The 72,089-nt window shown below is 40.3% G+C and overlaps 1 protein-coding gene across 5 annotated transcripts; it reads left to right on the top strand.

The window, feature by feature from the left end:
* The first annotated feature begins 20,621 nt into the window (after window positions 1-20,621).
* On the top strand, window positions 20,622-58,918 carry CD84 (CD84 molecule). Of its 5 annotated transcripts, none has more exons than XM_025390103.1 (8): window positions 20,622-20,741; window positions 34,345-34,686; window positions 45,848-46,099; window positions 46,494-46,613; window positions 47,247-47,279; window positions 48,941-49,038; window positions 49,994-50,056; window positions 51,656-58,918. In XM_025390103.1, the coding sequence occupies exons 1-8, from the start codon at window positions 20,696-20,698 to the stop codon at window positions 51,719-51,721; spliced, it is 1,020 nt and encodes a 339-aa protein (XP_025245888.1). In that variant the 5' UTR covers window positions 20,622-20,695; the 3' UTR covers window positions 51,722-58,918. The 5 variants fall into 5 exon arrangements, with proteins under 5 accessions (XP_025245888.1, XP_025245879.1, XP_025245896.1 ...); XM_025390094.1 differs by having other exon boundaries at window positions 46,494-46,631; XM_025390111.1 differs by lacking the exon at window positions 47,247-47,279.
* The last annotated feature ends 13,171 nt before the right edge of the window (window positions 58,919-72,089 follow it).

The raw sequence follows: 72,089 nt of genomic DNA, 5'->3' as shown, positions 1-72,089 counted from the left end.
TCCCCTCCCTGTGTCCATGTGTTCTCATTGTTCAACTCCCACTTATCAGTGAGAACATGAGGTGTTTGGTTTTCTGTTCCGGTGTTAGTTTGCTGAGAATGATGGTTTCAGGCTTAATCCATGTCCCTGCAAAGGACATAAAATCATCCTTTTTTATGGCTGCATAGTATTCCATGGTATATATGTGCCACATTTTCTTTGTACAGTCTGTCATTGATGGACATTTGGGTTGGCGCCAAGTCTTTGCTATTGTGAATAGTGCTGCAATAAACATGCATGTGCATGTGTCTTCATAGTAGAATGATTTATAATCCTTTGCGTATGTGCCTGGTAATGGGATTGCTGGGTCAAACAGCATTTCTAGTTCTAGATGCTTGAGGAATTGCCACACCATCTTCCACAATGGTTGAACTAATTTACACACCCACCAAGTGTGTAAAAGCATTCCTATTTCTCCACATCCTCTCCAGCATCTGTTGTTTCCTAGCTTTTTAATGATCATCATTCTAACTGGTGTGAGATGGTATCTCATTGTGGTTTTGACTTGCATTTCTCTAATGACTGGTGATTACGAGTTGTTTTTCATATGTTTCTTGGCCACATATATATCTTCTTTTGAAGACCTATTAGACATCTACAGAACTTTGCACCCCAAATCAACAAAATATACATTCTTCTGAGCACCACATTCCACTTATTCTGAAATTGACCACACAATTGGAAGTAAAACACTCCTCAGCAAATGCAAAAGAATGGAAATGTCTCTTCATATTCTTCACCCACTTTTTGATGGGGTTGTTTGTTTTTTTCAGTAGATTGGCTATTACCAAAGAGATGAAAGATAAGTGTTGGCAAGGATGTAGAAAAGGGAATACTTACACACTGTTGGTGGTATTGTAATTTCAGCCATTTTAGAAGACAGTATGAAGGTTCCTCAAAAAAACCAAATAGAAAATTAACACACGATTAAGCAATGTCACTATTGGACACATACTCAAAGGAAATGAAATCAGTATATCAAAGAGATGTCTGCACTCCCATATCCATTGCAACATTCATCACAATAGCCAAGATATGGAAACAACTTAAGTGTCCATCAGTGCATGAATAGATTTTTTTAAGTGTGCTACATATACACAATAGAATACTATTCCACCCCCAAAAAACAAAAAAACAAAACAAAAAGAACAGAAAATTCTGTCATGAACCTAGAGGACATTATGTTAAGTGATATAAACCAGGTGCAGAGGGACAAATACCATATGATCTCGCTTATATGTGGAATCTATAAAAGTGAACTCATAGAAATAGAGAGTAGAATAGTGGTTATCAGTCTGGGGATTGTGGGGGTTGATGAGGAAAAGGGAGATGTTGGTCAATGGGAACAAAGTTTTAGTTAGCAGTAATAAATTCTGGTGCTCTATTGCACAGCACAGTGACTATAATAATAATATATTGTTCCTGCCTAACACAGTGAAACCCCGTCTCTACTAAAAACACAAAAAACTAGCTGGGTATGGTGGCAGGAGTCCCAGCTACTCAGGAGGCTGAGGCAGGAGAATGGAGTGAACCTGGGAGGTGGAGCTTGCAGTGAGTCAAGATCATGTCACTGTACTCCAGTCTAGGTGACATTGCGAGACTCCATGTCAAAAAAATAAATAATAAATAACAAAATAATAATAATATATTGTTTATTTCAAAATAGCTAAAACAGGATTTCAAAATGTCCTCACCACAAAGAAATGATAAATATTTGAGGTGATAAGTATGCTAATTAGCCTAAATTCGTGACTCCATGTGGTATATATGTATTAAAACACCACATTGTACTTTATAATGGATATAATTATTACTTGTCAATTTAAAATAAAATGAAACTTTAAAAAATAGATAAAAGAGACGCCAGAAAGCTAGCTCTTCTCCTCTACCATGTGAGGACACAGAGAGAAGGTATCTTCTATGAGAAAATAGGCTCATACCAGACACTGAATCTGCCAACCCCTATCTTGGACTTCCCAACCTCTAGAACTGTAAGAAGTAAATGTTTGTTGTTTACAAGCCACTTGGTTTATTGTATTTTGTTATGGCAGCCCAAACAGACTAAAACACAGGACATCTTCCATTTAGCAGAATTTACTCTGAGTTTACCAAGTACCCAAGCACTTACAGGTAAGTTAGTTTCTCGATTTAAAATATTGAGTCTATAAAGAAGAGCCATTTAAGGCACCAATACATTTGTCCAGCAAAGTTTTCTCTCCCCAATCTCTGGCTATAGGCTGCACCACTGCCTCTGCAACTGTGACCTTGGCTGCAGCCACTATGCTTCCTCACACACCAGGTGCCAGTCACTTAGTCTGCAGGAGGGCGAAGGGCTCTGCAAGGCAAGTGGAAAATCTGCTAGCTCACCACAGAATGGTGGCTGTCATTAAAAAACCACAAAACGCAAATTTGAAGACGTTTACAGGTAATTTTACAACACAATTAAAGTAATAAGATCAAAGTTAGTTAAAAAGTACATTTTTAGAAAAATAATCCAATGACCTTGTATGAGAGATAGATACAGCCAAAAAACTGCAACTCTGTGCCTATGTACCAGGAATAATTATTCTGTTTATGTTGTTGTTGATGGTCAGATGACCAATAATATAAATATAGTTTAATATATAAGTAGCAATAAATAAAATTTTGATTTTACCTCAATAAGCATAAATATATTTTATTTTTAGAAATTATTTATGAAAATGTTTTTAATAAAATTGTGTTAACAGTTTACCAATTTAATAAACATATATTTTTCAGCCGGGCGCGGTGGCTCACGCCTATAATCCCAGTACTTTGGGAGGCCGAGGCGGGCGGATCACGAGGTCAGGAGATCCAGACCATCCTGGCTAACACGGTGAAACCCCGTCTCTACTAAAAATACCAAAAAAATTAGCCTGGCGTGGTGGCAGGCACCTGTAGTCCCAGCTACTCGGGAGGCTGAGGCAGGAGAATGGCATGAACCCAGGAAGTGGAGCTTGCAGTGAGCCGAGATTGTGCTACTGCACTCCAGCCTGGGTGACAGAGCAAGACTCCATCTCAAAAAAAGAAAAAAAACCTATATGTTTACTGTAGAAAGGGGAGAATAAAGAACTCACCAATAGAGTTCTATAGAGATCACTGATAAACTTGACAGAAGGAGCCTTAGTGGACTCAGGGGCTGTATTAGAGAAGGCTAAAAATAAAATAAAGTAAAGAAGTGGGGAGAAGAGATGACAATACTTTTTTTAAAAATATGTTTTGCTTTTAATAAGAGGAAAGAAAATGAGATAGTATACAGTGGAAGAAGCAAGGTCAGGAGGTATCATTTTTGCAACTAGGTTATAAAGTATATATCTATGTGTGTTTGTGTTGCTGCCCAGTAATGAGGCAGAAATTGATGATGCAGGATGGAGGTAAAGGGATAGAGTCCAAATAACCAGAAGATTGACTTTTCATTCAAAGCCACCATAGCGTCGTTCTGGTAGACACATTAGTTTTTCTCTTTCTTATTCTGCTTAATTCACATATTATTTGATCTTTATTTGTCTTTTTGTAAGCATAAATAGTAACATAAATAGAATAACAAAAATAGAATAATTAATTCTGGTACATAGTTGTATTAGTTTTTCAGCTATATTTTTCTATACAAGATTACTGGAATTATTCAGAATGTCTTTTTAAACTAACATGAGTCTTATTAATTCACTTATCTTCTCTTCAAATCAGTTTTGAAAAAATAGGAATGAAAAAGAGGAAGCGAGAGGAAAAAAAGGAAGGGAAAAAAAGGTTTTATTTAAAAGCAGAACCTTTCCCTAGGCTTTGAAGATACACATTAGATGCTAATAATTGTCTCTGAGCAAATAACCTAAGAAATGTGTGTGCACGTGTGTGTGTGTGTGTGTGTGTGTGTAGGGGACTTGCTGTTCTTTTCATTGTTTTCCCTAAGTAGTTGGAGAAAATGGAAACCATCATTCTTAGCAAACTATCACAAGAACAGAAAACCAAACACCGCATGTTCTCACTCATAGGTGGGAACTGAACAATGAGATCACTTGGACTCAGGAAGGGGAACATCACACACCGGGGCCTATCATGGGGAGGGGGGAGGGGGGAGGGATTGCATTGGGAGTTATACCTGATGTAAATGACGAGTTGATGGGTGCAGCAGACCAACATGCCACAAGTATACATATGTAACAAACCTGCACGTTATGCACATGTACCCTACAACTTAAAGTATAATAATAATAAATAAATTTAAAAAAAATGCTATTAAGCCTTTGCTGACATTTCATGGTCTTTCTGACCAACAGGTAAACCCAAGCTTCTTTGTTTTACATTACCCCAAAATAGATTTCCTTATGCTGATACAGAGAAAGTGATTAGGTCCTTCAATTCAGCTTGATGTTGAAAATACCAAAATTCTCATAAGATTTAGCCCTTCCCTTACTGATATTTATCATGTTAGGTTACTCACATGCTGCTACTGATAGTGTTTTTGAGCCAGCTAGAAAAGCACAATCTATTATATAAACAACCTTTAAATTCATGACCCCATACACTAGGTAGCTGAGAAGACTGCATAAGAATGAAAAAATTTTGGCTAGGTGCAGTGCTTCATGCCTGTAATCCCAACACTTTGGGAGGCCGAGGTGGGCAGATCACCTGAGATCAGGAGTTCAAGACTAGCCTGGCCAACATGGCGAAACCCCATCTCGACTAACAATACAAAAATTAGCAGGACGTGGTGGTGCACACCTGTAATCCCAGCTACTCAGGAAGCTGAGGCAGGAGAATCGCCTGAACCAGGAGACAGAGGTTCCAGTGAGCTGAGATCATGCCAGAGCACTCCAGCCTGGACAACAGAGAGAGACTGTGTTTGTTTTTGGACATTCAAGATTCAACCACACAATGAGAAATTCCCACAATAACATTTATGTCAAAGGTTCATCCAGTCTTGGTTTGAACTATTGATTCTGGGATGACTACAATTGTTAGAGGCAAAATCTGTATGTTGAACTGCTCTACTTTCCTGGAGTAACATTTATTGTTTACTAGTTCTGTCCATGGAGACCCCTTGACACCAAACACCAGCATTTCAAATACCTGGCCGTAATTATCACACTGATCCACATGATGCCTTAATCACAGCCCCCTCACTAGGTTTTCTCTTTTCCGGGCCAATGAATCCCAATTCTTTCACTGTTTGTCATGTGGAGGGGTTGAACATAGCTCTGGAAACAAACCTAGCACTCAATAAATGATAATTTTGTCTGTCTTATTGTTTTGTGCCCAATCTTTTACAAGCTGTTGCCCTCTGGTGGATAGTTTTCCAGATCATTAATGTCCAAATAGTGTATTTTAATTAATCTATTAGTGATAATGCTATTAAGAATGAACATTTATTAAAAGCTTATAATGAGCCAAGCATTTTGCTAAGTGTTTTCAGACATTCTCATTTAATACTCAGAACAAACTTAAGACGCTAATATGGCAATTCTTATTTTATGGATGAGGAAAACAAGACTTAGAACAGTTAAGAAACCTGATCAGTGTGGCACAGCTGAGGGGTGGGGGCATTGATCCTTCACCTTTTCTCCCAAGCCTTCATTTACTTGCATCATGGTACCATCTTATAACTTTAGTTTGGTTCTCATCTAAATTGCGATTTCCTCCTTTCACTTTCCTCATGACCGTTTTTTTGTTTTGTTTTGTTTTGTTTTTATGTTCCAATAAAACTTTACACTCATGGGCTGGGCGCAGTGGCTCACGCCTGTGATCCCATCGCTTTGGGAGGCTGAGGCAGGTGGATCACCTGAGGTCAGGAGTTCCAGACCAGCCTAGCCAACATGGTGAACCCCTGTTTCTACTAAAAATACAAAAATTAACCAGGCGTGGTGGTGCATGCCTGTAATTCCAGCTACTCGAGTGGTTGAAACAGGAGAATCGCTTGAACTCAGGAGGCAGAGGTTGCAGTGAGTTGAGATCATGCCACTGCACTCAGCCTGGGCTACTAAGACTAGGTCTCAAAAACAAACAAACAAACAAACCAGCAAAACTTTACATTCATAAACAGGCAGCAGGAAGGCTGTACTTTGATGATTCCTGTATTAATTAGTTTAAATTTGTTTTCCCATTCAATTATCCTAAATAACCTTTAGATAAGAAATCAGGCCTTGCGCGGTGGCTCACGCCTGTAATCCCAGCACTTCGGGAGACTGAGGCAGGTGGATCACCTGAGATCAGGAGTTCAAGACCATCCTGGCCAACATGGTGAAACCCCATCTCTACTAAAAATACAAAAATCAGCTGGGTGTGGTGGCGGGCACCTGTAATCCCAGCTACTCGAGTGACTGAGGCAGGAGAATCGCTTGAACCTGGGAGGCAGAGGTTGCAGCGAGCTGAGATCGTGCCATTGTACTCCAGCCTGGGCAACAAGAGCAAAAACTCTGTCACAAAAAAAAAAAAAAAAAAAAAAAAAAGAATTCAGAGGTTGAACTGACCACCTGATACTAAGACAAGTATTCAACTTGACCACCTGACATTAATACAAATATTCTGCTCAGTAAGTAGCAAAACTGAATTTGAAACTCAAGTTTTTGACTCCAACATTTGAGAGTGTGTAGTCTTCTTTTTATAAAGATTTAATTAATTTTTTAAATTGACAAATAATAACTGTACATATTCATGGGGTACATAGTGATGTCTTGATGTATATAATCTATAGTGATCAAATCAGAGTAGTTAGCTTATTCATCCTGATGATTTTATTGTAAAGCTCAAAGCTATGGTCACAGAGGCAAATGTTTTTGGAGTCTTTTTATGCTATTTGGTTTTTTTGTATTGCTTACTCAAAGCCTAAACTTTGCTTGACACTATAAAAATTGCATGTACTTTTTCATTTCCCTTTTAATTGTTTGCAGAATTAAAAATGTTTTCATATTTCTCTCTTATTCAAACCCTTCCTTGTTTTGCTTTAATGACATCACCTCTCCTGTTTTCTTCCTATTGCTTTAACAATTCTTTCTTTTTTCTCTTTTCTTTCAGTTATAGTTGTTTTCCAGAGTTTTATGCTCATGTTTTGTTTTTTAATCTACCTTTTCTCTAGTATAGAGAATTTTTCAACATGGAATTAAAGATAATTACTAATCAGGTGCAACTGAAGACTATGAAAAGACTTGGAAATGGAAACATATTACCAAAATTTAAAACTCAAGCAAATAGCTGAAAGCTATAAACATAGCTGAGAACCCATGTTTGGAAGACATTCCACAGGGTGTCTATAAGGAACTCTATCAGAATGTAAATCAAGAAGACAAAGAGAAAAATTAGGAGATATTAATTCAGCAATATGGAGGATAGCTTTAAATATTTAGGAGGACTTTTAGGAAGAGCAAGTAGAAAGGCCAAAAAGGAAGCCATAATCAAAGAAACAGAAGAAAAATTTCCTTTGCTAAAGAAAGATTTGAACCATCAGACTGAAAATACAACAGATTCCAGGCAGAAATATGCCATGCAATCACACCAAGACACATCCTGGTAAAATCTTGAATTTCCATAATAAAGGGAAAATCTTAAGTGTTTCCAGATGAAAAGTTAAAGAACAAGAATTAAACTAGTATATTTTCTTGTTGCAAACCTAAATGCTGGAACGAATTTAGAACTTCCATTTAGTTCCCTTCTGGGTTTTTATTTCCATCCAGAAATACCAATCTCTTCAATCTTGGACTTCAAACATTTACGAAAAATGAAATTTAAAAAGAAAAACTAAAAATGTAAACTTTATTTCTCAATAGAAGCTCCATCAAGTTCAAAACACTTTTGTAAGTGATAATACCAACCATTTAAAACATTCCTGAAGAACTGAGTGTCCTGGATACTTAACCATGTTAGTATAGTATTTTTTACATTATTAACGGAACAAAAATGGGTGTCCTTTAAAGATTTTTTTAAGATTAAGGAAACAAAAAGAAGTCAGAAGAAGCCAAATCAGGACAGTAATGTGGATCCTAATGATTTCCTATTGAAAAATGAGCAGGAGCTTTGTTGTAGAGAAAGACTCTAGTGAAACTCTTCTGTGCATTTTTCTGCTAAAGTTTTGTCTAACTTTCTCAAAATACTTTCATAATAAGCAAATATTAATGTTCTTTGACCCTTTAGAAAGTCAATAACAAAATGCCTTGAACATCCCAAAAAACTGTTCCAATGACTTTTGCTCTTGACTGGTTCACTTTCGCTTTGACTAGACAGCTTCCATCTCTCAGTGGCCATTGCTTTGGTTGTACATTTTCTTCAGGATCGTACTGATAAAGCCATGTTACATCTCTTGTTATAATTCTTTGAAGAAATGCTTCTACAAAGCATTTTCAAAGTTGGATCATCCAGCTGCTTTAAAATTTCCATTGAAAGCTTTGCTCTTGCCTTTAGCTGATCTGAGAGCAACAACTTTGGCACTCATTGAGTGGTAAGTTTGCCCAATTTTAATTTTTCAGTCAGAATTGTGTAATTGGTTCAACATATGGAAATCAATAAACATAATCCATCACATAAACAGAACCAATGACAAAAACCACATGATTATCGTAATAGATGCAGAAAAGGCCTTAAAAAAAATTCAACAGCCTTTCATGCTGAAAACTCGCAATAAACTAGGTATTAATTGAATACATCTCAAAATAACAAGAGCTCTTTATGACAAACCCACAGCCAATATCATACTGAATGGGGAAAAAATGGAAGCATTCCCTTTGAAAACTGGCACAAGGCAGGGACACCCTCTCTCACCACTCCTATTCAATATAGTATTGGAAGTTCTCAGGAGAGGTTATGGAAAAATAGGAACACTTTTACACTGTTGGTGAAAATGTAAATTAGTTCAACCATTGTGAAAGACAGTGTGGCAATTCCTAAAGGATCTAGAACTAGAAATACCATTTGGCCTAGCAATCCCATTACTGGGCACATATCTAAGGGATTAGAAATCAATCTATGATAAAGACACATGCACATGTATGTTTATTGTGGCACTATTCACAATAGCAAAGACTTGGAACCAACCCAAATGTCCATCAATGACATACTGGATTAAGACAATGTGGCACATATACACCATGGAATACTATATGCAGACATAAAAAGGAATGAGTTCATGTCCTTTGTAGGGACATGGATGAAGCTGGAAACCATCATTCTCAGCAAACTATCACAAGATCAGAAAACTAAACACCTCATGTTCTCACTCATAGTGGGAGTTGAACAATGAGAACACATGGACACAGGGAGGAGAACATCACACACTGGGACCTGTGGGGGTTGGGGGGCTAGGGGAAGGATAGCATTAGGAGAAATACCTAATATAGGTGACAGGTGGATGGATGTAACAAACCACCATGGCACATGTATACCTATGTAACAAAACTGCACATTCTGCACATGTAACCCAGAACTTAAAGTAGAATAATAAAAAAATTAAGTTACATAAACGTAAAATAAAATACACAGTATTTTAAAAATCTTGTAATACCATTTCCACATAAGAAATTGGTCTCTCCAGTAAATTACATATCACCATAAACAAAAACATACAGGAACTGAGAGAAATGAGAATTGATTTCTCTCAGTTCTTGCTTTTTTTAAATTTTTGAAACAGAGTCTAGCCCTGTCGCCTAGGCTGGAATGCAATGGTGTGATCTTGACTCACTGTAACCTCCACCTCCCGGGTTCAGGCAATTCTTCTGCCTCCCAAGTAGCTGGGACTACAGGCGCATTCCACCATGCCCAGCTAATTTTTTGTATTTCTAGTAGAGATGGGCTTTCACCGTGTTAGCCAGGATGGTCTCGATCTCCTGATTTCGTGATCTGCCCACCTCGGCCTCCCAAAGTACTGAGATTACAGGCATGAGCCACCGTGCCTGGCCAGTTCTTGCATTAATTTTTTGTCATGTTTAGTGCAATATCATAAGCCTTGAATAAAAACCATGGGACCCATACAAAGTACCACTAGTGATGCTGGAATTGCTCCCAAGAAGCAGAGAAAAGTCATGACATGACAAGAAAAACTTGAATTGCTTGGTATGTACCATAAATTGGAGTCTGCAACTGCAGTTGCTGTTGCCTGCCATTTCTAGATAAAAGAATCCAGTGTAAGGACCATTGTGGAAAAAGGGAATTTGTGAAGCCATCGCTGCAACTACACCAACAGGTTCAAAAACCATGTATTTTTTGTGAAGTGTCCTTTGATCTCATTTGAAAATGAGGCTATAAAAAAGGCATACCTATAGACTCGAATTTGTTTCAAGAAAAAGCAAAGTTGTTATATGACAAAGCACAAGGAAGGTGAAGGATCTAAAGCTGGAGAATTTAATGCCAGCAAAGGATGGTTTGATGATTTAGAAAGAGGCTTGCCTTAAAAATGTCAAGATAACAAGAGAAGCAGCTTCTTGCTGATCAAGAGGCAGCAGATGAGTTCCCAAACACCATTAAGAAAATCCTTGAGGAGAAAAGATACCTGCCTGAGCAGGTTTTTGATGCAGATGAATGTGCTCTATTCTGTGGGGGTGGGTGGGTGGATGGGGAAACACCACAAAGGACATGTATTAGTAAGGAAGAGAAGGTAGCACCAGGATTTAAGGCAGAAAGGGCTAGATAACTCTACTGTTTTGTGCAAATGCAGTTGAGTTTATGATCACAACTGCCCTTATCTTGAAATCTGCTAACCCTTGAGCCTTGAAGGGAAAATATAAACACCAGCAGCCAGTGTTTTGATTGTACCACAAGAAGGCCTGGACAACAAGAACACTTTTCCTGTGTGATTGAAGTCAGGAAATACCTTGTGATTGAAGTCAGGAAATACCTTGCCAGTAAGGGACTGCCTTTTAAAGTTATTTTGATATTGGACAGTGCGCCTGGCCACCCAGAGCCCCATGAGTTCAACAGCAAAGGCACTGAAATCATATACTTGTCCCCAAACATGTTTCTAATTCAGCCTCTAGAACAGGGAGTCATAAGGACATTTAAGGCTCATTATACACATAATCTATGGAAAGGATTGTCAATGCCTTGGAAGAGAACCCCAGGAGAGGGCCATCATGAAAGTCTAGAAATATTACACCATTAAAAACGCCATCATTGTTGTAGAAAAAGTGGTGAAAGCCATTAAGCCTGAGACAATAAACTCTGCTTGAGAAAACTGTGTCCAAATGTTGTGCGTGACTTCACAGGATTTATGACAGAGCCAATCAAGGAAATTATAAAAGATATTGTGGGAGGGGCGGAGCAAGATGGCCGAATAGGAACAGCTCCAGTCTCCAACTCTCAGCGCGAGTGACAGAGAAGACCGGTGATTTCTGCATTTTCAACTGAGGTACTGGGTTCATCTCACTAGGGAGTGCCAGACAATCGGTGCTGGTCAGCTGCTGCAGCCCGACCAGCAAGAGCTGAATCAGGGTGAGGCATCGCCTCACCTGGGAAGCGCAAGGGGAAAGGGAATCCCTTTTCCTAGCCAGGGGAACTGAGACACAAAACACCTGGAAAATCGGGTAACTCCCACCCCAATACTGCTCTTTAAGCAAACAGGCACACCAGGTGATTATATCCCACACTTGGCCGGGAGGGTCCCACGCCCACGGAGCCTCTCTCATTGCTAGCACAGCAGTCTGCGATCTCGCAGCAAGGCAGTAGCGAGGCTGGGGGAGGGGCGCCCGCCATTGCTGAGGCTTAAGTAGGTAAACAAAGCCGCTGGGAAGCTCGAACTGGGTGGAGCTCACAGCAGCTCAAGGAAACCTGCCTGTCTCTGTAGACTCCACCTCTGGGGACAGGGCACAGTAAACAACAAAAGCAGCAGAAACCTCTGCAGACGCAAACGACTCTGTCTGACAGCTTTGAAGAGTGCAGTGCATCTCCCAACACGGAGGTTGAGATCTGAGAAGGGACAGACTGCCTGCTCAAGTGGGTCCCTGACCCCTGAGTAGCCTAACTGGGAGACATCCTCCACTAGGGGCAGACTGACACCCCACACCTCACAGGGTGGAGTACACCCCTGAGAGGAAGCCTCCAAAGCAAGAATCAGACAGGTACAATCGCTGTTCAGCAACATTCTATCTTCTGCAGCCTCTGCTGCTGACACCCAGGCAAACAGGGTCTGGAGTGGACCTCAAGCAATCTCCAACAGACCTACAGCTGAGGGTCCTGACTGTTAGAAGGAAAACTATCAAACCGGAAGGACACCTACACCAAAACCCCATCAGTGCATCACCATCATCATCAAAGACCAGAGGCAGATAAAACCACAAAGATGGGGAAAAAGCAGGGCAGAAAAGCTGGAAATTCAAAAATAAGAGCGCATCTCCCCTGGCAAAGGAGCGCAGCTCATCGCCAGCAACGGATCAAAGCTGGATGGAGAATGACTTTGACGAGATGAGAGAAGAAGGCTTCAGTCCATCAAACTTCTCAGAGCTAAAGGAGGAATTACGTACCCAGTGCAAAGAAACTAAAAATCTTGAAAAAAAAGTGGAAGAATTGATGGCTAGAGTAATTAATGCAGAGAAGGTCACAAACGAAATGAAAGAGATGAAAACCATGACACGACAAATAAGTGACAAATGCACAAGCTTCAGTAACCGACTCGATCAACTGGAAGAAAGAGTATCAGCGATTGAGGATCAAATGAAAGAAATGAAGTGAGAAGAGAAACCAAAAGAAAAAAGAAGAAAAAGAAATGAACAAAGCATTCAAGAAATATGGGATTATGTAAAAAGACCAAATCTACGTCTGATTGGGGTGCCTGAAAGTGAGGGGGAAAATGGAACCAAGTTGGAAAACACTCTTCAGGATATCATCCAGGAGAACTTCCCCAACCTAGTAGGGCAGGCCAACATTCAAATCCAGGAAATACAGAGAACGCCACAAAGATACTCCTCGAGAAGAGCAACTCCAAGACACATAATTGCCAGATTCACCAAAGTTGAAATGAAGGAAAAAATCTTAAGGGCAGCCAGAGAGAAAGGTCGGGTTACCCACAAAGGGAAGCCCATCAGACTAACAGCAGACCTCTCGGCAGAAACTCTACAAGCCAGAAGAGAGTGGGGACCAATATTCAACATTCTTAAAGAAAAGAATTTTAAACCCAGAATTTCATATCCAGCCAAACTAAGTTTCATAACTGAAGGAGAAATAAAATCCTTTACAGATAAGCAAATGCTTAGAGATTTTGTCACCACTAGGCCTGCCTTACAAGAGACCCTGAAGGAAGCACTAAACATGGAAAGGAACAACCAGTACCAGACATTGCAAAAACATGCCAAAATGTAAAGACCATTGAGGATAGGAAGAAACTGCATCAACTAACGAGCAAAATAACCAGTTAATATCATAATGGCAGGATCAAGTTCACACATAACAATATTAACCTTAAATGTAAATGGACTAAATGCTCCAATTAAAAGACACAGACTGGCAAACTGGATAAAGAGTCAAGACCCATCAGTCTGCTGTATTCAGGAGACCCATCTCACACGCAGAGACATACATAGGCTCAAAATAAAGAGATGGAGGAAGATCTACCAAGCAAATGGAGAACAAAAAAAAGCAAGGGTTGCAATACTAGTCTCTGATAAAACAGACTTTAAACCATCAAAGATCAAAAGAGACAAAGAAGGCCATTACATAATGGTAAAAGGATCAATTCAACAGGAAGAGCTAACTATCCTAAATATATATACACCCAATACAGGAGCACCCAGATTCATAAAGCAAGTCCTTAGAGACTTACAAAGAGACTTAGACTCCCATACAATAATAATGGGAGACTTCAACACCCCACTGTCAACATTAGACAGATCAACGAGACAGAAAGTGAACAAGGATATCCAGGAATTGAACTCATCTCTGCAGCAAGCAGACCTAATAGACATCTACAGAACTCTCCACCCCAAATCAACAGAATATACATTCTTCTCAGCACCACATCGCACTTATTCCAAAATTGACCACATAATTGGAAGTAAAGCACTCCTCAGCAAATGTACAAGAACAGAAATTATAACAAACTGTCTCTCAGACCACAGTGCAATCAAACTAGAACTCAGGACTAAGAAACTCAATCAAAACCGCTCAACTACATGGAAACTGAATAACCTGCTCCTGAATGACTACTGGGTACATAACAAAATGAAGGCAGAAATAAAGATGTTCTTTAAAACCAATGAGAACAAAGATACAACATACCAGAATCTCTGGGACATGTTTAAAGCAGTGTGTAGAGGGAAATTTATAGCACTAAATGCCCACAAGAGAAAGCGGGAAAGATCTAAAATTGACACTCTAACATCACAATTAAAAGAACTAGAGAAGCAAGAGCAAATGCATTCAAAAGCTAGCAGAAGGCAAGAAATAACTAAGATCAGAGCAGAACTGAAGGAGATAGAGACACAAAAAACCCTCCAAAAAATCAATGAATCCAGGAGTTGTTTTTTTGAAACGATCAACAAAATTGACAGACCACTAGCAAGACTAATAAAGAAGAAAAGAGAGAAGAATCAAATTGACACAATAAAAAATGATAAAGGGGATATCACCACCGACCCCACAGAAATACAAACTACCATCAGAGAATACTATAAACACCTCTACGCAAATAAACTAGAAAATCTAGAAGAAATGGATAATTTCCTGGACACTTACACTCTTCCAAGACTAAACCAGGAAGAAGTTGAATCCCTGAGTAGACCAATAGCAGGCTCTGAAATTGAGGCAATAATTAATAGCCTACCAACCAAAAAACGTCCAGGACCAGATGGATTCACAGCCGAATTCTACCAGAGGTACAAGGAGGAGCTGGTACCATTCCTTCTGAAACTATTCCAATCAATAGAAAAAGAGGGAATCCTCCCTAACTCATTTTATGAGGCCAACATCATCCTGATACCAAAGCCTAGCAGAGACACAACAAAAAAAGAGAATTTTAGACCAATATCCCTGATGAACATCGATGCAAATATCCTCAATAAAATACTGGCAAACCGGATTCAGCAGCACATCAAAAAGCTTATCCACCATGATCAAGTGGGCTTCATCCCTGGGATGCAAGGCTGGTTCAACATTCACAAATCAATAAACATAATCCAGCATATAAACAGAACCAAAGACAAGAACCACATGATTATCTCGATAGAAGCAGAAAACGCTTTTGACAAAATTCAACAGCCCTTCATGCTAAAAACTCTCAATAAATTCGGTATTGATGCAACGTACCTCAAAATAATAAGAGCTATTTATGACAAACCTACAGCCTATATCATACTGAATGGGCAAAAACTGGAAAAATTCCCTTTGAAAACTGGCACAAGACAGGGATGCCCTCTCTCACCACTCCTATTCAACATAGTGTTGGAAGTTCTGGCTAGGGCAATCAGGCAAGAGAAAGAAATCAAGGGTATTCAGTTAGGAAAAGAAGAAGTCAAATTGTCCCTCTTTGCAGATGACATGATCGTATATTTAGAAAATCCCATTGTCTCAGCCCAAAATCTCCTTAAGCTGATAAGCAATTTCAGCAAAGTCTCAGGATACAAAATTAATGTGAAAAAATCACAAGCATTCTTATACACCAGTAACAGACAAACAGAGAGCCAAATCATGAATGAACTTCCATTCACAATTGCTTCAAAGAGAATAAAATACCTAGGAATCCAACTTACAAGGGATGTCAAGGACCTCTTCAAGGAGAACTACAAACCACTGCTCAGTGAAATCAAAGAGGACACAAACAAATGGAAGAACATACCATGCTCATGGATAGGAAGAATCAATATCGTGAAAATGGCCATACTGCCCAAGGTTATTTATAGATTCAATGCCATCCCCATCAAGCTACCAATGAGTTTCTTCACAGAATTGGAAAAAACTGCTTTAAAGTTCATATGGGACCAAAAAAGAGCCCGCATCTCCAAGACAATCCTAAGTCAAAAGAACAAAGCTGGAGGCATCACGCTACCTGACTTCAAACTATACTACAAGGCTACAGTAACCAAAACAGCATGGTACTGGTACCAAAACAGAGATATAGACCAATGGAACAGAACCGAGTCCTCAGAAATAATACCACACATCTACAGCCATCAGATCTTTGACAAACCTGACAAAAACAAGAAATGGGGAAAGGATTCCCTGTTTAATAAATGGTGCTGGGAAAATTGGCTAGCCATAAGTAGAAAGCTGAAACTGGATCCTTTCCTTACTCCTTGTACGAAAATTAATTCAAGATGGATTAGAGACTTAAATGTTAGACCTAATACCATAAAAACCCTAGAGGAAAACCTAGGTGGTACCATTCAGGACATAGGCATGGGCAAAGACTTCATGTCTAAAACACCAAAAGCAACGGCAGCAAAAGCTAAAATTGACAAATGGGATCTCATTAAACTAAAGAGCTTCTGCACAGCAAAAGAAACTACCATCAGAGTGAACAGGCAACCTACAGAATGGGAGAAAATTTTTGCAATCTACTCATCTGACAAAGGGCTAATATCCAGAACCTACAAAGAACTCAAACAAATTTACAAGAAAAAAACAAACAGCCCCATCAAAAAGCGGGCAAAGGATATGAACAGATATTTCTCAAAAGAAGACATACATACAGCCAACAGACACATGAAAAAATGCTCATCATCACTGGCCATCAGAGAAATGCAAATCAAACCACAATGAGATACCATCTCACACCAGTTAGAATGGCGATCATTAAAAAGTCAGGAAACAACAGGTGCTGGAGAGGGTTTGGAGAAATAGGAACACTTTTACACTGTTGGTGGGATTGTAAACTAGTTCAACCATTATGGAAAACAGTATGGCAATTCCTCAAGGATCTAGAACTAGAGGTACCATATGACCCAGCCATCCCATTACTGGGTATATACCCAAAGGATTATAAATCATGCTGCTATAAAGACACATGCACACGTATGTTTATTGCGGCACTATTCACAATAGCAAAGACTTGGAATCAACCCAAATTTCCATCAGTGACAGACTGGATTAAGAAAATGTGGCACATATACACCATGGAATACTATGCAGCCATAAAAAAGGATGAGTTTGTGTCCCTTGTAGGGACATGGATGCAGCTGGAAACCATCATTCTTAGCAAACTATCACAAGAACAGAAAACCAAACACCGCATGTTCTCACTCATAGGTGGGAACTGAACAATGAGATCACTTGGACTCAGGAAGGGGAACATCACACACCAGGGCCTATCATGGGGAGGGGGGAAGGAGGAGGGGGGAGGGAGGAGGGATTGCACTGGGAGTTATACCTGATGTAAATGACGAGTTGATGGGTGCTGACGAGTTGATGGGTGCAGCACAGTAACATGGCACAAGTATACATATGTAACAAACCTGCACGTTATGCACATGTACCCTAGAACTTAAAGTATAATAATAATAATAAAAAAATAAATAAAATAAAATAAAATAAAATATGCTAATGCTACAGAAAAAAAAAAAAAGAAAATGTGGCACATATACACCATGGAATACTATGCAGCCACAAAAAAGGATGAGTTTGTGTCCTTTGTAGGGACATGGATGCAGCTGGAAACCATCATTCTTAGCAAACTATCATAAGAACACAAAACCAAACACCGCATGTTCTCACTCATAGGTGGGAACTGAACAATGAGATCACTTGGACTCGGGAAGGGGAACATCACACACCGGGTCCTATCATGGGGAAGGGGGAGGGGGGAGGGATTGCATTGGGAGTTATACCTGATGTAAATGATGAGTTGATGCGTGCTGACGAGTTGATGGGTGCAGCACAGTAACATGGCACAAGTATACATATGTAACAAACCTGCACGTTATGCACATGTACCCTAGAACTTAAAGTATAATAATAATAATAATAAAACAAAATAAGAAAAATAAAATAAAATAAAATATGCTAATGCTACAAAAAAAAAAAAAGAAAATGTGGCACATATACACCATGGAATACTATGCAGCCATAAAAAAGGATGAGTTTGTGTCCTTTGTAGGGACATGGATGCAGCTGGAAACCATCATTCTTAGCAAACTATCATAAGAACACAAAACCAAACACCGCATGTTCTCACTCATAGGTGGGAACTGAACAATGAGATCACTTGGACTCGGGAAGGGGAACATCACACACCGGGGCCTATCATGGGGAGCGGGGAGGGGGGAGGCGGGAGGGGGGAGGGATTGCACTGGGAGTTATACCTGATGTAAATGACGAGTTGATGGGTGCTGACGAGTTGATGGATGTGGCACACCAACATGGCACAAGTATACATATGTAACAAACCTGCACGTTATGCACATGTACCCTAGAACTTAAAGTATAATTAAAAACAACAACAACAACAACAAAAAACCACATAGCATAGTGCTCAATAAAAATTGTAATTCCCATTGTCAAAAAAAATAAAAATAAAAAAAATAAAAAATAAAAAGATATTGTGGATATGGCAAAAAAACAAAAGGTGGGGCAAAGTGTTTCAAGAAATAGATCTTGTCAAAATTCAAGAGCGACTAGACACCACGCCAGAGGAATTAACGGAAGATGACTTGATGGAGAAGAATGCTTCTAAGCCAGGATCAAACAATGAGGAAGAAGACATAGAAGCAGCAGTGCCAGAAAACAAGCTGACATTAGACAGTCTGGCAGAAGACTTCTGACTATTCGGGACTGCTTTTTAACTTCTTTTATGACATGGGCCCTTCTATGGTATGATACAGGCACTAAAACTAAAACAAATGGTAGAAGTAAGAAGGGGCACCATATAGAAACATTTTTAGAGAAATGAACAAGCAAAAAAGTCAGACAAAAATTGAATGTATTTCTGAAAAGTTACACCGACTGTGCCTGTCTCTTCCACCTTCTCGACCTCTATCTCTTCTTTCTCTGTCACCCCTGAGACAGCAAGACCAACTCCTCCTTATCCTCCTCCTCCTTAGCCTACTTAGCATGAAGATGATGAGGATAAAGACCTTTATGATCATCTAATTCCACTGAATGAACAGTAAACATATTTTGTCTTCATTATGATTTTCTTAATACCATTTTATTTTCTCTAGCTTACTTTCCTGCAAGAATATGGTAAATAATACATATGACACATAGAATATGTGTTAATCAACTGTATTGTTGGCAAGGCTTCCAGTCAACAGTAGGCTATTAGTAGTTGAGTTTAGGGATGTCAAAAGTTATGCAGGGACTTTCGACTGTTTGAGGGGACAGCACTCCAAATCCCTGCATTGTTTACGGGTCAACTATATGCAGTATTATGTAAGTATATATGGGAAATGATCAGCAGGATTATTTAATGAGTGACTCTAGAGGCCCAGGTTACCTAGGAATGAGCTAGCTGGCACGAGGACTCATCTCAGTCAAAAAAAAAAGAGCTGTACACATCCTCCAGGTCTCAGGGGTAGTGTCCCCAGCCTTCCCATTACTCCCCAAAACAGCTGGGTCAAACTGCTTAGCTTCTGGGCACAAATATTCATTTCTATCACCATTCCCAGACAACGTCTCCCATACACACATTACACAATCACTCGTATTCTTGTTAACCAGGATGAAGACCCTCTACAAGAAATAGTCCTGTTACATCTAGCTCAACTCCACCTAAGCATGCCTCTGCACCTGCTGTCTCTCATGCCCAGGAGCCACAGTCTTTGCCAAGTGACACTTGCTGGCTTTTACCTCAGTTCACTAATTCACTGTGTGATATAGGGAAAAGTCACTTCCTCTCCTTCTGAGCCAGTTTCTCCATCTGCAAAATAGATTCAATAGTCTAAAAATCTCTTTCAACTTTAATTTTTATCAAACACTTTTTGTGTCCCTAATAAGGTGTGATCATAATCATAATGTTTCATGATGATATCATGGAATTATACATAATTATATATATAGTTATACTATATTATGTATTAATGTATTATATAATTACATATTATGGTACCATATATAAATATAATTATTTTTATTAATATAATACTTAATATTGATTATATTAAATAATATGACATGTTGATTATATACATAATCATGTATTTGTGATCATTTTACATAACTATAATTATATAATTTTAATTGCTACAATTTTTTAATCTCCTATCATATGTCAAAACATTTTTCCTCTTCCATATCCCCCACCACCATTCACCTAATAATAGTAATTCATTCTTCGAGCCTGTCTCAGGTTGGTTGTCAGTTTCTTCAGGAAGCCTACTCCAACTTTTCTTAGCCTGAGTTAGATGCCCCTATTCCTCTCATAGTTCCCTGTATTTTTCCTGTTGCAACACTTATTACGTTATGTTGGAATTGCTTGTTTAGTTGTTGATTACTCCAAAAAAGAGTATAAACTCCATGAAAGGAGGGTGATCGATTGCTTTGTTGCTCTGTATATTGCCAACACCCAGAAGAGTGCCTGGCACATAGTAGGCACACAATAAATATTTGTTTAATAAATAATTAATGCTAGGCACTTTAAATTGGAAAAAACTAGCACAGTAATACAAAGACCAATGTTAACTAAATCAGTTAACTTGCACTTCCTTTCTTAAACGTTATAAAAAGGAGGAAGAAAAGTGAAACTGACTCTGCTAGAACAGTGCCGTGCTTTTCCGCAGAAGGTTAGACCCTGAGAGAGATGGCTCAGCACCACCTATGGATCTTGCTCCTTTGCCTGCAAACCTGTGAGTTCTGACCCTTGCTGATCCCCTCCTGGTTTTCCATAAAGTTTTAAAAATTGCCCTTAAGGAAGATATTGAACTGTCTTTTTGATCTGTATTTAACAGAACATCCTGGGTCTCAGTATCTACTGTACTCAACAGGATCCAACTGGCTGGGGAGAGACTTAAAAGAGCTAAGTGTTTTTCAGCTTTAAAGTTTATATTTCTGAGTTTTATCTAGTTTTGGAGATCTCAGTTTTCAAAGGTCTGAGGCAAAACCTTCTCAGAGGAATCAGCACTTGGTAAACCCACCCACAAAGCCTGGCAAAAGAAAGATCACCTAAAAGTTCAAATGACTTACAAGTAGTCTCTTCTTAGCACTCAACTGTGATGGTGTTTGAGGGAGAAAATGTCTTTCCTAATTATAGTTGATTGTTCTATCAGGTTAGAGTGATGGATGACTCATCATTATCATTGTTGAACTTCATCTCTATAAACTCCCTTTATTTTCAAAACACAGTTAGAGCTATTACTCTGCTTTTATCTTCAAGAAAGTCTAAAATAAATGAGGAAGAGATTGTTATCCCATTTTTTACAAATAGTCTGAAAAAAGAATTGGAGAACTTGAATTTAAAACCCTATTTTTCTCATTTATGGCATAAGAGTAAACTAAAAGAACAACATGAATATTGATTGTTATTGGTACAAAGGAAATTATAACAACACAGTTCTGGGAGTGCTGTGTCATTGTACATATTATCTCATTAAATACAAACAACTGCTCTGTCTAACAGAAATTTACTATGTTTGGAACTTCTAAATCTACTTCTAGTATCTCTTGCCAGTCCTGAAAATGCGCTAGCAAAATTCTGGCGTGAGTTAGAACCCTGGGAACCTAGTACATTAGGATTTTCTGAAAAAGGTAAAATCAATGCACCGTGATCTCTCTGGTTCCCTTGGCCATTTCAAGCTATGGCTCCTTTAATTTGAACTTCATGGAGATTGTAATCACTAGTCAGACCAAATTTTTGGAGCCTCTGAAATGCAAGTAGGTGAGGAAAAGTTGGTACTAGGGATGTCCTTAATCTTCCAGAGAGAGATTAGACAAGGTAGCATTTGATACCACTTAATTTGCAAAACATTCTATGATGTTTATGCCTACATTTTCATGTTATCCATATGAAAACAATTGAGATGGGAAAGATAGATGTTATTAATCCCATTATGCAAGAAAAATAATAAACTAAGATTTAGGAGTTAAAAAATTCACCTGAAATTTCACTACCTAAATTGGTAGAGCTGGAAATATACGTTGGTTTTTCTAATCCCAAGGTTAATCCCAATCCCATTGGACCTTCTTTCTGCTCCACCTGACCTCTTCACTCATTGCTTTCAAATTCTTGATGCTCTTCAAAAGGTTAACACCTGCTAAAATAAAAGGTAGCTCTAGGATACACTTCTTTCATCTACCAAAACAGAAATAAAGTTGTCAAATCAGCTAGTAGTGAATTGCTTATGAGTTTTGTGACCTAGAGGAAGTTATATTCCTCCTCTGACTCTTGTTTCAGCTTCAAAATGGGAAGGGTATTAATACAGTAGAATTGTTTTGAGAATCAAAATGATGATAATGCATGTATAACACTTGGCATAGTACCTAAATATATTAAATGCTTAACAGATATTAGCTAATGCTGCTGTTTTTCACACTCGCTTTTCATGCATTATTAGGAAGAGCCATGGCTTTACCACACAGAGATCCTGGGCAGGACTCCTCTGTCAGGGAATTGTCCAAGGAACATAAACAGGAGAAAAGGTGGTGGGAGTTTGAGCTTAGGTGTTGGTTTATCGGGGTTCTGGAAAAGGAAACTAGGAGTGAGATACTCATTTCATCAAGGATCCATGAAAGGGGAATGGGAGCTTGTTTTATAAAAGTAAAGCCAGGAGTACTTTTTACATACTGTCCACCTTTACTGAATTATCTGTTTGCCTCTTAAGGATTATTCTGAAAACTTTTCTGAGCATAAAAATATACCTTGAATTCCTCCTGCTGCTGTCACTGGTAGAGGTAGTCCCTTACATTCAGTATTGGCCTTAGGAGTCTACACTTTATGCATTTCCCTGGAATTCAGAGCAGTTGAAGAGGCTGAGAAGCAGTGGAGAGATGCAGGGAGAAGTCCCCATTTCCCCTCAGAAATCACCGACATAAGGAAAGTCTGAGTGTGCAAACTTATGACTGTTCCACGTTGGAAAAGTTTTCTCTGAGTCAAAATTCACAGTCTTATGCTCTGATGTCAACTTTCTGATCATGACTTTGGAAACACCATGACTCTGACTGTCTCTCCACATACTCTAGGAGACACTCCCACTCTGAGGGTAGGAGATGGAGGAGTCCACCAGTTTTAATCCTTGCCCATCCACTCTACATATTCTGTCTCACACTCTTAAGTCTTCCTTTTCTCTACCCCATTCCTATTTCTATTTCTTCAACTCCCTGTCTTGTCTCCCATCAGTAATAGTAATAAATAACCATTTATGGAGCAATCACTGCATATTTGGCATTACTCTAAGTAGTCTACAGTTATTATTTTGTTTAATCCTTACAACACACTATGAGATAGGTACTGTTTATGTGTGCATATACAGATGAAAGCATTGATACACAAAGAGTCAAAGGTCATTTAACCAAAGAGTGAAAGAAGTAGAATTTAAACTTCAGAGTTGTTAGACTTAACCTCTGAGTCATGCTGCCTCCACCCACTTTGATGCTGAAGTGGAGTAAATTACTCTCCCCACTATTAATATTTGGGAACATGGCAGCAAAGAGTGATGATTTATTTAGTTCTGTCAAGACAGGATTATTTGGATAGAAGCTGTACCTTTCTCTATACTCACCCATAGAGGAGGAAGGAGCTGCTGGCAGGTCCTTGCCAATAACAGAAGTTTAGGCAGGGCAGTGAGGCAGAATACCCAAGCAAATAACCATCTCCAGACATGTTTCAAATACCATTCACTTTAATATTATTCAAATGTGATTTGAATTAGTTTCTTTAAACAAATGAAAGTCCAATATCAACATGATGTTGATTTCCTGTTGGATGTTGAACATGGTCATGGACATTTCAGCAGTTGAGACTTAAAATTCCAAGAAATGAGTGGACCCACTGTGGGTAACTGCACCCCAACCATCATCCTGGGTCTCAGAGACAGGAAGCATACCTGTGGAAGTATGCTGACAAAACAACCTGCCACTGATCTGAAGTCCTTGCATCGTGGGGTCTTCAAGATAAGGACAAGGCCTCTGTATTAGAATGAGATGTAAGCAGACAACTACCATAGACATTCAGAAAGGGCTCAAAAGCAGAAATCCAGTTATAGAAATGGAAATATATTATATATGGGTAAAACTGGTTATCAAATACCCAGCTTCCAAACAGAGGGTGGGAAGCTGTTCCCCCTGTAATAACTCAGGCCTTCAGTGGAAGGTAGTGGAGTCCTACCTTGTCAGCTCCCACTGCTGAAGCAGTCCTGGAGATCAATATGGAGTCCAACAAGGCAGCCGGAGCACCTTCACAGCAGGAGCCTGATGGTCAGTGCCAAGCCATTCAGGCTACTGAAGTATTCCTAAATCAAACCTTTCTTGTCTTGGACCTTAGGAGAGGGATAGACCTGTAAGTTTGGAGATCACTGGGCTCATCTATGTGAAACTTGGAAGGAGGTATGAGCAATCAGTTGGGGGCTGATATAGGTGAAGCTGACTAGGTACTCGTGTTTCCTTTGTTATACTCAATGTTCAAGTACCCACTAATAGAGGGCAGCAATGTTAGAACAGTGGATGAGCCATGATCTCATGTCTGTTTTGAGATTGTGTGTGTGTGTGTGTGTGTGTCTGTGTGTGTGTGTGTCTGTGTATCTGTGTATGTGTGTGTGTGTGTGTTTTGAAGGAACCAATTCAAGTAAACCTGAATCCCAATAAAGGTGATATAAAGTAAAACTCCTAGGGGAAAACCATGTACTATTGCATGGGGGTAGTAGGTTCCTTTTTCTTAAAACCTCATGATCAAGGACTTTCCGTTGCTTTGGAGAATGACACAAAATTTCTGGCTGCCCAGCCCTGTGCTTCCTCTTTCCCTCTACATCCCTTCACTCAATGTGAACAGTTATAATGGACTGTCTTCTGGGTACCACATGCTAAAGCTACCTCTGGTCACTCTCCCAGACCTACAATACTCAGCAGTGTTCCACCCCGACTTTTTGACTCTAGGAAGCAGTGGGTGGAGAAGAGAGGGAAGTTTAGCTAGTGCCACAAAAAAAAGGACAAGAAATGTTTATCTGGAGGATCCTAAGAAAGTAGGGGGGTAGAAGTGTCTGTTAAGCAACAGTACAGTCTTCCCCATTTCCATTCTTATTAATAGCTACTTGCTGACTTTAACATCTCCCCAATACCCTAACTCTAATATTTCCCTTCATAGTTGTCTGAGGTGTTATTTTAGTCTCTTTGAAGATATTTATTTGTTTTACATAGCAAACACCTCTAGTGCCAAGCATACGCCAGGCACTATTCTAAGAGGTCTACAAATATCAACTCATTTAACCCTCATAATATTTTTATGAGGTCAAATATTGTGCTACTATTACCTTCACTAATGTGCTAATATTACCTTCATTCTAAAGTTAGGGAAACTGAGGCACAGAGAGGTTACTGACTTTCCCTAGGGTTCAAGGACAGTCCCTGAGAGAGCCAGGATTTTAGCCCAGGCAGCCTAGGTCTCAGTGACTAATTCATTGTGCCACACAGGTGACTCCACAAGGCAAGGCTCCCCTTGGAACCACTAGACTCTTCTCCATTAGTACACGCACTTGAGAGCACTCTCGTGTCACTTAATCCTCATAATTCCTCAAAGTGGCAGGACAGCTCTGTTTTATTTCTTTTACCAACTAGAACCCTCGGACTTAGCAAGTAAGTGACATTCATGGTCATTTAGCTAGTCAACAACAGACCCTTGACTCAAATGCGTTTCCTAATCCCTGGTTCAGGACACTTTTACTAACTATGTTGTGGGTCCCCATTCTGTGGATCTAAAAAATTTTCTTCACAAACAATATAGAATATAGAAGGAAGTTGCAGTTAGCCATCTGCTGCTTGTTAATAATCAGTTTAAATACTTGACCTTTCACATCAAGACCCAGAGATCAGTAAAGAGTCCTCTCTTGCCCTCACTCTTTCTCTTGCTGAGATTTTCTGCCTTGTTTTTCTATTGTTGGAAAAGGATAATTGAGTCAGTTGCAAAAAAGAAAAAAATTTTTAAGACAGAATCTTGCCCTGTCACCCAGGCTGGAGGGCAGTAGCACAATCATGGTTCACGGCAGCCTTGACTTCCCAGACTCAAGTGATCCTCCTGTCTCAGCCTCCCAAGTAGCTGAGACTACAGGTATGCATTACCACATCTGACTATTTTTTTTAATTTTATTTTTCATAGAGATGGGATCTCATTGTGTTACCCAGGCTGGTGTTCATTTTTTCAACAAACATTTAATAATCATCCACTAGTTATTGGAGGAACAGTAGTGATTGAAACAAACATTTGCATTCTTGATAATTGCATTATAGTAGCAGTGAATTGAGGGGATAGGTTGGGAGACGATCAATAAATATGCACAGGCAATGCTTTAGTGGTGATAACTACAATGAAGAGGATAGCAAGGCAAGGCAAGAGAAAATGATGGGGTGGGGATTGCTATTTTAGGCACAGTGACCAGGAAAGCTCTTTCTAATGAGGTGATGTTGGGACAGAAACCTGAACAAAGTAGGGGGCTGCTGAAAAGAGTGTGGTAGGAAAAGAGGAGAACAGTGGTGCAAAAGCTCTAAGGCAAAGTGCCCTTGGCCTGTTTACAGAACAGAGGGAGCTGATGTGGTTGGAGTAGGAGAGAAGTAGGGGCTGATCAGGCAGAGCCTAGTAGTGATGGTAAAGGTTATGAAAGAAGAATAGAGAGCTCCCCAAACTCCAAAGGTACACTGTGTTCAGTTTTAATAGAATCTAAGGAGAACTATGGGGTTTTAGGTCTAAATGACCTCTCCATTGTCATCCGTATTTGACTTTGGATTCCATCCAACACTTCAGTAGGTTTTGCTTGCCCAGCCTTGAAGAATTTTTCTCTTACCAGTTAAAGGCCTCATACCCCATCAATCTTTATACTTCATATGGTTTTCTGATTCTTCGTTTTTTTTTGTTGTTGTTGTTTCAAATATTCTTCTTTATCTCACGATCCCTGTTGTCTTCTTCTAGTCAGTGGCTTTGAGCTACCTAACCATGAAATGTACATTTGTAAAATCCATCCATACAACTAGGATCATCCAGGGAAACAGGGTTATCATCTTAGACACAGAAAGGTGTATTGCATTGGGAAGGGTGCCCCAGCCCAATCCAGGAGGGGAAGTCAACCTCCAGTGAGCAACCAGTCCTCAGTGCTCTCTTTCAACACTGGTCATCCTGTCCCCTGGGTCCTGGGCTCCCTCTCTGCCATAGCTACCTAAGAGTCACAGTGAACAGGTTTTTCCATCTAAGCCTTCACCCCAGGGTTTCAGCCTTTTCTTGCCTTTGCTTCTCCTCTGGAGGTATGGCCTTTCTCCTACCTTTCCCATTTGTGTTCTGGTGTAGGAAGGCCACAAAATTACACTGGAAAAGGTTGTAAATGTGGGTTACTGCTTCTTCACTGGGCTCCCAAGGGTACTTAGCAAACACTTGATCCCCTTCGTCAATCTCTTCTTGACTCCCTGTGGTGTTCCTTATAGTAACATTTCCTCCCAATTTTTACATTCACCAAAATAATAGCAACTACCATTTATATGTGCCAGGCATTCACAATTGCATTTAATAATTATCCACGCTTTACAGATGAGGCACCTGAGGAAGAGTGAATTTCAATAATTTTCTCAAGATAACACAGCTAGGTTCAAATATTCCTAGATTCAAAATCTGCACCTTTAGTCTGTATACCTCCTAGCTGGTCCCACTCTTGCCTCCTCACTGTTAGCAGATAGTCTCCCCTCCTACATTACTGAAGAGATGAAGGCCACCAAGAATGATTGCCTTCCGTTTTATCCTATCTATTCCAAAATGTCCACTCTGTATTAAGCACCTTCTATGTGTCCTCAAAACAATTCTATAAGGCAGGCATTATTATAGCCCATTTTGTAGTCAAGTAAGATGAGGGCCTCAGCAAATGCCAGGGATTGAACCTGAGAACAAGCCCATGTGGCTCAAATCTGTGCTCACTGTACATCACCAAGCAGCCTCTTCCTATCACCATCTTTAAAAACATTTCAAAATACCTTTGCTCTTTCACTCATCCTTTCCTCTCCCCTTTCCACTTTAGGTGAGGGTGTGACCCTCCTTAAACCTATAGCTTCCACTGCCTGCCCTTTCCTTTGCATCTTTTGTTCCATGACAAGCACTAGTAGTCTGTATGTCTTGTGCTGTACTGTATACCAGAGGTTTAAGGCAAGGCCCCTGGACTCAAGTCATTCACAGTGTCCAGAACACAGACACACAGATTGATGACCACCACACAATGTGGCAAGTGCTATGAGAGGGAAACCTGGAGTTCCAGAGAGGCCATGGGCAGAAGCATCTAACCTAGAGCAGGCCCACTGGGGATATCTCTCTCTGCTCACCCTCCCTAGCACCTCCCCCACAACCCCCCCAGTCTCTTCTATTTTAAAACGAAAATAAATTAGTTTTACCTGACCCTCTAGCTACTGTCCTATCTCATCACCCTTCTTGCACTGTCAAGTTTTTCCTCCACACTTTACTACCTACTCTGTCAGTCCCCTAGACTCTGGCCTTCCATCGAGTTGTCTTACTTGCACTATATTCTCAAAGGCCATCAATAACCTCGTAACGGGCAAACCCAGGGCCATTTTCAGTCTTTATCCCATTGAACACTGAATCATTAGACATCAGTGGCAATCTCCTCCTTGAGACTCTTTCTCCTCTCTGTGATATCGTTCATTATTGGTGCCTCTCTTGCACTCGTACCGCTTGGTCTATTGTGTTTCTTTTGATGGTGCCTCTTCCATAAATGTGAGCACTCTTACAAGGCTCAGTCGCGGACTTCAGGCTTACTCTTCCTGAATGACCCTCCTCTCCTTCACCCAATCCATTTCTGTGGATGATTTCTAAACCTGTTGGATTTCAGTGTTACAGTAAGTACCAGAGACACTAAAATAAGAATGCCTTAAACAAGAAAGAAGTTTATTTCTTGCTCATGTAAAAAAGTCCAGAGTTGGCAGTTCACAGTCGGTAGAATAGTTCACAAGGTCGTTGGGGTTCTGACTTCTGTCTTCCTGCTCCACCATCCTCAGAATTTGGCTTCCTCCTCATGACACAGAATGTTTGTCTAAGATCCAGCTGTCATGGACTTCTGGCCTGCAAAAGCAAGGAAGAGATGAAAAGAGCAAATTTCCCTCATGTATGTATTTATTTATTGGTTTTTTTCTGAGACAGGGTCTCACTCTGTCACCCAGGCTGGAGTGCAGTGGTGTGGTCTTGGCTCACTGCAACCTTGACCCCCTCGGGCTCAGGTGATCCTCTCACCTCAGCCTCCTGGGCAGCTGGGACTACAGATGTGCACCATCATGCCCAGGTAATTTTTGTACTTTTTTGTAGAGACAGGGTTTTGCCATCTTACCCAAGCTGGTCTTGCACTCCTGGGTTCAAGCGATCCACCTGCCTCAGCCTCCCAAAGTGTTGGTATTGCAGATGTGAGCCACCACACCAGGTTCCCCACTCTTCTTGAAGACATAGAAGTCATATACAACACTTCCATTTTTATTCTGTTGGGCCGAACTTAGTCATATGGCCAACGTTAGCTAGAAGAAAGCAGGAAAATATAGTCTTTACTCTGGGTGGCTCTATGCCCTGCTAAAATTTAACAATTCTATTACTAAGAATGAAGGAGGGAACATATATTGGAAAACAGCTAGCAGATTCTGCCACAATGCCCCAAATAATACTTCAAGTCCATTCTCTCTCCTTATCTTCCATCCTTCCAACAGCTTACTTACAGGGTCCACCGTCATCTGAAATTTAATATTTCTAAGATTAAACTTGTCCTTTCCCCTTTGACTTATTTCCATCATAAACTTTATGAGTTTTTCAATGACATAAAATAGAAACTCAAAATATATTGATGAACAATTGAATTCTAGCAGATGCCTCTTTATTTCTTGCCTTTCTCTGTGTTATCGTCAAATCCAGCCCTTCCTTTCCATTCCCGTTATCATCTCCTGGTTCATGCCCAGAAGACTACAGTATTCCCTAAATGGCCTCTCTGATGCAGCCTCTCTTTCCTGTTTTCCTCCCCACACATTATTACTAGCTTACGATGACTAAAACATTGTTTTAATCTTCACCCTCAAAAACCTTAATAGTTCCCCTCTGCCTCTGGTGGAGACCTCAAACTGAAGGCTGTCTCAAATCTAAACCTAATTTGTATCTCCAGCTGTACCTCTGTCCACTCTGATATGCAAATTTATATTCATCCAACTAACATCACAGTTTCTGCTTCTATACTTTTATTCAGGATCCAAGGACTTGAGACACTCTTCCTTTCCCTTTCCATCAAGTAGAATTCTATTCACCCTTCAAAATCCTCCTCAAATTCTACTTTCTTTGAGATGTTTTTTCTAACCACTACAGCTCAGCGATCCCTCCCTTCTTAGAATTCCTATCGTAACCACTGTTTCTACCATTCACTTGAATTTATTATTTACTATCTCATATTGCAAAGCAGAATTTTGTGTGTGTGTGTGTGTGTGTGTGTGTGTGTGTATCTTATTTCCCTAACCAGGTATCAAATTCCCCCAAAAAGGCAGAGAATCTGTCTTTGCCATAGACTAGCATAGTGCATTTCATGGTAAGTCCTCAAGATGTTTTTGTGCCATAAGTTATCTCTGAAATTAGATTTTAGTAAGGTCATTTCCAGTGATAACATAATGTTAGGGTCCCCTTAGCACCTAGAAAAATAAATATTGGGATTGATTGATATGGACATTCTTTCTTTTAAATCTTAAAGTCTTCTAAGAGCAGAATAAAGTCTATCCGGGGTACCTAAAACTGTCCCTCCAGGCTTTACTTGAATTAGCCCTTAAAAAATGGCTGTTGATATATGCTCCAGTATGGCCCTGGCATCACGAAGACCATCATAACGATGGCCTAGGGCAGGCCCAAAGGGCAGGTACCAATTGTTAAAGTGATGATAAAGAACATATGATGAATGTTAAGATATCATTATCAACTCCAGAAATAACTAACATTTATTTTGCCTTGATGATCAGCAAAGCATTTCTACTCATATTACATCATTTGCTATTCACCCAATAGGACAAATAGCATAGTTATTATTTTCATTCTATGGATGAAGAAACGGAGGCTCAGAAAGGTTTTGTGACCTGTAATCCTAGCATTTTGGGAGGCTGAGGTGGGCAGACTATTTGAGGTCAGGAGTTCAAGACCAGCCTGGCCAACATGTGAAACCCTGTCTTTACTAAAATTACAAAAAGTAGCTGGCCATGATGGCGTGCACCTATAATCCCAGCTACTCAGGTAGCTGAGGCAGGAGAACTGCCTGAACCCAGGAGGCGGAGGTTGCAGTGAGCCAAGATCATTCCACTACACTCCAGCCTGGGTGACAGTGAAAGAGTAAGACTTTGTCTCAAAAAAAATAAATAAATAAAAAAGAAGGGTTTTGTGACCTCGTTAAGGTTGTCCAGCTCATAAGTAGAAGTACTTACACCTATGCCTTCTGCCTCCCTATCTTTCCACTGCATGCAATGGTTTTGCAGTTGCCTCTCTCAAAGCACAGTTGGAGTGTTTGAAGGTGGCAGAATCTTCATCTTAAACATGTGCAACCCCTTTGCCTTTTCTAGCAAGCAAAGTATTCATGCCAACAACACCAGCAGCACAAATAACAGCTTCCCCCAGCTTTGCCTATCCACCACCCCCACTGCCTGATTGCTCTTTGATACCCCACCATCACTTCCTGAATGACTTGCTACAGGAGATGATACATACTTTTAAAACTGCACCACACACCAACCACTGTGGCTGCTCAACGGCCCTAATATTAAGAAGGTCTCAGCCTTAATAATCTACCTACATACTTCTTGGCGTTTGGTGAGAGAACCCAGCAAAATTACGAGTCTGTGGAATCTATGTTCTGTCTATCTCCTCACACCTAATCTCAATCCATAGCGTAGTGTGGCAATTAAGCACTAGGACCTGACTTCAAAAAAGACTTGAGATATGGGAGATCTGAGACCAGGACTGGCTAGATGATTTGCGAGGCCCAGTGCAAAATGAAAGTGGAGGGCCCCTTGTTTAAATATTATGTAGAATTTAAAGGTGGCAACGCAGCATTAAGTCCAGTTCAGGGTCCTTTTGAGCTCAGGGTTTTGTGCAACTGCATAGATCACATGCCCATTCCAGGACCATCCAGGGATTCAGGCTGGGACACTACAAACACCCCTCTCCTCGAACTCGTCAGTACAGAAAAACAGTTTATCTGGGAGAATTAATGTTCTTGAATTTTAGCAAACTATGACTCTTACCACCAAAGGCAGCATTAGCCTCTTTCTGACCTGCCACCCCAATGGCTTATTTCTATTGCTTTTACCATTTAGCACTCATCGTGTTGTGTTATCTTTCACTTGTGTCCATATCTGTCTTATTTTCTGGGCTGTGAGCTCCTCAGGGCTGCAACAATGTCCTGTTTATCCCTGTGTCCCTAACACAGCATCTGACACATAATTAGCACTTAATAAATGTTTGCAGATAAGGGTTCCCGATTCCCCCTTCCTACTCCCACCCCACATACTCCCCACCCTGTTATATCTTCTGTACTTAGCCACCCCCCAACTAAATCCTCAGGCCTTGTCCTGGATACTGCTCCTACGGGAAAATCTTTGTTGGTCAGAAAGGAAAGAGGTTTACATCAGCTGTCCCTAAGACTCTTTCAGTGGTTGCTGAGCTGAAGAGCAAGGGTAGCCAAAGTGAGACAGCACCATCAGGTTAAGAAATCCCTTTGTTTCGCACCACTTTAAAGTGATGTGTATACTTTATGATCCTTATTCTTCCATATACCAAGCCTTGGATAAACTTTAGGGTCAGCCTGAACACACTTATGTGGAAAACTGATGTTGTGGTCATCAGAACCTACATGCAGCCAGTACACACCAGAACTGCCCAACTAGTTTTTTTATGGCTAACACCCTTTCTGATTGGTCAGGGTCCCTGTCATATTGGTTATTCAATACTTTGGATATCATCCATGCTTGCCCCAAACAGTATTTCTCACTAAAGAGCCCTCATTGAGAATTACAGGATAATGAAGAAGAGCAGGAGGAAGAGCAGAAAAATAATGTCTTAAAATTAGTTGTCTCTCATTTTACAAACTATATATTAAAACAGTTTATCTTCAAAAGTGATAGAGGAGAGAAAAGGGAGGAGAAAATAAGCTTTTCATCTTCCTATGTTACATTTTAAAAGCATTCATCCTTCAGCTTTCACTAGGAAATGTTCCCTGAATTCCCAGAGCAGATCAAGTCCCCTTGTTGGTCTCTCTCAAATCACCATAATATTTACATATTTTGTGCCTATCCATTTGTTTGTATGATCATCTGATCAACATTGGTATCTTCCTCTGACTGTAAGTCCCAAACAGCAAGAATTATGTCTGTTCTTCTCGCCATTGTATCCCCAGCTCCTTGTATCTTATTTAAAAGGGTAGATGTCCAAAAAACACTTCTATTATGAATTAAATTAATAAATACCCACCATAGTATCTGGAACAAAACTGATCCTGAAAAAATACACGCATTCATTCACAAATGTATGAATGAATAAACAAAACTTGCTTACTTCAGAAGTTGTTCCAAGAGAGTCTAGGAAACACATGAATAAATTCTATCAATTAATTCCACAAATATTTATTAAGCCCCTTGTATGTGTCTGGCACTCTTCTAGAGACTAGGAATATGGAAGTAAACAGAAAAATATCCCCCAAAATCACCAACTTGGGGAATATTTTCTCCAGAAACTCCAAAGCACTCTCTTCCTGTATCTTCCAAGAAGAGAGACAAAACGGTTACTTGCTTTTTGCAGAGATCACAGGAAAATAAAAAGCAATGACCCAAGACTCCATCAGCCAAGATATTCCAGGTTCTTGTTCCAGCTCTTCCACCACTTGGCAATATGATCTTGGGAAAGAAATGCACTTAATATCTTAGACTACATGGAGGCTTATGGCCTTCACCTCTCAAATGCCTTCTAGCTTTCAGAGTCTGTAAGTCTAAGTAAAAATATTTTTAACAAAATGGATCTCTAATGAGAAACTTAGCTTTTGAATGAGAATGCTTTAGAAAATTTAGTTGTCATGACATATCAAATATACCTAGAGTAGAATGCACAAAAAAAAAAAAAAAAGAAAAGAAAAGAAAAAAAAGACATCCTCAAGAAACTGGGTGAACTGCATTTGTGGCAGCTCCTCAGGGAGCTCCAAGGCCAGAAAGATTAGGAATTGAAAAAAGTGCAACAGTCAGATGGCTACAGTTTTCTTTTTATGTTCTCAGGGCCAGAAGCAGCTGGAAAAGACTCAGAAATCATCACAGTGAATGGGATTCTGGGAGAGTCAGTCACTTTCCCCGTAAATATCCAAGAACCCCAGCAAGTTACAAACATTGCGTGGAATTCTAAAACATCTGTTGCTTATGTAACACCAGGAGACTCAGAAATGGCACCCATAGTTGCTGTGACCCACAGAAATTATTATGAACGGATACATGCCTTAGGTCCAAAGTACGATCTGGTCATTAGCGATCTGAGGATGGAAGACGCAGGAGACTACAAAGCAGACATAAATACACAGGCTGAGCCCTACACCACCACCAAGCGCTACAACCTGCAAGTCTATCGTAAGTCATGGGAAGACGGAGGGCTTGTGTTTTATTTTTACTTTGCAAATTTGCTATCTGAAACACATCTACATTTCTGATAATTGGGTCCCCTAAATCTTTTTATATCTATAAACACTTATATATTAATACATCAATACTTCTAAGAGGATGCAGTCTTATTTCAGACCTGGCTTTGCCAGCTTCTAGCTATGTAATCTTCCATCTGTAGTTGGTCCCCTGGGCCTTGGTTTTCTTTTTTATATAATGCCAATGATCATACTACTCACTTCCCAGAGTTATCATGAGGATCAAGTGAGATAGTGTATGCAAAGTGCTTTAAAAAAAACTTTTTATTTTGAGTTAATGATAGATGCAAAGAAGGTACAAATAAATGTACAGGGAGTTTCTGTGTACCCTTCACCCTGTGTTAACACCTTGCATAACTATACCACAATATCAAAAACAGGAAATTGACATTAGCACAATCTACAGAGCTTATTTAGGTTTCACCACGTATGCATGCATTCATTTATGTGTGAGTATGTGTGTAGCTCAGTACAATTTAATCACATTGGTAGTTTTGTGTAACCACTACCATAATCAAGATTAACCATCACAAGATTCCCTCATGCTCTCCCTTTACAACCACACCTCCACCTTTCTCTTCCCCAATTCCTGAAAAACACTAATTTGTTCATATCTACAACTATGTTATTTCACACACATTATGTAGATGGAATCCTGAAGGATATATCTTTTTGAAGTTGGGTATTTTTCACATAGTAATGTCACTGAGATTCATCCAAACTCTTGTGTGTATTAACAGTTTGTACCTTTTTATTGCCAGATAGTATTCCATGGTATGGGTGCACTAGGTTGTTTAACCATTCACCTCTTGAGGGACATTTTAGTTCTTTCCAGTTTGGGGATATTACAAATAAAGCTGCTGTGAATATGTGTGTACACATTTCTGCATGAAATAGGTTTTTATTTATCTGGGATAAATGCTCAAAAATGTAATTGTATGATAAGTCCATTTACAGCTTTAAAATACACTGACAAACTATTTTCAACTTTCCATTCTCACCAGGAATGTATGAATGATCCAGTTTCTCTACATCCTTACTAGCATTTGGTGTTATTATTTTTCATTTTGGCCATTCTGATGGGTGTGCAGTGATAATTTAGTTTTAATTTGAATTTCTAGTAGTTGATGCAAAGTGCTTTTGAAAGGTAAAATATTATAACTATTTGTTATCATCATTATAATTGCCACAATTCACTGAGAGATGTGCGTACTTTGTTTGCAAGCTACCCCAAGCGTGGTCTGTAAACTGGCAGTATCAGCATCAACTGGGAGCTTTTTGGAAATGCAAATGTTCAGGCCCTGCCCCTGACCTTTGTGAATGAATGAAGTCCAGGAATCTGTGTCTAATATTACCTCTGGATTATTCCAACCTGTGCCAAAGTTTGAGTAAGCACAGACCTAGTGCTGTCCTGTTCAATATGGTAGCCTCTAGACCCATGCAGCTCTTGGGCATCTGAAATATGGCGAGTCCAAATTGAGATGTGCTGTAAGTGTGAAATTCTTACCAGATCTTGAAATCTTAGCACCAAAAAAATATATAAAATATCTCAATAATTTTCTTTTTTTCTTCAATTTTTATTTTAAGTTCAGGGTATATGTGCAGGATGTCAAGGTTTGTTACATAAGCAAATGTGTGCCATGGTGGTTTGCTGCACAGATCATTCCATCATCTAGGTATTAAGAGCAACATCCATTAGCTAACCTTCCTGAACCTCTCTTTCCCCCAACCCCTCTCTAACAAGCCCCATTGTGTGTTGTTTCCTTCCATGTGTCCATGTGTTCTCATCATTCATCTCCCACTTGTAAGTGAGAACATGTGGTGTTTGGTTTTCTGTTCCCGCATTAGTTTGCTGAGGGTAATGGCTTCCAAATCCACCCATGTCCCTGAAAAGGGCATGATCTTGTTCCTTTTTATGTCTGCATAGTATTCCATGGTGTATACGTACCACATTTTCTTTATCCAATCTATCATTGATGGGCATTTGGGTTGATTCCATGTCTTAGCTATGTGAATAGTGCTGTAATGAACATACATGTGCAAGTATCTTTGTAACAGAATGATTTATATTCTTTGGGGTATATACCCAATAATGGGTTTGCTGCAACAAATGGTATTTCTGCCTCTAGGTTTCTGAGGAATCACCACACTGTCTTCCACAATGGGTGAACTAATTTACACTCCCACCAACACTGCAAAAGCATTTCTTTTTCCCTGCAGCCTTGCCAGTTTCTGTTGTTTCTTGACTTTATTAATAATTGCCATTCTGACTGGCAGGAGATGGTATCTCATTGTGGTTTTGATTTGCATTTTTCTAATGAAAATGAGCTTTTTTTCACATGTTTGTTGGCTGCATGAATGTCTTCTTTTGAGAAGTGTCTGTTCATGGTTTTTGCCCAGTTTTTAATGGAGTCGTGGGTTTTTTTTTTCTTTTCTTGTTTTTTCCTTAAACATTTAAGTTCCTCATGGACTCTGGATATTAGACCTTTGTCAGATGGATAGATTAGAAAATTTTTTTCCCATTCTGTAGGTTGTCTGTTACTCTGATGATAGTTTCTTTTGCTGTGCAGAAGCTCTTTAGTTCAGTCAGATCCCATTTGTCAATTTTTGCTTTTGTTGCAATTGCTTTTGATATTTTCATCATGAAATCTTTGCCCATGCCTATGTACTGAATGGTATTGCCCAGATTTTCTTCTAGGGTTTTTATACTTTGGGGTTTTACATTTAAGTCTTTAATTCACCTTGAATTAATTTTTGTTTAAGGTACAAGGAAGTGATCCAGTTTCAATTTTCTGCATGTGGCTAGCCAGTTCTCCCCACACCATTTTTAAATAGGGAATCCTTTTCCCATTGTTTTTGTCAGGTTTGTTGAAAATCAGATAATTGCAGATGTGTGGTCTCATTTTTGAGTTCTTTATTCTGTCCCATTGGTCTATGTGTCTGTTTTTGTACCAGTACCATGCTGTTTTGGTTACCTTGGCCTTGTAGTATAGTTTGAAGTTGCGTAGTGTGATGCCTCCAGTTTTGTTCTTTTTGCTTAGAACTGTCTTGGCTATTCAGGATCTTTTTTCATTCCATATGAATTTTAAAGTAGTTTTTTCTAATTCTATGAAGAATGTCAATAGTAGTCTAATGAGAATAGCATTGAATCTATAAATTACTTTGGGCAGTATGACCATTTTCATGATATTGATTCTTCCTATCCATGAGCATGGAATGTGTTTCCACTTATTTGTGTCCTCTCTGATTTCTTTGAGCAGTGGTTTGTAGTTCCCATTGAAGAGGTCCTTCACTTTCCTTATTAGCTGTATTCCTAGGCATATTAATCTTTTTGTAGCAGTTGTGAATGGGAGGTCATTCATGATCTCTGCTTGCCTGTTGTTGGTGTATAGGAATGCTAGTGATTTTTGCCCATTGGTTTTTGTATCCTTGATGATTGCTAAAGTTGTTTATCAGCTTAAGAAGCTATTGGCCTGAGATGATGGGGTTTTCTAGATATAGGATCGTGTCATCTGCAAACGGAGACAGTTTGACTTCCTCTCTCCCTATTTGAATATCCTTTATTTCTTTCTCTTGCCTGATTGCTTTTGCCAGAACTTTCAATACTATGTTGAATAGGAGTGATGAAAGAGGGCATTCTTGTCTTGTGCCAGTTTTCACAGGGAATGCTTCCTGCTTTTGCCCATTCAGTATGATATTGATGTGGGTTTGTCATACGTGGCTCTTATTATTTTGAGGTATGTTCCTTCAATATCTAAGTTATGGAGAGTGTTTAACATGAAGGGATGTTGAATTTTATTGAAGGCTATTTCTGCCTCTGTTGAGATAATCTGTGGGTTTTGTCTTCAGTACTATTTATGTGATGAATCACAGTTACTGATTTGGGTATGTTGAACCAACCTTGCATCCTGGAGATGAAGTCAGCTTGATCATGGTGGATAAGCTTTATGATGTGCTGCTGGTTTTGGTTTGCCAGCATTTTACTGAGGATTTTTGCATCAGTGTTCATTAAGGATATTGGCCTGACGTTTCCTTTTTTGGTCTTATCTCTACCAGGTTTGGTATCAGGATGAGTTAGGGAGGAGTGCCTCCTTTTCAATTTTTTGGAATAATTTTAGTAGAAATGATGCCAGCTCTTCTTTGTACCTCTGGTAGAACTCAGCTGTGAATCTGTCTGGTCCTGGGTTTTTGTTTTGTTTTGTTTTGTTTTTGGTTGGTAGGCTATTTATTACTGCCTCAATTTCAGAACTTGTTATTGGTGTGTTCAAAAATTCAGCTTCTTCCTGGCTCAGTCTTGGGAGGGTGTATGTGTCCAGGAATTTATCCATTTCTTCTATATTTTCTAGTTTATGTGCATAGAGATATTTATAGTATTCTCTGATGGTTATTTGTATTGCTTTGGGGTCAGTGGTGATATCCCCTTTATCATTTTGTATTGCGTTTATTTGATTCTTCTCTCTTTTCTTCTTTATTAGTCTAGCTAGCAGTCTATCTATTTTTCATTTTTTCAAAAAGCCAACTTCCGGATTTTTTGATTTTTTGAAGGGTTTTTTTGTGTCTCTCTCTTTCTCCCTCAGTTCAGCCCTGATCTTTGTTGTTTCTCGTCATCTGCTAACTTTGGGGTTTGTTTGCTCTTGGTTCTATAGTTCTTTTAGTTGTGATGTTAGGTTGTTAACTTGAGATCTTTCTAGCTTTTTGATGTGGGCATTTAGAGATGTAAGTTTCCCTCTTAACACTCCTTAGCCTGCCTTGCAGAGATTCTGGTACATTGTCTCTTTGTTCTCATTAGTTTCAAAGAACTTGATTTCTGCCTTAATTTCATTGTTTACCCAAGAGTCATTCAGCAGCAGATTGTTCAATTTCCATGTAGTTGTGTGGCTATGAGTGAATTTCTTAATTTTGAGCTCTAATTTGATTGTGCTATGATCTGAGAGACTGTTTCCCTGAATGATTTCAGGTCTTTTGCATTTGCTGAGAAGTGTTTTACTTCCTATTATGTGATCAATTTTAGAGTAAGTGCATGTGGTGGTGAGAAAAATATATATTCTATGGAATTTGGCTAGAGAGTTCTGTAGAGGTCTACAGGTCCACTTGATCCAGAGCTAAGTTTAGGTTCTGAATATCTTTGTCAATTTTCTCTCAATGGTCTAATATGGTCAGTAGGGTGTTTAACTCTCCCACTATTATTGTGTGGGAGTCTAAGTCTTTTTGTAGATCTCGAAGAACTTGCTTTATGGATTTGAGTGCTCCTGTATTGTGTGCATATATATTTAGGATAGTTAGCTCTTCTTGTTTAATTAAACCCTTTACCATCATGTAATGTCCTCCTTTGTCTTTTTTAATCTTTGTTGCTTGAAAGTCTATTTTGTCAGAAACTAGGATTGTAACCCCTGCTTTTTCTGTTTTCCATTTGCCTGGTAAATTTTTCCCTATACCTTTATTTTGAGCCTGTGTGTGTCTTTGCATGTGAGATGGGTCTCTTGAAGACAGCATACAGATGGGTCTCAGCATACCAGCTTGCCATTCTGTGATTTTTAACTGGGGGCATTTAGCGCATTTACACTTAAGGTTAGTATTGTTATGTGTGAATTTGATCCTGTCATCATGATGCTAGCTGGTTATTTTGCAGACTTGTTTATATAGTTGCTTCATAGTGTCACTGGTCTGCGTACTTCACTGTGTTTTTGTAGTGGCTGGCACCTATTTTCCCTTTCCTTATTTAATGCCTCCTTCAGGAGCTCTTGCAAGGCAGGCCTGGTGGTAGCAAATTCCTTCAGCATTTGCTTGTCTGAAAAGGATTTTATTTCTTCTTCACTTAAGAAGCTTAGTTTGGCCAGATATGAAATTCTGGGTTGAAAACGCTTTTCTTAAATAATGTTGACTATTGGCCTCCAATCTCTTCTGGCTTGTAGAGTTTCTACTGAGAAGTCCACTTTTAGTATGATGTGCTTCCCTTTGTAGGTGACTGGACTTTCTCTCTCCCTTAACATTTTTTCTTTCATTTCAACCTTGGAGAATCTGATGATTATGTGTCCTGGGGTTGATTTTCTCATGGAGTATCTCACTTGTGTTCTCTGCATTTCTTGAATCTGAATGTTGGCTTGTCTTGCCAGGCTGGGGAAGTTCTCCTGGAAGATATCTTGAGTATATTTTCCAACTTGGTTCCATTCTCCCCATCTCTTTCAGGTACCCCAATTGGTCATAGGTTTGGTCTCTTTACATAACTCCATATGTCTTGGAGGTTTTGTTCTTTCCTTTTCATTCTTTTTTCTTTTTTCTTGTCTGCCTGTCTTATTTCAGAAAGATAGTCTTCAAGTTCTATGATTCTTTCCTCCACTTGGTCTATTCTGTTATTGATACTTGTGATCAATATTTTGTGTTGTGGTTTTCAGCTCCATCAGGTCAGTTATGTTCCTTTCTAAACTGGCTATTCTGACTATCGGCTCCTGTATTGTCTTATAATTCTTATCTTCTTAGGATTGAGTTAGAACATGCTCCTTTAGCTCAGCAAAGTTTGTTATTACCCACCTTCTGAAACCTACTTCTGTCAATTCAGCCATCTCAGCCTCAGCCCAGTTCTGTGCTTTTGCTGGAGAGGTATTGTGGTCATTTGGAGAAGAAAAGGCATCCTGGCTTTTTGAGTTTTCAGCATTTTTGCATTAATTCTTTATTTTCTTTGTGGGCTTATCTACCTTTGATCTTTGAGGTCACTGACCTTCGAATGGGGTTTTGCTGAGGTCTTTTTTGTTGATGCTGTTGTTTTCTGTTTGTTGGTTTTTCTTTCAACAGTCAGGTCACTCTTCTTTGGGGCTGTTGCAGTTTGCTAAGGGTCCACTCCAGACCCTAATCGCCTCAGTTTTTCCTGTAACTGGAGGTATCACCAGTGAAGTCTGCAAAATAGCAAAGATGGCAGCCTGCTCTTTTTTCTGGAAGCTCCATCCCAGGGGTGTACTGACCTATTGCCAGCCTGAATACATCTGTAGGAGGCGGCTAGGGATCCCTGTTGGGAGGTCTCAACCAGTCAGGAGGAACAGGATCAGGGAGCCACATAAATAATCAGTCTGGCTGCTTTTTGGTAGAGCAGGTGTGCTCCATTGGAGGGTCCCTTCCTTGTCCAGACTGTATGAACTCTCCAAAGCCAGCAGGCTGGAACAGCTGAGTTGACTGAATGGCAGAGATGGTGGCTGCCCCTCCCCACAGGAGCTCTGTCCCAGGGAGAATTCAAAGCTCCATCTGTATAACCCTGGCTAGAGTAGCTGAAGCCCCTGCAGGGAGGTCCCACCCAGTGAGAGTAAAGGAGCAGTCTGATCTGGCAAAGCAACTGTGCTCCGTTGTAGGGGACCCTACCTCCTCCGGATCATTTGAACTCTTCAAAGCTGGTAGGCTGTAATGGCTGAAGCTACTGAACCGCAGAGATGGCAGATGCACCCTCCCCAATAATTTTCATATTAGGGAAATGACATTTTTGTTATATTGGGTTAAATATAATGCATAATTTAAATTAATATTACATGCTTATTTTCACTTTTGAAATGTGATTATTAGAAAATTTAAAATTACATAAGTGACTCACATTACATTTCTTTTGGGCAATACTAGTTTCTAGCATAGAGAACACCTTGGCCATTTCTCAAAGATTTCTCTGTTCATCTGCCTCATTGCAGAAAAACACAGAAATGTGGCTAATCCATGTTGTGACAGATGCAATTCAGGTATATAGGTCACCCACTAAAATGCAAGTTCCATAAAGGCAGAGACTTTGTATATTGTTTATCACTGTATTCCCAGCACCTACTTCATCAGGTACATAGTGGCTGCTCCAGAAGTATTTGTTGAAAAAGAATGAATGAATAGTATTTTTCCTAGGTTTCACAGTGCTTAGCAATTGTGGATGTTCGATTAATGTAAGATGATTGAATCAGATTCTATGTAGATGGACAGCATAGTGGAAAGAACATTAATGTTGGGATTAGGCATACTTTGTCAGTTGTATGATCTTGGGCAAGTTGTTTAACCTCTCTGGCCCAAAGTTTCCTCACTTATAGAATGTAGATTGTAATTGATGGTATTAAATGAGATAATGGTAGTTGAGCTCCTAGTGTAGTGCATGCCTTAAAGTAAATGCTCAATAACAAGTAATCATTAATTTTTTAATCCTTATCCCTTTAAAAAAATCTCATTATGAAGGACTTCCTAGATGAAGAAGGCTCTGAATTAAGCTTGAATAATGTAGTCAAAGAGCCATACCCAAATGTCAACCCTTTAGAAAATATTTAACTCATTCAAGAATTTTGGCTGAGAAAATAAAGATGGCATTCAAGTTTAAGATATTTATTTTTAATCCCTTTATATGTTTAATTTTGCCTACCCAATCATCAGAAAGTCTTCTACCACCTACAATTAGGACAGAGTGCAGTAATATTTTAAAGAAAGATGTACTGTATGTACAATAAAATCTGTACCTTATGGGTAGTTAGTTGGGAAAATAAAGAGAAGAAAACTAACATTTATTGAACACCGTATATGTGTTTGGCATTCTACTATCTATTTTTAAAATACATACATTATACATATTCAAGCACTGTAACATGCACAAAAAGAGCAAAAGATAATACAATGAGATATAACTCTCTCTTCTCAGAGGCAGCGGCTGTAGCCAGCTTATTCTGTGTCTTCCATAGATAATTAATGTGCATACCAGCATAGACAGACAGATAGATGATAGATAAGTAAATAGGTAATTAGAATAATCTTTATCTTCAAAAGCTCATTTAATCCCCACAATAATCCTATTTAGGGAAAAAAAAATTTTCTCATGTTATAAATAAGGGAGCTGAAGCTCCATGAAGCTGTATACATTCTCCATTATCCATAGCTAGAGAGCAGTGGAGCCTGGATTCTGAACCAGGTCTCCAGTGGCTTCCACACTCTTGGCTTGGGAGGATGAAGATCTGTCAGCCATGACTCTGACTTTCTCTTCCCAGCATCTTTGTGCAGGTAACACCACTGTTCCTGCTGAGAAAAGTGAGATGGGATCCTCTTCTTCACCACTATCCCCTATCTCAACACTCACCCCCAAAAATCTTTCTAAAAATTGGTAAATACCAAGCACTGCCTAGGCATTTTTGTAAATCAAATTTCTAAAGAAACACACACGTACACACACAAAATTTGATTCACTTTCCACTAATTGATATCATATCAATCACAATTATAGTTAATCCAGGTCTTTTCCCCAAACTTGTTTTGGGTTTGCTCCAAGTCATCACTAATTCTAATATGGAATAGATCCCTCTAAAAGATTGTTAGGACCAGAATGTCTGGCTAGCTTGGAATCAAACATTTTTACAGCTTCTTACTGCTCATGTTGTGTTCCTTCACAAACACAAGATAATGGTTCTTATATCTTGTGTCTACACTTCTGAATTTATTGCCTTTCTAGACCCACCCTAATTAGAAAGTTTTGCACCAGTTCCTTCTGACTCCTCTATTCCCTTCCTCACATAGCTACAGTGGAAGAAACAAACCTCACCACAGCAACTTTGCTGAGAGGGTGCTGAACTTATTAACTGCAAATGTTGTCATTTTCTTATTCCTGGTAAAAGAAAAAACCTTACCCTTCTCCATGCCAGCTCCATTCCTAGCTACCACTTAAACTGAAATATTATTGTTCCTTAGTAACCCTTTACTACCCTTCAACTTTTATAGTTTACTTTTTGATTGCTTAAGTAAAAACATTTTTAATGAACTTTTAAAGAAATTATAGCTTTCCATCACAGATAGTTAAAAAAAAGAAAAAGAAAATATACATACATCAGAAAACAGAACAAAAAAAAAGTAAAGATTATTTCGGCCAGGTGCAGTGGCTCATGCCTGTCATCCCAGTACTTTGGGAGGCCAAGGAGGGTGGATCAGGAGATCAGGAGATCGAGACCATCCTGGATAACATGGTGAAACCCCATCTCTACTAAAAATACAAAAACATAATTAGCCGGGTGTGGTGGCAGACGCCTGAAGTCCCAGTTACTCAGGATGCTGAGGCAAGAGAATGGCATGAACCCAGGAGGCGGAGATTGCAGTGAACCGAGATCATGCCACTGCACTCCAGCCTGGGTGACAGAGCAAGACTCTGTCTCAAAAAATAAAAAAATTAAAAAATAGAAAAATTATTTCATGCAGTTGTGTGCTGAGAAATGTTCAATTAGCTTTTAATTGGGTGTGTATATTCATATATATAATTTATGTTTAGTACAAATTTTATTGACTTGAAGGATGTGTAGACACAGATTCATTAATGATAATAAAATATACAATAGTCTTTGTTGTAAATTCCATATAGAATTTATTTTGCTGAGAGGGCACTACAGGATAAATTCCAATTATTCTCACAGATTGCTTTCATTGATTTTTGCTAAGCATTTATATCCCTAACCAGCCTATAGTTGTAATTGATGTGTGAGTATAGTTCCAACATGAACATTGGTTGATATTTTCATTTCAGTTAAATAATAAGAAAAAAGTGATTCAACAGAGACATACATATTGGAGCTTCATTTGTTTATCAATGACATGAGTGACTTCTTTGCTGAATTGGATAATGGTTTCCAAACACCAGAATACTTCCTATTTTTTGTGCTACTCACAGTGTAATGGCTACAGATATTATACACTTTTAAGTTTAATCTTCATTCTTCCATTGCTATCTTAAGTCTAGAGCAACAATCATCAAAACAGTAAATCAAGCCCTAGCTTATAGCAATTGCAAATTTTTGTGGGGCAAATACTCCTACCACAGCTGATTTTAAGACATGCAGAGTTGGAAAGACAGATACTCCGTTAGCAAAGGACAGATACAATAGATGTAGATAACCTCAAGAGCATAGACAGTAGGAAAATGTCAAAAAAAGATTAGAAAGTGATGAGTTTTGAGTATTTATTACCTTTATTTTTAACATAATTTATTTAATTATAAGTTTTTATAATTTAATTTTTAATGATGGCTTGCAAATTTCTGAGAATTTAACAATTGGCTCCCACAAACTAGTACAAGCCAGCTCCAGCTCACCATTGGCTCATATGTTTGCCCCTCATAGGTCGACTTGGGAAACCAAAAATTACACAGAGTTTAATGGCATCTGTGAACAGCACCTGTAATGTCACACTGACATGCTCTGTAGAGAAAGAAGAAAAGAATGTGACGTACAATTGGAGTCCCCTGGGAGAAGAGGGTAATGTCCTTCAAATCTTCCAGACTCCTGAGGACCAAGAGCTGACTTACACGTGTACAGCCCAGAACCCTGTCAGCAACAATTCTGACTCTATCTCTGCCCGGCAGCTCTGTGCAGGTAACTAGCTCTGCCCATCTCTCCTGGTGAGTCTCGGAGATCACTCTGAGGAGCTGCAAGGTCTGAATGTGGGCCACATTCTCTAGGGAAATGTGCTTCCTTTATCTTTGGCCTGGTCACTGAGGGCATCACCTCCCAAGAAGCCCACTGGGAAAGAGGCCAAAGCCTTCTGAGAGATGCTAGACATTTCTGGGTGTTCTGTGGCAGCCCCTGATCAACTCTGATTCAATTTCTCATCCTGGCTTTTCATAGCGAAAGTTTAGTTTCCCTAGGAGCTTTGGCACTCCTTTGGAGGGCACCCAATTTTCATAATGCCCCTGACTGTGGACAAACCTGCCCAGCCTCTTGGGCCTATTTCCTGAGAATCAAGACTCACTGCATCTTCTATTTTCAGACATCGCAATGGGCTTCCGTATTCGCCACACCGGATTGCTGAGTGTGCTGGCTATGTTCTTTCTGCTTGTTGTCATTCTGTCTTCAGTGTTTTTGTTCCGTTTGTTCAAGAGAAGACAAGGTAGGATTTTCCCAGAAAGTAAAATGTGGAAACTCACCTTCTCTCCTCTTGGGACTGAAGCCATTTATCCAAGGTTTGGCCAAAAGGTCCATTGTTCCAGGGAATCTGCCTTCTTCCAATCCCCACCCCACCACCTCCCAGAATGATGGCTCTGAGGATGGTATGGCATTACCCTGAGTGGTCTTCAGAATCCATTCCTGAGATCACCAGTATCTGGTGGGCCCAGAACATGGGTTCAAGCTTAGTACCTACATGAACAAGCTGTGCTTCACTGTACAAGTGTGTTCACCTCTCCAACTCAGTGCCCTCATGTGTGAAATGTTTAGACTAGAGGATCTCCAGGGTCACTTCCAATTTCATTGTATTTTGATAATGACTATTGGAGAGTCATTGAGAAACATGTACTAATCCTGTACTCCATGGTTGTCACTAGATCCCTCTGAATCGCTCTGGATCATTTTGTAGTTGTGCCATTCTCAATTCAGAAAACCTGATCTTAGACCCTCAATGAATCATTATACCCTCCTATTCACCCATGTCTGCCCAAGAACTTCCTTTTCCCACCAATCACAATAAAAAACATGGAACTTCTGCTTCCATGTTCCTGAGTCGCCTTTGGGTCTGACTCCTCAGGTTCCTGCTTGAACACCTTCACTAAGAACACTTGTAAGTTCTCAGCCACAAAGTTCCTTGAATAATAATTGGAAGGGATGGGGAGTTCACAACAGAGTGGTTAAGACTAAACATGTGTTTTGCAGTCAGTCTGGGGGTGAAAGTCCCAGCTTGACCATTTATCAGCTACCAGTTATTTTATCATTATAAGCTTCCATTTCTCAGTTGTAAAATATTCATAGTAATAAGGTGTGCTGCATATACTTGTGGAATTAGATTAAATGGAATTAGAAATACAAAATACTTGACCCAATTCCCAGTACGTAGTAAGTACTTGATAAATGTTAACTAGTATATTGATAACTGATGGGCCTGGGGCATGGTACAGAGGAGGCATTCTAGAGGGAAGAGGATTTGTGACATGTGCCATATTCAAATGGCCTCACAATGGGGAGAAGGGACAGCCTGCTTGAGCCACGGGTGATCTGCAAGGTCCCTCAAAGAGATATCGTCTTCAATTCCTCACTGCCTCTTGGAAAGAGAAAAGGGATATTCTTTGCATCTATAAATGAGACAAGAGAGAGCACTCCATTTGTCTCATACTCACCAAATATGGGATGGAACTAAACTCTGAATGTTGGAGCCCTGTAATACTGCTCAGCTCAGATCTGTTATTTATTGGTGTATTGGTGCCCTGAATTATGAAGGCCCAAAATTCTGGCCATTTTTTTTCACCTTGACCCTAAAATGTTCTGTGTTAGTACCAAAGCAAAGGAGTACACTGACGTGAATGTCTCTTCTAGCCTATACATTCTTAGAAGGAAAGACTTATCTACTGTCTTTTCTTCTCTGGGGCCTCACACAGAGCCTGGCACATAGAAGGAGCTTAATAAATGCTTATTAACTGTGTGAATTGGCAGGGTGTTGTGGCTCATGCCTGCAATCCCAGCACTTTGGGAGATCAAGGCATGTGGATCGTCTGAGCTCAGGAGTTCAAGACCAGCCTGGGCAACATAGTGAAACCCTGTCTCTACCAAAAATACAAAAAAATTGCTGGGTGTGGTGGCACATACTTGTGGTCCCAGCTACTCAGGAGGTTGAGGTGGGAGGATCACTTGAGTCCGGAAGATGGAGGTTGCAGTGAGCTGTGAGGTGCACCACTGCACTCCAACATGGGTGACAGAGTGAAACCTCGTCTCAAAAACAAACAAAAAGACTGTGAATCAATCAAACAAGCAATAAATGTTCGTGGAACATCTACTATGTGCTTAACATTGAGATGGTTAGAGCAAGGTCTGTGCCAAAGGTAAAGCAGTGTATAACTAGAGAGAATCAATCAAGTTAAAAAACTAAGACCGTGACATGCAAAGTCAACTAGCCATGCAAGACAGTCAGTGGTAAGTGTCAGAGACACAAAGGAAGATCCTGGGTGGAAGAGCTACATTTGACTGTCCACACAGGGAGGGGTTGGGGAAATTGTCTTTGGCCTAATCCGGACTCTAGAGTAGAAGAGAATTCCCACTGATCTGTGGGTGAGGCCTCAGCCAAGTGACTCCTGAGACATTCTGAGGATCCAGGCATCCATTTCAAAGGATGGGAGCATTTAACCCCTGGTGGCTTCCTTTCTTCATCTTAAAAAGAGAACATTGGAATAGATCATCTCTAAAAAAAACCACCTTTCACAGACTGTGGGTCTATATTTATTTGTGAGACAGATGCTGCCTCAAAGAAAACCATATACACATATGTCATGGCTTCAAGGAACACCCAGCCAGCAGAGTCCAGAATCTATGATGAAATCCTGCAGTCCAAGGTGAGCTGATGCAATTCATGGACACTCCTGTGCCACCATCTCCATGACAAGGAGTCATGGGCGCCATTGCCCTCTGCCTGTTTTTGTCTAGAAAGCAGCCACAGCCAAGAGTTCAGAGGTTCCAACCAGGAAATACCATGTCAGGGAAATGATGCCACGGATCTTTCTATGAGGACAGGAACGTGACCCATTGTCACCCCGTGGCAGCCTCCATGGGCTGAGGCCCTGAGTGTCCCACAGTGGGCCTGGCTCCAGGTTAGTTGAACCATGACTAGGAGCAAGACGCCCCCTAGAGGGGCCACACAACAGAGGAGCTCCTGGTGTGAGGTGAGGGCTGCTATGTGACTACCAAGGTGGTGAACAGGTTGCTAAGGGGGCTCCGAGGCAACAGAACTGACAGACAAGTTCCCTTGAATGCCCCTCCTGGTCTAGCAGTAGCGGCTTGCTTTCCCTCAGACTCAGAGTCACTGTTCCACACCCCTCCTCCCACCCCCGCTTTACCTGCCTGCCCCTCCCTCCCCTCCACCCTGGATCACCTTCTCCTGTGTCCCTACCAGCCTGCCTCCTTGAAGTCTGCATGGAATCAAGGGGGAGACTGAGGTCTGCCTGGTCAGTCTAGCGCCGTGCTTGGACTGGTAGGGCAGTTGGATCCATAGAGGCCATGGAAAGCTAAAATCTTGACTGAGCAGGACTCAGCCTGAACCATAGTATCCCTCCTCTTGGCCTCTGAGGTTTTTCACCCCCAAGACCCTGTCCAACTGCTACCCATTCACCCCCACCTTATCCCTTCCTGATCCTAAGCCTCTCCAGAGTTGGACGGAGCCAGAACTGAGGCCAAGGGGGAGGTCACCTAGTAAATGTGGGACCAGAGAAGGATGGTGGGTAGAATTAGGAAAGGGGACTTGTAAGATTGGGCCTGGGCTCCCTCACTGAGGGGAAGATGCGTGTTTTACAGGTGCTTCCCTCCAAGGAAGAGCCAGTGAATTCAGTTTATTCCGAAGTGCAGTTCGCTGATAAGGTAACGCTTTCTGGCTTTTTATCCTTGTTTTCCTATCTCTTCCAGCCATTCTGGTGTACCCAGTCCATCCAATCAGGGACTAGCTGGTTCCCCTGGTACTCCTTGTAGTTCTCAGGACCCACTGCCTAGGGTTTTGGTCTATACATACTTCCACCCATGTACAGAGCCCTACTCCCCAGGTCAATGACCACCCACAAGTTGTCCTACTTGGGATGCTGATCCCACCTTTCAAATACAGAAGTCCCTATGCCTCTGGACTATGGTATAGGAACTCCATCCCGTATAACACCTGGGGCCACTGCTAGCTCACGGTGTGAAAATAAAAAAACGGGTGCTTCCCTCCAAGCAGACACAGGCCCATGCCAGATGCCCAGATGAGTGAAATGGAGCAGAAGCTGACTTTCAGTTCATTTGCTCCCTCAGCTGCTCTTTTACCACACGCAGCCTGCACAACCATTTGTAGTGTCAAGTGCCTTGTGCCTTATGCCTGTGCCTTATGTCCTTCTCTACCATATGCAAAGCCCTCTGACAGGACTGTAACTTTTGGTGATCTAAGGAGGGATTGTCACTATCTGAAGGTCCTCACTGCGGCTACAGTCAGGACAGCTTTAGAGTTGCTTAAAGAATCATATTTTCTAAGTATTCCTGTTTAATAGCCGAGCTACCAAGCAGGAAGCTAAACTGAGTAAGAATTAAGAGTGATCCTATAAGGCAATAGGGAGGACATCTATGAGCTCAACGAGCAGGGTGGTGCTATTTCCTTTTAAAGAGGACTTGGAGCACAGGGCAGTTTGCTTGAAAAGATAAGCCAAATGGACTGGACAACCAGATAGAGGGACCTTTATTTTCTCAGTGCTCAGGAGAGGGAAGGAGGGAAAGAAAAAGAAGGGGAGGAGTGAGGAAAGAAGAGGAGAAGAAAAGGAGAAGGACAGGCAAGAAGTGAGGGTCAGGGTGTCCAGCATATTTGTGCCGGGATCTCAAGGAGAGTTGGAGGAAGAAGAGTAACCTAACTTAGAAGGAGATAAAATTTGAGGGATTAATCATGGAGTCCTGGATTGTGACATCTCAAGATAAATCCTTATAGACAAGTTAGATGATAATTATTGGGTCAGTATTTAATTTAAAACCTAAGACTCCTCAAGGCAGTGGGAAGATTGTTTGCAGCCTTCTAAATGCCTAGAGCACAGGAGATGCTAGCAGTGAGTCCCCACTATGTATAGGTGAAAGTGGAGTTATTGGGATACAAAAAAACTAGGGCTCAACTAGGAACAAGGTATGCAGGTAGCTTGAACCTGAATGTTGCCTCAAGCCTATAATCAAAATCTATTCCAAATATGGCCCTGCCCCCATTCCCTCTCATTGCTCTTTTCTGGGCTAAGAAGTTAATTGCTCAGGGCCTCCCAGATCGGGGGTGGCTGGAGCAGACACGAGGGACTCAGCAAAGAGCAAGGCCCTGCTACCCCAGATTTTCCCAGCACGAGGCAAATCTAAGGCATCCCCCTGTGCCATTTGCTTAACTCCCCTGGGAACTTGCAGGACTGGAGTTCCCCAGCAGCCCCTCTCAGTTAACATTTTCTCACATGTTCCTCTCCTGCACAGATGGGGAAAGCCAGCACACGGGACAGTAAACCTCCTGGGACTTCAAGCTATGAAATTGTGATCTAGGCTGCCGGGCTGAACTCTCCCTCTGGAAACTGAGTTACAACCACCAATACTAGCAGGTTCCCTGGATCCAGATCTTCTCTGCCTAGCTCTTACTGGGAGATTGCAAACTGCCACATCTCAACTTGTAAGCAAAGCAGGAAACCTTCTGCTGGGCATAGCTTGTGCCTAAATGGAAAATGGACGCACACCCTTCCTGAAATGGCTCCCTTCTGAATGAATGATAAAGCATGTTACCTAGTATAGTTTTCCCAAACTTCCTCCCATCATAGCACATGTAGAAAATAATATTTTTATGGCACACTGGGATAAGCAATCAAGATTGTTCGCTTCCAGAAGCTGCATATGACTAGAGGCCTCTTGTGAATGGAGGTAACAACCCTGCCCAGTGACTGTGGGAGAAGGGGATCAATATTTTTTACACCTGTAATAGGCCATGGCACACCAGCCAAGATGCTCTGCTCATAGTCAGTATGTGTGAAGATCCCCGGTGCGTGGCCTCCACCATGCATCTTGAGCAAATTAGGAAAAGGTACCCTTCGCTTGAGGCAGATGCAGCCCTTCCCCCGAGTGCATGGCTTGGGGAGCAGAATGTGGGCTGCATATAAGCACAGTCATCCCTTTGTCTGGGAATCTTTGTGCAGGGCACGACAGGCTTAATAAGTCCAAACACAGATGACAGTGCTGTGTGGGTCTCTGTCAGAGTTGTGGCTCTCAGCCATGTAGACACACTCTCCAAATGGAGTGTTGGAAAATGTTCTTTCTGTACAGTCTAGAGATTGCTGGGACACTTTCCTTGGACTGCTACTTCAGAACCCTCATAGGATTTTCTTTCTGGCCAAGATTTCCTTCTGTATCACTCCAAGCAGCCTCAGCAGAAGAAGCAGCCATGCCCAGTATTCCCGCTCTCCAAAAGGAGTTGACCAGCTTATATTTCTCATACTTCTGGGGAACTGGGTGTAATCCAACCATCAAAATAGACCTTGCAAGAAACAGAGTCATTCTCCAGAAGGAACTGGGGAGATGATGGTGCAGATGATGAAACTGGGTTCATCCCAGCTCCAAAGGCTCAGAGAACTACGGGGTTTAAGCTGAGACAGAATGCCCCCATCCCGGCATCCCCCACAAACAGACCACCAGCCAGCTTACACAGGCATTAACTCTCCACAATGAGGAGGAATCATTCACAGCTGAGCAGGACATTTATATGACATTTATATGATCATTTTATAACACATTCCCTTATGTGTTAGTAAATATAATCAGCTAACTCGTAAGTCCCCATGAACAGTCCTAGGCTGGACAGCAGAAACGGGCTGCATTTGAGCAGATAAAGACATCAGTCCCAGTAAATGAATCCATAGACTCATCTAGCTCCAACTACCATTAGCACTATGTTAGGAGCTGCAAGGCCCCAAAATAGAAGATATGCATAATGTCTGTCCTTGTGTAGCTCAGGAGACAATTCCAGCACAGACACTACAGTTAACGCTGAACTGAAGCTGCAAGTAATGGCATGAACAGTCAAAAAAGACTTTATGAGGGGGGAGGGCTGAAGCTGGGCCTTGAAGGGTGGATGAAATTTGGATAGAGAATGAGGAAGACAGAGGGCCTCCAAGTGAGAGAAGCATGAAAAATGAGCAGGGGCCTGGATCAGTGGGGTGTATTCAGAGCACCTCTCCAGATGCATGCTAACAGTCCCTTGCCTATGTGTGGCAGAGTGCCCCAGCCAAATGTGTGCCCTCACCCCATGTCCATTTCCATGTCCTTCAACGCCCACCTCAAATGGTACCCCTTCTGTAAAGCTTTCCCTGGTATCAGGAGTCAAAATTAATCAAGGATCTTTTCACACTGCTGTTTCTTCCCCTTTGGTCCTTCTATCACTAAAACTCATCTCATTCTGCCTTACTGCATAACTAATTATTTGTTTTCCTCACTACATTGTACATGTGGGAATTACAGATAGACAGAAGCCAGCTGGGGGTGGTGGCTCACGCCTGTAATCCTAACACTTTGGCAGGCCAAGGCAGGCTGATCACCTGAGGTCAGAAGTTCAAGATTAGTCTGGCCAACATGGTGAAACTCCATCTCTACTAAAAATACAAAATTAGCCAGGTATGGTGGCACACATCTGTAGTCCCAGCTACTCTGGAGGCTGAGGCAGGAGAATCGCTTGAACCCAGGAAGTGGAGGTTGCAGTGACCTGAGATCACAGCACCGCACTCCAGCCTGGGAGAGACACAGTGAAGTTCCATCTCGAAAAAAAAAAAAAAAAGATAGAAGCCAATAAGCATGATGCAATCAAATTCTGGCAAGCATTAAATATCAGGATGCAGCTGGGCACGGTGGCGCACGCCTGTAATCCCAGCTCTTTGGGAGACCAAGGCGGGTGGATCACTTGAAGTCAGGAATATGAGAGGAGCCTGGCCAACATGGTGAAACCCCTTTTGTACTTAAAATACAAAAAATTAGCTGGATGTGGTGGTGCACACCTGTAATTCCAGCTACTTGGGAGGCTGAGGTGGGAGAATCGCTTGAACCTGGGAGATGGAGGCTGCAGTGAGCTGAGATCCTGCTACTGCACTCCAGCCTGGGCAACAGAGTGAGACTCTGTCTCAAAAAAAAAAAAATAAAATAAAATAAATATCAGGATGCATACATCAGAGGCTGTTCTGAGTGTAAAGGCATTTTGGAGGGAGAAGACTTTCAGAGTTAGGCAGACCAACTAAGAGGTCAGCTGAAGCACCAAACCAGTTGTCAGGAGGTGAAACGCAGCACCCCAAGAAAAGACGTACAGGAAGGAATAAAGAGGCTTGGTCGTAAAGGATGGAGGAGCTCCAAAGTGACACTGAACAGGCTGCGTTTCTCCTAAAATAAAACCACTCCTCACTCTGTGGATGCGTTGAAGACTCATTCCTGAACATCTTTATTCTCTAACTTACCCTCTTCCTCCTCCTAATTACTCACTCAAGGAAAATTCCTGGTGTCCTAATGCCCTTGTGTGTATTGTCAAAAATAAAAATCGGAAGCAGGTTAGATCTGCTAGGTCTTCCAGAAGAGCAAACCTGGAATGAAGCCAGAGCCCAGGAATTCTGAAGGTGGCCTTTGGGCTTAGAATACCCTGCTCTTGTCTCTCCTCTCACTGTTTCTCTCCTGTGAATCTCCTGATTCATGAACATGTTATCTGTTCACCCTTCTCTCTAGGGCTCAGTTCTCAGATTTTCCTTCTGTAAAATACATGTGATCTTATTTTTCCCTCCACAACTTTCCAGATGAACTAGACTGTGACCAAGAGGTCTATAAAATCAAAGCATCATGGAACAGGATCTTGTATCAGACCAAAGTGTGCCGTTTTTTAAAAATGTGCATCAAAATGGAAATCTCAGAGACAGAGCCCTCTGGTGGAAAGTTCTAGTAGGTCAGGACAGTCCCTCTGCCCGCAGACACCTTGGGCTTTACTGAGGGACTCAATTGAGAAAATGAGGAATGTTGCAGCTCATGATTCTTAGAAGAAGAAAGTGAAGCTCATTTAAAATATGATTTTAAAAAATCTATAGAACACTCTAAACTACACAAGCTATGAGGGAATAGCCTAGTTGGGCCAGCTTGGAAACCGGGCACAGGCAGGAAGGAGCCTGTCAGGTTTGGACTGTGTCCACAGAGAGCACTTCTTAGGTCTTGCCTGGAGAGAAGGAATGGCTGGGCAATATTTTCTTCCAGACTCATTATTTTTCTTCTGTTTAACTTTTCTCTGAATTTCCGTTGATTTGTATAAATTTTCTCAAGAATAATTAGTGACAGTCTCTACTAGTTGTAAAATGAAGCTTGAAGGCCAAGCACAGTGGCTCATGCCTGTAATCCTAGAATTTTTGGAGGCCAAGGTGGGCGGATCACAAGGAGTTCGAGACCAGCCTGGCCAACATTGTGAAACCGTGTCTCTACTAAAAATACAAAAAAAAAAAAAATTAGCCAGGCATGGTGGAGCGTGTCTGTAGTCCCAGCCACTCAGGAAGCTGAGGCAAGAGAATCACTTGAACCCGGGAGGTAGAGGTTGCAGTGAGCTGAGATCACACCACTGCACTCCAGCCTGGGTGAGAGAGTGAGACTCCATCTCAAAAGAAAAAAAAAAATGAAGTTTGAATAACAAAGACAATAAGAGGAAGTATAATGAGTGGTCATAAATGTGGGCTCTGACAGTAGAGTGCCTGGTTCTGAATCCTGGTTTCTTAGTCATGTGACCTTAGGCAAGTTACTTTAACCTCTCTGTACCTCAGGTTGTCCATCTTTAAAATGGGGATAATAATAGTGCCTACCTTGTAGGGTTGATGTGGGGATTAAATGAGATGTTGTTCATACAGGAATGTGCCTGTGCATGACAAAGTTCTGGAATTTTTTTATAAGCTGTTCTTCTAGGCCTGAAATCATCAGAAGATGCTAATCCAAATACATGAAATAAGCTTCTTACAACAGAAATGCAGCTAGTATTATGCAAAATTAATGTTGTATATCAAACTTTTAACTCTCATCCCTCCTTATTCAGATATATTTTGTTATATGCAATGTTTTTCCCCCTGTTATTATACAACAGTATATTTACCTGATGCTATATCTGCCTCCCCAGTTAGACTGAGAGAACAGGGGATATACCTAAATAATAATAATAATAAATAATAATAATAGAGAGCTCCTTGAAGGTAGGGAGCCTGTAAGAATCATTGAGGGCTTATTTTGCATACCAACTACTAAACTAGATGCTTCATACATTGTTGTCAATACTCATGACAGCCCTGTAAAGTAGAAATTAATTCTTCCAGTTAACACTAAGAGTGACATAATGAATATCTTGGCAAAGTTGGAAAGCTGGGAAGACAGGATTTGAACTCAAGACTTCTTGCCACCAAGGGTCACGTACTTGTACTCTGCCACGTGGCCCCTTTTTACCTCCTGTGGATTCCGCATACCTGGCACTTGGCCTTAGGTGTACATGCACCTGGCACTTTGCCTGACACATAATAGGTGGACCACAAATATCTATTGAATGAATACTTGCATATGCTAATATTTTAAGGTACTAAAAGCAGCTCAAAGTAAATATATTAATATATTAATTCCATTGTTATCTAGATAACCACTCAACTTTTCTGTTGAAAATGCCCATTTAATTAAAGAAGGTTGGATAGAGCTCTTCATATGCATTTTGGACAGACAGGGGTTTCAGGTCATAAACACTCTGATGAGTTAATATAAAATGAGAGAAACCGTAAATTTCCACCACTAAAAATCACAAAAATAACAGAAACAAAAGAAGAGATAAGAATTTGGAGAATTATGCTGAACAATTTTGTGGTTAAAAAAACCAGCTGTGCATGTTTAGACTTAAATAAGCCCCCATCCAAGTGTGAGGAGCCCTGTAATTTTTCAAAACATATGAAAGTGTTAATGCATTTTGACAAAGGACCATTTAAAAAGTCTTGAATTCTGACTTGAGGAAGCAAAGTCATGGCTAATACATTCTCTAGAGACTTGCAGACTTTGGGAATTCACAAAAGAATGGATGATAATTATTAACTGTTACTGGATGATTGCCCAGACAGTTCTCAACAGCCCTGTACGAGTCTCTGGGTTTGGAATGGATCAATTCTGTGACCGGAAAATGGCCAAATCCTTGCAAAAGAGAAATATTTTTCTTATAAGATCTTGTTGTAGGCAAATAATTCATAAATTATTTGTCAGAGAATCTTTAAATGCTCATAATCTCAACTCTTTCATTTACAACTTGTATTTCCAATAGTTTATGGATCATCTCTACATAGATGTCAAAAGTCACCTCAAGTTTAGTGTGTCCAAAATTGAACTCACAGGTCTGTCTCTGACCTCCCAACTTGCTTTCCTTCTGTTTTTCCTATGCTAATGATCCACCATAATCAAAATAATTAACATTTATCCAGTGCCTACTATGTACTATTCCCTGTCTTGTTTTACATTTACTCATTTAAAGCCCATAAGAAACATTAAAACTCATCTGCCTTCTGAAGAAGATACAACCATCCTCCTTTTTACAAAGTAGGAAACCAAATCACAGAAAGGTGAAGTCTTTAAGGCTGAGTCACAGTAGTTCATCCTAGTAAACAGAAAAGCCAGGATTCAATTCCAGGGGCTGGGTGCAGAACTGCGATTCTTCACTGCTTCACCAATCAGCAGCTACCCAAGGCAGACAACTTTTTCATCCTTGGCTCCTTCATTCTCCCTGTCACCCCAGATCCCTCTACATCTAGTCAGAGAATAGGTCCTGTCACTTCCAACTTCTCTATATGGCTCTTCTCAGCCATGTGCCCTCAATCAGTCTAATTCTCTAACACACCTTCCCTCTATATGCGCACTCCCTCAGATCGTTGCTTTAGCACGTGTTACCTGGGTTGCTATTACATAAAGAGAAATCTTTCTAAAACAAGGATCTTATCACTTCACTTCCATACTAAAATGTTTTTCCTGGGGAACCACACTCCTTAGCAATCTGACCCATCAGACCTTCCAGGCTGTCTCCTGCCTGCTCCCTAGGCTCCAGCCACACAGAATTATCATGGGCCCACACACCCACCAAATCCTCCCATGCCTTTGCCCATGTTGTGTCCTCTGTCTGGGATGCCCTTCTCTCCTTTCTGTCTCTGACTTTTTCATACATCAAGGATTAGACAGAATATCCCCTTTGTATGGCCTTTCAAAACCTCCCGTCCAAAGCTAAATATATAGCCCTCTATTTATACTTTTATAGCATTTGGCACACAATTACAGAGTAGTAGCTTTTTATCACATTCTCTGATAATTATATAGATATGGTACTTCTTAGCTCTTTTCTCCAACTAGCTAATAAGTTGTTTTGTGTCTGAGTGCCTAATTTTGTGTTTTGTGTCTGAGTGCCTCAATTCCTCAACAAAAAGTTTATTGATTAGTTCATTATTCATTTGAATGTGAAAATTATGCTCACTAGCGGCAAGTGCCACTAACCCTATTCCAGAAGCTAGGTGTCATGTTTGCAACAACATATCGTATCCCCTCTACAAGTCATCTTTTATTTCAGGCATTTGTAAGTGTCCATTAATAAAGTATGGTTCATAAATTTTACCTTGTAAGTGCCTGAGAAATGAGACTACAGGCTCCATTGCAGCAGGACACAATAAATATTATTTCATAATGCATCTATTCTCTTTTGTGTTTTACTTTGTTTTGGTTTTTGAGAGCAACAAAAATGAAGCAGATGAAACAGCAAAGGAGATAGTCCACATGATAAAAGCCCTGTGCCATCTGAAAATCTAGGCCCTGAGTGGACACAAGAGACCAAGGGATTGAGGGTATAAGACAGACAATGAAAAAAAGAAAGGCTGATGTGGAGAGATGATTGGGACCTTGGGAGGAGACTGAGAAGCTAGAGACAGGAAGGACAAATACCAGAAACAGAAAGAACCCGGAGGGCAGCAGAGGTGCTTCGTCGCAGATGGAGAAGCGAGTTCTGCCTTGATCAACCTAGAGAGAGGAATTTGAGGACTTAAATCACGTTTTGGGGGTCATCTCCCTCCAGGGCAGGAGCTTTGTCTTACAATTTTTCCCTCATGGTGCCCTATCACAGGAGCCGATGCCTAGTAGAGCTTAGTAAGTATTTGCTGAACTGAATTTGGATTGGCGCCCACATATCAGGAGAGGAAAAGGCGTCCTGGAAATCACATTCAGAGTCTGAGTCCAAAACTGGAGAGTAGAAAGTCTCTGTGTCACCCATAGTGCCACTTGGAGGAAAGTGATAAAAAGACTGGGCTTTTAACTGAGGAGAATGAGGTTGTGGTTCCCACAGAACTGTAGGTGCAGGGCCTCAGAATGTTTGGTAAACACTGAAAGGGAGGTGACTTAGTAAGAGGGGCTGTGTGAGATAGCAAATGGTTTTTAGGCCTGAGACAAAACCACTTCCTCTATTCCCTGCCTATCAAAGAGGCCGCAGCTGCTCTGTTCTGAGCCAGACTTTGCAGATGAGCCTGGTCTTCCAGCTCCCCAGCTACATCCTCTTGTGGGGTTGAAACTGACTGCTACCCATGAAGAATTTCAGAGTCCCTGTGTAGAAACTGTGTAGGCAGATACAGCAACAATTTGAGAAGATAAACAAATTTTGCTAGTGTTTCTCCAGTGCTCTCTGAGGTTTAGCACATTTCATTTCATTTCATCTACACGTTAGCCATAGGACTTTCAACTTGAGATTACCTCCACCTTCTTACCCTCACTACCTCCAATACACAATATCACTGATTTACACAATGCCCATTCATTCATTCCTCTGGGATAAACTCAAGTGTCCCTTCCTGGGGAAAGTTTTCCCTGTTCCTCCAGGCCACATCTGATGCCCACATTTTGCGCTCATAGTACAACACCCCTCGCCTTTACAGCAGTTTTCAATTTTGTCTTTAAATATTTCTCCCTGTGATTATTTGATTAATTCCTCTCTTCCGTCACTGGACTGTGAGTTCCATCAGGACACAGATCATGCGTGGTTTTGTCACCATTTGTATCCACAGTGCCTGACCCAGTGCAAGTAGTCCTCAATTTGTAATACTTTAATTATTGAAGATGCAATAGTTTATCAGCCTTTAATTGCCTTAGCTGGGATGTTACAATCCTTTGGCATATGTATCAATGACAAAGCCAGATATTCTGTTTATTTCTAAGGTATATTACCTTCATAGATTCTATAAAACCGCTGGTTGGAAATGCACTGGAAAATAATGATTTTACCTGCTTTGCAGGAAACACAGAAGAGTTAACACAGCAGGCCTAAAACTGCTGTCCTTTGAAGGGCATGCTTATAAGGTTGGCGCTTGGCTGGTGTCTGGGAACTTGGACTTTGGGATGGTTCCTACCATTCCCTGATAAGGATGACTTACACTGTGCCTGAACTGTTGGTACAACGATTTGGTTTTTGCTGAATATCTGCTTTCCTTCTTGGATTCTGGAATTTTGGTGCATGCTAGGTAGAGGGTGCCTACATTACTGACTGCAGAGAAAAACCCTAAATGCCTAGGCTCCATCAAGCTTCCTTGGTAGATTACATTTCAAACATGTCACAACATGTTGTTGAAGGAATTACATACCTCCTGTTTGACTCCACTGTGGGAGGACTCTAGAAGCTTGCACCTGGTTTCCTCTGGACTTTACCCTTTTGCCTTTGCTGATTTTCTTTGTGTTGATTCACTGTAATAAATCGGCCATAACTATGGCTATATGCTGAGTCTTGTGAGTCCCCCTAGTGAATGACTGAATCTGGGGGTGGTCTTGAAAACCCCAACACAACTCCTGAATGTCACTACAGTCTATCTACCTCTCTTTCATCACTAACTACAATAGTCCGGGTTGCCATCATCTCTTACCCAAACAATAGCACTTGACCTCTTGCAGTCATGCCTGCTCCCAGTCCAATCCATTCTCTACACCACAACCAGAGTGATCTTTCCAAAACACAAATAATGGTTCTATTGTCCATGCTAATGTCATCTGGTGGCAGAAAGGACCAATGGATTGCTGTGGTATAAGGCTTTGTATATGTGATAATTTATAAGTTGAAAATTTATAATTAAGCCCTGGCACAGTGGCTCACACCTGTAATCCCAATACTTTTGGGAGGCTGAGGCGGGTGGATTACTTGAGGCCAGGAGTTCAAGACCAGCCTAGTCAACATGATGAAACCCCGTCTCTACTAAAAATACAAAAAAAAAAAAAAAAAAAAAAAAAATTAGTTGGGTGTGGTGGCACACACCTGTAGTCCCAGCTACTCGGAAGGCTGAGGCACAAGAATTGCTTGAACCCAGGAGGTGGAGGTTGCAGTGAGCTGAGATGGTGTCACTGCACTCCAGCCTGGGCAACAGAGCAAGACTCTTTCTCAAAAGAAAGAAAAAAAGAAAAGAAGAGAAAGAAAGAAAGAAAGAAAGAAAGTAAGTAAGTAAGTTAGTTAGTTTATAATTAGAAGAACTTCTTTAACCTGAGAAAAATGGAAAGATATTCAGTGGTCTAATTGCCAAAAGTGTACCAGACTAGACAGTCTTATGGACTAGTCCTATCACCTATAGTGAAAGGATAATTCCCAGTCATCTTGACTGTCCCAAGGCATAGAAAACAGTGGGAAGCTTCCAAATTCATTAAATACTATAATATAACATTGATTCCAAAGCCAGATAAGGATGATCCCCCAAAAAGAGATACATAGACCAGGAGTTAGAAAACTATGGCCTGTGGCCACATCCAGTCTGCCATCTGTTTTTATTTGACCCACAAACTAAGAATAGTTTACATTTTTTAAATGGTTGAAAAGAATTCAAAGAATGATAATATTTTGGGACATGTTAAAATTATGTGAAATTCAAATTTCAGCATCTATAAATAAAGTTTTATTAAAACACTGCCAACATGTATTATTTTATGTGTTTATTATGGCTGCTTCCACAGTACAGCAGCAGAGTTGAGTAGTTGCAAAGGAGACTGTATAGTCCACAAAGTCCAATATTTACTATCAGGACCTTTACAGAAAAAGTCTGCCACATCCTGATATAGTCCGATCTCACTTATAAATATAAATGTTAAAAAATCTTAACTTAAACTTCAGTCAATTTTAAAGCAATGCATTAAAAGAAAAAAAATGCAACCAAGTAGGATTTTATCCTTAGAGTGCCAGGATGATTTATCTCTAAGAAACCATCTATTGTAATCTGCTGTTCAAACAGATTAAAGGAGAGGAAAAAAAATAATAATCTTGACATAGTCTACAATATATATTTGATAAAACTGAATACCCATGACTGATTTAAAAAGTTTTCAAGAAAGCTAAAAATAGAATGTATTTTAGTCAATGTCCAATTTTTAAAAAACTGAAACCATGTTAAATACCGAAAACTCAGCAAGTTGAATATAGGAAATTGATTCCAAAAGTGATGGAAGAGTAAAACAGGGAAGCTGAGGTTACCAGCAATTAGTAATTCCAGGAAGTTGCTATGGAACTTTGTCCCTATGGAAATTTGTCTTGGGAATCAGTGCTGCCAGCTTTCAAGATTCTAAGAGTTCACAGTCCCATCAAAACTATGAGACTCTGGGAGACAAAAATCACTCACCACTGCAGATGCTACCATCAAAGCCTGATCCTGCAAGTACCACACTAGCAAGACTTCTGACATGCTTGCTGGAACTGCACTGCTATACCAGGAACCCTGAAGTGGTACTCGTCTTCTGCTATCACTGCCATTACTGAAGACATTACCAGAAACTAAGATTATGGAAAAAATATAATTTATTCCTTCCATCCAACTTTAACCAATACTACCCAGTGACGAAATCTAATCAGAAGCCATCTGACAAAGGAAAAGATAAATGTAGCTTGCAGACTTCTAACCTTCTGAAAAATAAAGAGCACAGAAGGGTTGGAATAGAGCTGAGAGCAAATAAGCAAATGACTGGCTCAGGTTAAACTTTTACAACTTGATACAGCATATGTACTAAACATTTATTGGAAACATTAGAGGGATTCTTAATAAAGTAATGAATACAAGTAACCATTCTCATATTCAGTGAATACAAGATCACTGCTACTCTTCAACTGTATTGTACTGAAGATCCTTGTTAGTAAAGTGAGTCAAGAAAAACATATAAGAGGCTATCCCACATCTAGAATCAGTCATTTTTCTAAGGGGCATTGATTCCTTACAGAAAGTATTATTTATCCACCAAGATCTTGGGTAATGTCACTAATTTTTAGTTACTTAAGAAATATGTTAACACATTTCTATATTTTTTTTTAAAATCAATATAAAAGTATAGAGATGGAGAGAGTGATGTCAGCAAAGTGGTGGACTAGGAAATTCCAAACTCTCTCTTTTCCCCAACTTAGAGTAATTAAAAAAAAAAAAAAGCAGCCAAACAAAAAAACCCCAAATGGTTGAATTAACCTTATAGGAACTCTGGAAAACAGTCAGAGTTTTATAACAACCAATCAAATGCCCAATGAAGAAAAAGCCACTTTCGAAATGGTAGGAAAAGTTCCATGGCATTTTTCCTGCCCTTGCCCCACCCCCTCCTCATCCCAGCAGAAAGCTTGTTTACAGGAGGCAGGAGTTCACTTCTCAGTTCCCTCCCTTGAATGAGAGGGAACATAACAGACCTTATTTGCAATATTCTAACCTGTCTTGGGATTTCATGAAGAACTGGTCTCTATTTCACCTAATTCAGATCTCAAGTGGGAAAGTGCCACTACTATGAACCCAAAACTATCAGAATAAAGAAAATAATAAAGATTACACCAGAGATAAAATAGAGAAAATTGATGAACCCAAAAGTTGGTTACTTTAAAAGATCAACAAAATTGACAAATTTAGCTAGAGTGGTTATGGAAAAAAAACAGAGTGCTCAAATTACTAAAATTGGAAATGAAAATGAGGACACTACAACCAATTTTACAGAAATGAAAAGAATAGAAGAGACTACTACAAACAATTGTACACAAACAAATTGGATAACATAGATAAAGTAGACACAATTTTTACAAAGACTGAATCATGAAGAAATAGAAAATCTGGTTAGAACTATAACTACTAAGAATATTAAGTAAATAATTTTAAAACAACTTCCCAACAAGGAGAAGTCCTGGATCAGAAGGTTTCACTGGTCACCAGAGTTTTAAAAGATTTTACACTAATCCTTCTCAAACTCTTCCAAACATTGAAGATAAATATATTAATTCACTCTGTCTTCCATGACAAAATACCACAGACTTGGTAGCTTAAATAAATGAAATTTATTTCTCACATTTCTGAAGGCTTCGATGTCCAAGATCAAGATGCCAGCTGATTCAATTGCTGCTAAAACTCTCCCTGGCTTGTAGGTGGCCAACTTCTCTATATGCCCTCATGTGGCAGAGAGAAAGCAAGAACTTTAGTCTCTCCTTTCTTATAAGTATGCTAATCTCATCATGAGGGTCCGACTCACATGACCTCATCCAAGCCTAATTATCTCTCAAAGTCCCCATCTCCAAATATCATCACATTGGGGGTTAGAGCTTCAATACATACGTTTTGTAGAGGCATCAACACTCAGTCCTTAACAAGAAAAGACCACTTCCTAATTCACTCTGTGAAGCCAGCGCTACCCTGATACCAAAGCCAGACAAAGACACTAAAAGAAAACAAAACTACAAACCAATATTGCTTATAAATATTTACATAAAAATTCTTACAAAATAAGTAGCAAACAAAATTCAACAGTATATTAAAAGGATTATACAACATGACTTACTGAAATGTATTCCTGGAATGCAAGGATAGTTCAACATACAAAAATCAATCAATGTAATATACTGCATTAACAGAATGAAAGAAAAAAACTGGTCATTTTAATTGACACAGAAAAGCCATTTGACAAAGTTCAACATCTTTTCATGATAAAAACTATCCAACAAACTAGAAATACAAGAGAACTTTCTTAACATAATAAAGGCCATATATTAAAAATCCACAGTTAACATCATATACAATGGTGAAAGGCTGTAAGTTTTTCTCCTAAGATTAGGAACAAGACAAGATGCTCACTTTTACCACTGTGTTCAATGTAGCATTAGAAGCTCTAGCTAGAAAAATTAGACAAGAACAAGAAATAAAAGACATCTTAATTAGAAAGGAAGAAGCAAAATGATCTCTGTTCACCGATAATATAATCTTATATGTATAAAATCCTAAAGATAATATAATCTCATATGTATAAAATCCACACCACAAGCACACACACACAAACTCTTAGGGCTAATTAAAAGTTCAGCAAAATTGGCTGGGCGCAGTGGCTCAAGCCTGTAATCCCAGCACTTTGGGAGGCCGAGACGGGCGGATCACGAGGTCAGGAGATCGAGACCATCCTGGCGAGCATGGTGAAACCCCGTCTCTACTAACAAATACAAAAAAAAAAAACTAGCCGGGCGAGGTGGCGGGCGCCTGTAGTCCCAGCTACTCGGGAGGCTGAGGCAGGAGAATGGCATAAACCCGGGAGGCGGAGCTTGCAGTGAGCTGAGATCGGGCCACTGCACTCCAGCCTGGGCGACAGAGCCAGACTCCATCTCAAAAAAAAAAAAAAAAAAAAAGTTCAGCAAAATTGCAGGATACAAAATCAACATGTAAAAATCAGTTCCAATTCTATAAACTCATAATAAACAATCCAAAAAATAAGAAAAACAATTTAATTTACAATAACATCAAAAAGAATAAAATACTTAGGAAGAAACTTAACCAAGGAGGGGAATACTTGTACACTGAAAGCTGTAAGGCATTGCTGAAAGAAATTATAGAAGACAAACATAAATGGAAAGACATCCTGTGTTCATGGATTTAGTATTATTAAGATGGCAATACAATCTACAGATTCAATGCAATCCCTATCACATCCCGAAGATTTTTTTGCAGAAATAGGAAAACTCATACTAAAATTCATATTGAATCTGAAGGGACACCAAATAGCCAAAATAGTCTCGAAAAAGAAGAAAGTTAGAGACTTCATACTTCCTGATTTCAAAATTTACTACAAAGGTACAGTAATCAAATACAGACCAATGAAATAGACTCAAGAGCCCAGAAGTAAACCCTTTAATATGTAGTCAAATGATCTTTGGCAAGGATTCTAAAAGCACTCAATGAGGGAAAGGCCAGTCATCACAACAATTGGTTCTGGGACAACTGGACATCTACACACAAAAGAATGAAGTTGGACCCCTACCACATGCTATACATAAAAATTAACTGAAAATGTAACAAAGACTTAGCTGTGAAGGGGGCGGAGCAAGATGGCCAAATAGGAACAGCTCCAGTCTCCAGCTCCCAGTGCGAGCGACACAGAAGATGGGTGATTTCTGCATTTTCAACTGAAGTACTGGGTTCATCTCACTAGGGAGTGCTGGACAATCTGTGCTGGTCAGCTGCTGCAGCCTGACCAGCGAGAGCTGAAGCAGGGCGAGGCACTGCCTCACCTGGGAAGCAAGGGGGAAGGGAATCCCTTTTCCTAGCCAGGGGATCTGAGACACACAACACCTGGAAAATCGGGTAACTCCCACCTCAATACTGCACTTTACCAAGGGTCTTAGCAAACGGGCACACCAGGAGATTATATCCCACACCTGGCCGGGAGGGTCCCATGCCCATGGAGCCTCCCTCATTGCTAGCACAGCAGTCTGGGATCTAACGGCAAGGCAGCAGTGAGGCTGGGGGAGGGGCGCCTGCCATTGCTGAGGCTTAAGTAGGTAAACAAAGCCCCTGGGAAGCTCAAACTGGGTGGAGCTCACAGTAGCTCAAGGCCTGCCTGTCTCTGTAGACTCCACCTCTGGGGACAGGGCATAGTAAACAACAACAACAACAACAACAAAAAAGCAGCAGAAACCTCTGCAGATGCAAACAACTCTGTCTGACAGTTTTGAAGAGAACAGTGGACCTCCCAACATGGAGGTTGAGATCTGAGAATGGACAGACTGCCTGCTCAAGTGGGTCCCTGACTCCTGAGTAGCCTAACTGGGAGACATCCCCCACTAGGGGCAGACTGACACCCCACACCTCACACGGTGGAGTACACCCCTGAGAGGAAGCTTCCAAAGCAAGAATCAGACAGGTACACTCACCGTTCAGCAATATTCTATCTTCTGCAGCCTCTGCTGCTGATACCCAGGCAAACAGGATCTGGGGTGGATCTCAAACAATCTCCAACAGACCTACAGCTGAGGGTCCTGACTGGTAGAAGGAAAACTAACAAACAGGAAGGACACCCACACCAAAACCCCATCAGTACATCACCATCATCAAAGACAAGAGGCAGATAAAACCACAAAGATGGGGAAAAAGCAGGGCAGAAAAGCTGGAAATTCAAAAAATAAGAGCGTATCTCCCCCTGCAAAGGAACGCAGCTCATCGCCAGCAAAGGATCAAAGCTGGACGGAGAATGACTTTGACGAGATGAGAGAAGAAGGCTTCAGTCCATCAAACTTCTCAGAGCTAAAGGAGGAATTACGTACTCAGCGCAAAGAAACTAAAAATCTTGAAAAAGGAGCGGAAGAATTGATAACTAGAATAATTAATGCAGAGAAGGCCATAAACGAACTGACAGAGATGAAAACCATGACACGAGAAATAAGTGACAAATGCACAAGCTTCAGTAACCGACTCGATCAACTGGAAGAAGGAGTATCAGTGATTGAGGATCAAATGAATGAAATGAATTGAGAAGAGAAATCTAAAGAAAAAAGAAGAAAAAGAAATGAACAAAGCCTGCAAGAAGTATGGGATTATGTAAAAAGACCAAATCTACGTCTGATTGGGGTGCCTGAAAGTGAGGGGGAAAATGGAACCAAGTTGGAAAACACTCTTCAGGATATCATCCAGGAGAACTTTCCCAACCTAGTAGGGCAGGCCAACATTCAAATTCAGGAAATACAGAGAACGCCACAAAGATACTCCTCGAGAAGAGCAACTCTAAGATACATAATTGCCAGATTCACCAAAGTTGAAATGAAGGAAAAAATCTTAAGGACAGCCAGAGAGAAAGGTCGGGTTACACACAAAGGGAAGCTCATCAGACTAACAGTAGATCTCTTGGCAGAAACTCTACAAGCTAGAAGAGAGTGGGGCCAATATTCAACATTCTTAAAGAAAAGAATTTTCAACCCAGAATTTCATATCCAGCCAAACTAAGTTTCATAACTGAAGGAGAAATAAAATCCTTTACAGAAAAGCAAATGCTGAGAGATTTTCTCACCACCAGGCCTGCCTTACAAGAGACCCTGAAGGAAGCACTAAACATGGAAAGGAACAACCGGTACCAGACATTGCAAAAACATGCCAAAATGTAAAGACCATTGAGGATAGGAAGAAACTGCATCAACTAACGAGCAAAATAACCAGTTAATATCATAATGGCAGGATCAAGTTCACACATAACAATAATATTAACCTTAAATGTAAATAGACTAAATGCTCCAATTAAAAAACACAGACTGGCAAACTGGATAAAGAGTCAAGACCCATCAGTTTGTTGTATTCAGAAGACCCATCTCGCATGCAGAGACATACATAGGCTCAAAATAAAGGGATGGAGGAAGATCTACCAAGCAAATGGAGAACAAAAAAAAGCAGGGGTTGCAATACTAGTCTCTGATGAAACAGACTTTAAACCATCAAAGATCAAAAGAGACAAAGAAGGCCATTACATAATGGTAAAGGGATCAATTCAACAGGAAGAGCTAATTATCCTAAATATATATGCACCCAATACAGGAGCACCCAGATTCATAAAGCAAGTCCTTAGAGACTTACAAAGAGACTTAGACCCCCATACAATAATAATGGGAGACTTCAACACTCCACTGTCAACATTAGACAGATCAACGAGACAGAAAGTGAACAAGGATATCCAGGAATTGAACTCATCTCTGCAGCAAGCAGACCTAATAGACATCTATAGAACTCTCCACCCCAAATCAACAGAATATACATTCTTCTCAGCACCACATCACACTTATTCCAAAATTGACCACATAATTGGAAGTAAAGCACTCCTCAGCAAATGTACAAGAACAGAAATTATAACAAACTGTCTCTCAGACCACAGTGCAATCACACTAGAACTCAGGACTAAGAAACTCAATCAAAACCGCTCAACTACATGGAAACTGAATAACCTGCTCCTGAATGACTACTGGGTACATAACGAAATGAAGGCAGAAATAAAGAAGTTCTTTGAAACCAATGAGAACAAAGATACAACATACCAGAATCTCTGGGACACATTTAAAGCAGTGTGTAGAGGGAAATTTATAGCACTAAATGCCCACAAGGGAAAGCTGGAAAGATCTAAAATTGACACTCTAACATCACAATTAAAAGAATTAGAGAAGCAAGAGCAAACACATTCAAAAGCTAGCAGAAGGCAAGAAATAACGAGTTTAAGAGCAGAACTGAAGGAGAGAGAGACACACAAAACCCTCCAAAAAATCAATGAATCCAGGAGTTGGTTTTTTGAAAAGATCAACAAAATTGATAGACCACTAGCAAGACTAATAAAGAAGAAAAGAGAGAAGAATCAAATAGACGCAATAAAAAATGATAAAGGGGATATCACCACTGACCCCACAGAAATATAAACTACCATCAGAGAATACTATAAACCCCCCTATGCAAATAAACTAGAAAATCTAGAAGAAATGGATAATTTCCTGGACACTTACACTCTCCCAAGACTAAACCAGGAAGAAGCTAAATCCCTGAATAAACCAATAGCAGGTTCTGAAATTGAGGCAATAATTAATAGCCTACCAACCAGAAAAAGTCCAGGACCAGATGGATTCACAGCTGAATTCTATCAGAGGTATAAGGAGGAGGTGGTACCATTCCTTCTGAAACTATTCCAATCAATAGAAAAAGAGAGAATCCTCCCTAACTCATTTTATGAGGCCAACATTATCCTGATACCAAAGCCTGGCAGAGACACAACAATAAAAGAGAATTTTAGACCAATATCCCTGATGAACATCGATGCAAAAATCCTCAATAAAATACTGGCAAACCAGATCCAGCAGCACATCAAAAAGCTTATCCACCATGATCAAGTGGGCTTCATCCCTGGGATACAAGGCTGGTTCAACATATGCAAATCAATAAACGTAATCCAGTATATAAACAGAACCAAAGGCAAAAACCACATGATTATCTCAATAGATGCAGAAAAGGCCTTTGATAAAATTCAACAGCCCTTCATGCTAAAAACTCTCAATAAATTCGGTATTGATAGAACGTATCTCAAAATAATAAGAGCTATTTATGACAAACCCACAGCCAATATCATACTGAATGGGCAAAAACTGGAAAAATTCTCTTTGAAAACTGGCACAAGACAGGGATGCCCTCTCTCACCACTCCTATTCAACATAGTGTTGGAAGTTCTGGCTAGGGCAATCAGGCAAGAGAAAGAAATAAAGTGTATTCAAATAAGAAGAGAAGAAGTCAAATTGTCTCTGTTTGCAGATGACATGATTGTCTATTGAGAAAATCCCATTGTCTCAGCCCAAAATCTCCTTAAGCTGATAAGCAACTTCAGCAAAGTCTCAGGATACAAAATTAATGTGCAAAAATCACAAGCATTCTTATACACCAGTAACAGACAAACAGAGAGCCAAATCATGAATGAACTTCCATTCACAATTGCTTCAAAGAGAATAAAATACCTAGGAATCCAACTTGCAAGGGATGTAAAGGACGTCTTCAAGGAGAGCTACAAACCACTGCTGAGTGAAATAAAAGAGGACACAAACAAATGGAAGAACATACCATGCTCATGGATAGGAAGAATCAATATCGTGAAAATAGCCATACTGCCCAAGGTAATTTATAGATTCAATGGCAACCCCATCAAGCTACCAATGAGTCTCTTCACAGGAAAAAACTGCTTTAAAGTTCATATGGAACCAAAAAAGAGCCCGCATCTCCAAGACAATCCTAAGTCAAAAGAACAAAGCTAGAGGCATCACGCTACCTGACTTCAAACTATACTACAAGGCTACAGTAACCAAAACAGCATGGTACTGGTACCAAAACAGAGATATAGGCCAATGGAGCAGAACAGAGTCCTCAGAAATAATACCACACATCTACAGCCATCTGATCTTTGACAAACCTGAGAGAAACAAGAAATGGGGAAAGGATTCCCTATTTAATAAATGGTGCTGGGAAAATTGGCTAGCCATAAGTAGAAAGCTGAAACTGGGTCCTTTCCTTACTCCTTATATGAAAATTAATTCAAGATGGATTAGAGACTTAAATGTTAGACCTAATACCGCAAAAACCCTAGAAGAAAACCTAGGTAATACCATTCAGGACATAGGTATGGGCAAGGACTTCATGTCTAAAACACCAAAAGCAATGGCAACAAAAGCCAAAACTGACAAATGGGATCTAATTAAACTAAAGAGCTTCTGCACAGCAAAAGAAACTACCATCAGAGTGAACAGGCAACCTACAGAATGGGAGAAAATTTTTGCAATCTACTCATCTGACAAAGGGCTAATATCCAGAACCTACAAAGAACTCAAACAAATTTACAAGAAAAAAACAAACAACCCCATCAAAAAGTGGGCAAAGGATATGAACAGACATTTCTCAAAAGATGACATACATACAGCCAACAGACACATGAAAAAATGATCATCATCACTGGCCATCAGAGAAATGCAAATCAAAACCACAATGAGATACCATCTCACATCAGTTAGAATGGCGATCATTAAAAAGTCAGGAAACAACAGGTGCTGGAGAGGATGTGGAGAAATAGGAACACTTTT

Source organism: Theropithecus gelada, chromosome 1, assembly GCF_003255815.1.
Source record: "Theropithecus gelada isolate Dixy chromosome 1, Tgel_1.0, whole genome shotgun sequence".
NCBI classification, from domain to species: domain Eukaryota; kingdom Metazoa; phylum Chordata; class Mammalia; order Primates; family Cercopithecidae; genus Theropithecus; species Theropithecus gelada.
This window is presented reverse-complemented; position numbering and strand designations above follow the sequence as displayed.

Bases quoted from the DNA above. Each gene is read 5' to 3' on its own strand.
- CD84 (XM_025390094.1), top strand. From the start codon at position 20,696: ATGGCTCAGCACCACCTATGGATCTTGCTCCTTTGCCTGCAAACCT. The intron at 46,632-47,246 runs GTAAAATGTGGA...CTGACTCCTCAG, and splicing joins AGGTAGGATTTTCCCAGAAA to GTTCCTGCTTGAACACCTTC. The intron at 47,280-48,940 runs GTAAGTTCTCAG...TTTGTGAGACAG, and splicing joins CACCTTCACTAAGAACACTT to ATGCTGCCTCAAAGAAAACC.